Below are 72,089 nucleotides of genomic sequence, written 5' to 3' on the forward strand. Positions count from 1 at the left end.
AATATTGTTAATTTTTTTTAAATAATTTTAAAAATAAATTATGCAAATAATAAAAATATTAGTAAATTAATAATTTTTATTTTTAAAAATAAGATGATATTTTAAAATATTCTAAAATAAAATAGAGGGCAAACAATTAGACAGAGATAGTAATAAAAACAAACCCAGCGCGACACGACGAGTCAAAGACGATGGAAGAAGAAAGAATGACAAAGCTCCTCATAGTCATGGTGTAACAAACAGTGCCGGCTCAAGGCCTAGGCAACTTAGGCCTAGGCCTAAGGCCCACAACAAATAAAAAATTTTCCAACTAAAAAAAAGCCCCATCTCCTTTAATAAAAAGCCCAAAATTTTATAAAAATATAACATTTTTAAATAATTGGTACTTTTTTTTTTAGAGTGATGCTAAAAATACCACAAATTTTATTATAGATTTAATTGACATATCACTAATCACATAAAAAAGTAATTCAAACACAAATAAATTAAGTTGTTGAAATTCATCAATTACACTCATAATCACATTTATTGTGAATATTTTGTAATATTTTTAGTATTTTTCTTTTTTCATTTCTAACGTGGCTTTTAAAATAAGAGACCAATAAAAATTTAACCCAATTAAAACATTAAGATGTTTCAAATAAAATGCTGCAAATGTGATAAATCACCAATGATAACTAATTTTCTACTAAATCACACACCAAATAATATCTATCTATCTCTTTCTCTTAAAAAGAATATAAAAAATTAAAATTTAGATTACAACCGTAATTAACTATGCATAGTCATATATTCAAGTTAAAGTAAGTTCCTTTTGATTCAACCATAATATTCAATCTTCTATTTGAAATTAACCTTAATTGAGCTAGTATTATTCATCGACTTCTATATTTACATCAAATTAATCTTAATTTAATTAGTATTATATAATTTTATTTAATTAATATTTACAAATAAAAAGACCCCGTATAACATTTTTGCCTTAAGCCCCCAAATTTTGTTGGGCCGGCCCCTGTAACAAACAACAAAAAAAAGAAACGAAACGAATCGTTTAAATCCTGACCCGGCAAAAGGTTGCCGATATTTGTCAACTTCCAAACTACACCACTAGAGAGAGAGGAGACAACGACAGTGGAACAGAAAACAATGAAACGAGAACTAATCTGTGTAAATTACCAGAAATGTATTCGTAAATCCCTATAGAAATTGCGTTATGAACAAGCTCTCATCGCTGTCTCTCTCTCTCCACTAAAAAAAACTACACCGTCTCAAAATGTAAGGAAATTTGTGGAGTATTAAAATATTTCTAGATCCGTTTTGAAAAAAAAAAAAAAATTTTCAAAAACCAAATCACAAAAAATCTTAAAACTCTTAAGCAAAGAGTCCTTGTTATCCCCGTATCCAAACAGTAATTTTTTTTTTTTGGGGGATTTGGTTCAGCATATTTTATCTCAGATTCCTTAAAAAACCAAAGCGTGTAAAAACAAACATTGAAAATACCAGAATCTCACCTTGGATTATATTCACCTTATATTGATTTTTGCTTAAACTCTGTCCGATCAAAGTGTTGGACCTTTCGTTCTTTCCCCCTCTCTCTCGGTTCCTAGCAAGTCCATGCCACAGCTGTGATCAAGCATAAGACTCCACGAACCGAAGCGTCGGCGTTTGTGGGAAGGAAGAGATGGAAAGGAACTGTTTGGAAATGGAGACCGGAGAGAGCGAGAAGACTCTACAGTCTAGGGTTCAAGTGCGAGAGAGCTCTTGATCCGATCTTCAAGTTTCACGATCCCAATAGAAGAAGACTCGGAAAAATAAAATGTGTAAATTTTCTAAAAGGAGAGAGAGGGAGAGAGAGAGAGAGAGAGAGAGGGTGTAAAAAAAAAAAAAAAACAGAAGTGATGATAGGGAAAAAGGAAAAATGTGTAAATTTTCTAAAAGGAGAGAGAGGGAGAGAGAGAGAGAGAGAGAGAGGGTGTAAAAAAAAAAAAAAAACAGAAGTGATGATAGGGAAAAAGGATGAAAGATGATGAAAATGGCTTCAACCCTCAATTTATAGCACTTTTGGTAAAGTTGTTATAGTACTTTTGGTTGTTATAACACTTTTGGTAAAATTGTTAAACAATTTATTTTCAGTTATTAAATAATATTACACATTTTTTTATTCATATATATTTTAAAAAAATTACAAATATCATTATTTAAACTCCTTTACCAAACGAGCTGTATATCACTTCTTTTACGTACTGTTGGATATGTGAAGGTCGGGCTAGCCGTCCGACCAAAAATTATGAATTTTAAAATAAATTTTTTTTATAAAAAGTTAGAAACTTTGGTATGTGTTGTGCACACACAAAATATTAACCTTATAAGAGATGGTAAAGTTGTTAAACAATTTATTTTCAGTTACTAAATAATATTACACATTTTTTTACTCATATATATTTTAAAAAAAATTACAAATAACGTTATTTAAACTCCTTTACCAAACGAGCTGTATATCACTTCTTTTACGTACTGTTGGATATGTGAAGGTCGAGCTAGCCGTCCGACCAAAAATTATGAATTTTAAAATAAATTTTTTTAATAAAAAGTTAGAAACTTTGGTATGTGTTGTGCACACACAAAATATTAACCTTATAAGAGCATCTCCAGCAGAATAGCCAAATATTTGTACTGTTTGGCTAATAAACAATGACATTTAGCTTTTGCCTACCCATTTTTTTAAATACACTTTCAACAGATTCTCTATCCCATTCTCTATCTCATTTAAATATTATTTCTTCATTCATTCTTTATCATCATTTATTCTTCCTATATTTATTTCCAACAATTATATTTTTTAATGAAAAGTGTTATATTTACAACATTTTTCGCAATATTTTCACAACAAAATTTACGTGAAAATTTGTTACTAGTTCTAATTTAAACTCACTGCTGAAATTTTTTTTTTCTCACCAATATTAACTAATAACAATTTGTTACTTAAAATTTACTGTGAAAATATTGTAGTAGAATTTCTTAATTAGGATTTTTTATTTTTTATATTATTTTTCTACCATTCCTTTCATTTCTTTTTTTTTTCTTGTTTTTCTCCACCGCACACCTGTCTAAGCCTCTCTTTTATTTTCTTTTTCTCCTTTCATCAAGAACACTCCAGCATCACTTTGCTTCACATCAGAGAGAGAGAGAGAGAGAGAGAGAGATCAGCTTGTCGCCGCTCTAGGTGCTCCTGCCACCGCTCCTGCCGTTGCTCCAGCCACTGCTTCAACGCCGCTCCAGCCGCTGCTCCAACGCTGCTCCAGCGCCACTCCAGCCGCTGCTCGTAGTCCTCCCGTCAGATCGGCTTATTCTTTCTTTTTTTCTTTATTTATTTTTTTTTTTTTTCATATTTGCTTGTTTTGATTCAACTTTATTTTAAGAATTGGATTTTGTTTTGTATTTTTTGTTTGGATTAATTCTTTTGCTTATGAACAGTTTAATTTTTTTTTTCTTTTTTCTGATTTCATTTGGTTTGTGAGGAAAAAAAAAAGAAGCAACGGCAACGGAGAGAATGAGAGAATGAAAGGAAAAAAAAAAAGAAAAAAAAAAAAAAAAAAAAGAAAAAAAAAAAAAAGAAGCAACAGAGGGAAAAAAAAAAAAAAAAAAAGGAAATCCGGAGGAGGAGAGAGAAAGAATTAATATAATAGAACTGTTGGCAATATTTTAATCCAACAAATTCAATAGCTAATGAACAGTAGCTCAACAGATTTGATGAGCTACTGTTCATAAGCGAAAAAAAAAATTTGGTTATGCATAATCCGCTGGAGCTAGTTTTTTGGCTTACATTCTTTATTATAGCTAAGATTTTGGGTATGCATTGACTGCTGGAGATGCTCTAAAGGAACTCTTATTCTGAGCAAGAATTGAATGCGGCTCTGAGTTACCTATTTGTCCCTGTACTGTCTGCACATAATGCCAAACTTACCCTCGTTTTTTACCGTCACTTCTTCAAAGGTCCAAATTACCCAACTACCCTCGACTCTCTAAATTTCTTTTCTTGTCGTTCAAGTAATATTTTGATGAAGCACATTAAAATTAAGCAAGAGATTGTAATTTAGACGTGGCAAAACGGGTGGAGCAGGTTGGGTTGGGTCAATCAGGTCGCGGGTTGAGTTTACTCGTATTTTTCAAAATTTTTTTTTTTTTTTAATAGATGCAATCTGTCAATTGTTTATGAGTTTTTTAACTGTAATTAGATTCTCACTGATGATACTGTTACCACTTACCAATTACCACTAAACACTTGATACCCAAATTTGGTGCAACTCTTGTTCTAGCTTTCTAGAAGCTAATCTTGGTATAATTTTCGATCTGTTTAAAGTAAAAAGAGAAAATGAATGTGGCAAGTAAAAAATGACAAACTATAATGGAGTACATAACATATTAAGTAAAGAATAATAAGTAAATATTTTATAAGAATTATACCTCAATTTCAATTTACTCAACGTTGGTAGACATGACAAAACGGGCGGGTCGAGTTGGGTTTGGGTCTAATCAAAACGGGTCATTTTTAAATGGGTCAATCAGGTCGGGTTAGAAAATTCTGACCCATTTTGCCATGCCTAATTGTTCTAGTAATGGACTACAAGCAATGCAAATGAGATTAAAGTGCTTGTTTGTTCCAACCATGTGGGCCAATTTTTGATATAGTTTTTAAGCTGCAATCATTAGGATTTTCCTAATTCTTCCTTTCAGAAAGGAAAAAGTTGAAATTATTTTTCCTTTCCACAGGGACCAGGAGATTAGATTTAGCCATACGAAGAATGCTTGGCTGAATCATGCCATTCTAGATGCCTTTTTCTATCAAAGTATCATATTTTCAATATCTTTTATATATAACTTATTTAATTGTACTTATTAAAGCAAATCTAAATTTTAAGTGAGTTGTCAAAAATTAACAATCTAGCAATCATAACTAACAAATATAATTGTTGCAATCATTTCATTGTGTGATTGAATTAACGACATATGGATAATGATAAATGCTTTAATTGAAATCAGTTATAAGCCACATTTATCATTATAAATTATGTAAGATTTACTGTCATGATGAGAGAACTAGATAAAGTTATTGTAATTATTGTTTAGTAACAATAATATGCATTTTAAAAAAAATTGTGAAATTTTTTGTTATGTTACTTAAAACAAATTTAATAGTTGCTCTTTAAATTAATTTTAAAACTTTCTCAAAAAAAACAAATTTAAAATGTGAATTTTTTTTATGCCATGTTATACTTATATATCCTTTCAATTTCAACGGATGTCCTAGAAAGCACATGCTTTGCAAAAATACACGTTCAAAGTAATTTAATATTGATGTTGGAATTCAAAGTTTCCTTTTCAAATAAGGTGAAGTCTATTTATTAAGGGCGCCCCTTGGTCCATGGGCCATGGGCCATGGCTTAAGCTCTTTTATGTAAAAACCATCAACGCGATTTTTTTGCACTTCTATTTTTATGTCTTTGGTATTTAAAATTTTATTTTACAAATCTGGTAATGTTAAAGGGTGATTAGGTCTTATTAAAAAAAAAAAGGGTGATTAGGTACTTGTGCAGCAAACCTTCGGCTACAATGGTTAATGGCATTCATCCCCTATGACTATGTACACACACTTCACACATCGTTCCATGCACAATCTGCGTTAATCTAGTGTTACACACACTTAACACTTAGTTGTTGACCAACATGTTTCACACACATTTATGGAGTAATTTATCGTGGCTCTTAAGGAAGATGAAATATACTTTATTATGGGTATACTCTTCTTTTCTCTCACAAGCTGATGAGATTCATAGCTGGTGAATCTAGCCAACTGTGAAAAAAGAAAAACATATACACATAATAAGGTGTATTTTCTCCTAAATGAATTATTAGAGCCTTTTTTGTTGCTCTCTCGCTTTCATGTAAAGATGGGGGAAGTTTGTTGGTGAGCAATTGCGTTTCATTCCATTTAATGTATACCCTGCATGCTGAACCTCAGAGGTACATATTTTTTTTTGCAGCCAAAAAGTGGGGTTTGTGACTAATCTTTTCTCCTTTTTCTTTTTCTTTTTTGTCTTCATTTGCTGCTGTTTGTACTCATTGTTTTTGCTTTTGTTTTCTTTGCTTTTTAACACTTAGTTGTTGACCAACCTGTTTCACAAACATTTATGGAGTAATTTATCGATCTGTATGTGGCTCTAAAGGACGATAAATTCCACCCTCTTACGTGTGTATTCTTCTTTCCTCTTACAAACTAGTGGAACTTACAGCTCGTGGATCACACCAATTATAAGAGTTGAAAAACATACCCTCGTAACAAGATATATTTTCTCCTAAAGGAATTATTAGAGCCCTTTTTTTCCCTCTCTCTCTCTCTTTCATGTAAAGATGGGAAAATTCGTCCAAAGATTAATGCTAGTACCCTTTTTCGATTTTTACTTTTACTCCCCTGCTGTTTTGGACACACTATAGCTTTACTAATAGAACAATTGGTATTGTATAATATGATTTTGTTTTCTATTTATTTTAATTGCGAAAATACTGCACGCATCTGTCAATGAAAAATTGAACACTCTAGAAATTGGTATTATACATGCTATATATGAAGTCTTTGAATTTATCAACTTGGTATTCGATAAAATTGGATATTTTCAGAATTTGCATGGATTTAAAATAATATATATCAGGAAGGTGCGAGTCTGTTTCTATATTCTAATACGTAAGCATTCGCATTTTAAACAGAAAATTTGTACGAAAATTATATATATACTTTTTCTATTTGCAATTTTCAATTCAAACTTTCATTTTCAAATAATCACCATGATCTTGATGACAAAAGATCCATTTAACTTACGTGAAATCAATGATCAAATCTCACCCCAAGTTGTCCATGCTTTCACACTAATGCAAACGGAATGTTTGTTATGAACTCATGATCCACTCTTCTTTTTTTTTGGGGGATTTTTTTTTTTTTTTTTTTTTTTTTTTTTAAGAATCAAAAATGCTAAGTTGATATACAATCATTCACAATCTTTTTTTACAGCTCTTGAAAATTTGAAATACTAGTAAGTAGTAATCTAATTATCATTTTCATATAAATTCATTAGAGCATTCACATCAACTTATACAAAAATATTTGTCTATTTGAGTATAAAAACCCGCTTTTTTCTATTTTTATACTCACTTTTCAAAACATTCTACATAGGATTATTTATTTTATATTACATTTCATTAAAATATCAAAATTTATTAATTTTTTTAATTATTTCTCTTTTTTCATACGCAATAACTACAATCTATTCTCTTTATTCATCATCGAAATATGCAAAAAAAATAAATAAAAAAACTAGATACAAAATTAATAGTATCAATGTAATTTTATATTTTATTGTAACAAATTTTTAAATTCACATATATACACAGACCTATAAAAATTATTTTTAGATAAAATTGTATAAATTTTATATATTTTTCTATTATATTTGAAGTACTCTTATTGACATAATTTTTTATTAGTATGATTTATATAATATGTCACCTCAATTGATGTAAAAGATTTCGTATTCTTGAAATTTGCGGAATCAAAAAATTAGGTACCCCTATTGATTACAAATACGGCGGGTGATCTAGCCCTTAATTTTTTCAGGTAAGCAGCATATATAGCCCAGAATATACTACATTATACAAGGCTGATGACATTGTATAATTGGCCAGGAACCACTGCAAGCTTGTCAACCAGTTTGAGTCATTCTTGTTTGTACTTATTGGCTCCGTTTGGGTTGAATTTATTGTTGCTAAAATTAAAAATTGAAAACTGAAAACACTGTAAATAGTATTGGTGAGACCCACTTTTAATATTTTTTAGTACATAAACAGTGTGTGAACAGTACATACACGATTCATAAAACTGCACATTTTGTCTCTGAAAGTTAACATAAGCGGCTGAGAAAAAAAAAAAAAAAAAAAACGCCAACGCCAGACGCGTACGCCCAGCCCAGACGCTCACATTATTCATATTTGGGTAAAATATCATTTTCGTCCCTAAACTATCACAAAAGTTCGTTTTTGTCCCTAAACTTTCAAAAGTTCTATTTTCGTCCCTAAACTATCACAAAAGTTTATTTTTCGTCCCTAAACTTTCAAAAGTTCTATTTTCGTCCTTAAACTTTTCTAAACGTATTGATTTTCGTCCCTCCTACATCAGCACTCTGTCAAGCCACGTCAGCACTCCATCAAAACTTTTGAAAGTTTAGGGACGAAAATAGAACTTTTGAAAGTTTAGAGATGAAAAACGAATTTTTGTGATAGTTTAAGGACGAAAATGATATTTTACCCTTCATATTTTAGGTGACCCTTCTGTTTTTTCCATTCCTCTTTTCGCTGTTGTCATTTTCTTGGGCTGCTGGAAAAATCATCACGTGCATGGATTTGACGTTGCGTACCAAAACGTTTTATTTTTTATTTTCTTGAGATTAATATTCAGATCTAAAATCAAAATTAAAATACTAAGAGTATGATAAATCATGCAACCTTTATTGCAACTTGCTCATATTGTGAATGATGGTATTGTGGATCTACAATTTTTCTCTACCTACAAGTTGAGGTAAAAATTATGTGATTTGTTATGGTCTTAGCATAATTCAAATAAAACAATAAAAAGAAGAATACTCTGATGTCATCATTTTCATCATCCGCAGCAATCACCATGTTTCATATTTCTCATAAGTCATAAGTCACAGCCTTTTTCCCATCCTCCACTTCACATTCTGTGGGTGTGGGGGGAACTTTTCCGCCGTTTCCCTCTTCTGTGGTTTCTCATATTCACCAAGAAGAAGGAAAAAAATAGAAGAAGTTAAAGCTGTCTTGTAGTTGAAACTTGAAACAAATTTGAAATTTGAGACATGGATCGTGTTCCAATCGTTTAATTTGAAGATAAACACAGCTACTTGTGTTGTCATAACTGTCTTTTCTTTTCTTTTTTGATATAAATGGGAAATATTATGTGATTAATAAAGAGTTTATACAACAAAAGGCGGATAGGCCTCTAAGGACACACTTAGTAGTCTCTGCTAGCTTCCAAGTTACTTTATATTTTAGATAAAAGCTGGACTAACAAAATTTGGGCATAGGTCATAAACTCCTAAAAAGTCTATCATTGTCAACCCCTTTTTGCTAGCTCATTTGTACATCCGTTAACTTCACAATATATATAAAATAGATGGACGGCTCATAAAAGGTTCCTACAATTAGAAATTAAGAAAACAACGTCTAGTGGTAAACAGTAATACATTATTAGTGAGTATCCAATTGATAACAGTAATATAATGGTAGAGTTTAAATTTGTTATTCAATTATTCATCCTTTTAAGAAATGTCTAATATATTGGATGATCTAATTAAATTACACCAAACAGTTATCATTACACAAACCAAGGTGAGAACTCGTCCCATCGAGGCAAGACGTACTAATTAGTTTCAATCAGTAAAGTAAAATGATCTATACATTGTATCATGAAAAGTCTTACATATATGACCGAAAGAGAAAAATGTACTTTTGTTTGGGCAGATTTGGCTCCTACGCCATGTCAGATGGACGGTCTTTTAGGCTTTATTGATATAGCAGGTTCATGAAGGAGAGAAAGACAGCTCTATTTGTGCTGCCACACACACAAACGCCCCTCTAAATATGTTGTTTTTAATAATAAATATGATTGTTATTAATGCTTTGGTTAATAATATGGATATTACTTCTGTGCATCATTGTTCTCCTGATATTACTCTTGTTGTGGATGATTCTAATGTTGCTAAGACTTTGGCCTTGAATACTACTTCATTTGATTGTCATAAGAAAGAAGATGATACTAAAATTGTTTCTGATTTTCCTCCTGTTGATAATAATGTTAACCGTTTGGGAGTATTGACTGTTTTAAATGAAAATTTTGAAATTGATATGGTTTCTTTGTTTAATGAATTTATGCTTCCAAAAAATAGACCTAAAAGGAAATATTTTCAAAATAATTTTGCTCAGTCTGAAAAAGACCGTGTTAAAAGGAAATGGAGAGAAAAAATGCTCCAATTGAAAAGGCATATTTTGTTTTTTGATTTCCTTGAAAATTATTATGTTTCAAAAGATGAAGTTACAAAAAACTATTTGAATGTGATAAAATCAAATTTTGTTAAAGATGACAAAACCATTGTCAGGTCTAGTCATCCACCTCTTACTACTATTTTGGTAACTACTGAAAAAACTGATGTTAAAGCTACTCCTTTCAAAATTGCTGATGATAAAACTCCTGTTGTTAGTATTATTGAACAAAACAATTTTACTAATGAATCTTTGCATATTATTGGTCAACAGCTTGACCGTATTGAAGAAAAAATTGTTGAAAAAACTGTTGAAAAGCCTGCTTCTGTTGAAAAACCTGTTTCAGTGAAAACTGAGAAGCCTTTGATTAATTTACCCAGTTTTGATGACAAATTCAAGTTTAAAACCTCTCAATCCAAAACTTTGGATATTGTTGAAAAAATGCAGGGGGGGGGGAGCTCAACCTGACGTAGTGAGCCTAGGGCCCTATTTGAAGATTACTATGTGTCCGAAGAGAAGGAACCGGTTGAGATGGAGTCCATCTAGAAGAAAGATACCTGGAAATGAAGGAATACAATCCGAAGAGGTCACCAGTGGTTCGAAGAGGTCTTACTCATCGGATACAAATAGTCTTGATCAATCAAACGTGTGGAAGATCTGAATGATCTTCCTAACAACCCCAATGATAAAGATAAGCTCTGAGTATGTTTGGAGACGATAAGAACGAAGAAATATCTAAAAGAAAAGCTGCTACCACCGTATTAAATGCACTGCAGCAACTTTTCTAGCCGCATTTGTGTGGAGAAGACCCCTGAACAGTGTAACCTCAGCTACTGCCACTCACAAAGAGCTAAAGAAGATATATGACGTGACATATACTCAAGTAAGTACACGGATGAAGAACAAGTGAACGATGGGGATGATGGGGAAGGATGCTATATAAAGAAAAAGGGCTCCTGATAAAGAGGGGAGGAAAAAGACGATAGAGAAAAAAGAAAGGCTTTACTGTAACTCTAAGAACTGTAATCACTATTCAATTTATCATAAACCTCTTCGGATTTCAATTCATTTCGTCTTTACGTATATCTTTCTGCTGGTTTATACTTGGAGGTTGTAATCAACCGTGGTTAATTCCATAATCAACCTAGCTCTATCACCCATGCTCTACAAATTTATTGTTTTGGACTTGGGCCACAAATCCTAACCCCACACATATTATTAGGATAGATGATTTTTATTTGTTAAATGATAGAATACCTTTGTTTGTTTCGATGTTAAAATCTAGAAAATGAATCATTTTGCAAAAAATATTTTCTATAAAATTATCTCATTTTCTTATATTTAATAGCAACCTTAAATATGTTGGAAAAGGATATCCTAATTTCCAATATTATTTAATTTGCAATGAGATAGTATTGTTTCCCAATAAAATTTAGTGGACAACAATTTCTAAAAAATAAGTCATAGTTTATTGTTACAAAATATAATTTTTCTTTGACTCAATTTTTCTGATACTAAAAAAATACTAAAAAATGCAAAAATTATATTTACACAAAAATTTCCAACGAAACAAACATAGCCTATGAAAGCAAAATGTGAACAAACCATTTCACGCAATCAATTAGCTGGACCACGAAATTCCAATATTTAAATCCTATAGGAAAGAATTTATATGAGCCAAATGATCAATCAGTTAACATGGCTCTCATATGAGTTTTATAATCTTGTTCAACAGTCAGAAAATAAATCTAATTGGAAAACCCGTATGGATTGTCACCCTGCTAGTACAAATATGACAATTATTTTATGGTGCGATTGTCCTTATCTTCATTTCTTTAAATTCTTTTGGGCAGGTGTAGATCCTCAACAATCATTATAATAATAAAGTTCCAAGTAAACAAAAAACTAAGGGTGCACATGCTGGTACAGTAAACTAGCTTAAATAAACAAAAATTATAGGTTGAACATGTTGACCTTAGATTGTATTTCTTTTTTCTTTATTAATTAAAGTCTTCTTAACAACCAACAAAGAATAGAGAAAGAGTGAAAGAAGGTTTGGCAAGCTAGGCAATGAAATAGAAATAAGAAAGAGCTTAGGTTTTCCCACTTTTAAAATATAATCCATGTGATGACAACCAATGGTTATCTGGCCTCAGCTCTCCTCTGACCCCCTGACATTACTACAGTTGTTTCTTCCAGATGGGACTGCAATGCAACATTGTATTCTTTTTGGTTCATGTTTGCATTTCATTCAAATCGAGAACTTCCTAAACGACAAAATATGCTTATTCCATTAGTCTGGCTCGTTTATACCGAATCCTAAAAGGCAGAGTACCTGAGGATTGGAGCAGTTGGGCTTTTGTAACCTGTAATAGTAATATTGACATTATGTCATTATCTTTGCTTTAAGTTTCATTGAAATTGTTATGCATATACATAAGAATTAAATTTAGAGCTGCTGTATTTAGTGACCAAATCTGATAGTTTAGCATGTCAACAACAGAGACATATTCAGACATTTTAATATGATAAATACAATTATACACACAATAATTGACCCGCATGCCTTCGCCAGAATACTGCCAAAATCTTTTTGATGTGGGACCATGCATTCTTTATAGAGATATCACTATCCATACAACACGGAAGTTTAGTGCACCAAAATGTATTACCATACTGCATCAACATAATACGAAAGACACAAATCTACAACAACTACTACTACTACTACAGCTATGAAAAAATTGTTATTTGTAATTGTAGTAACAATGTAAGTTGGAAAATGCAAAGAAACTGAAGAGTAGCAAAGGACTTTAAAATGCTTTCCAGATTCTGATTTACACGTTTATAAGGATGAGCCATCGCTAACCCGATCAAAATAAAAAAGACTGCACTCAATGATTAATGCAGGTTATACATTTTTAAATGTATCCCCCAGAAAGTCTTCTTCGAACCCAAAAAATAATTGCAGCCTTAGGATCCCCAGATGTTAACCTCTTTTTTCTTGTATGCGGCAGATACGAGCTGCACAGAAAGGGAGAAAAATAGAAGTGAAAAAAGTATTAGAAAATGTTTATACAAGCATCAAATTTTCAATATATAAAAATCAAAAAAATTAAAAGTTCAAAAAATAAAAATAAATTCATGTAGTAAAATGGTTTTTAGAAAAACATACGAAGGGCAATAAACTAGTGTAAAAAACACAAGTCATCCAATATACTTTACTATCAGGTCACAAAACTTCTTAGTTTCTATATACCATCTCACAAGAAATAGGGCTAGACGTACGCCAAAATGTCCTTAAATCAATGACCAGATCCCAAAATGTTGCAGGTGGAAAAGCCTAAGGTGTATTGATTTCTACAATTCACAATAGACTGAACTGTTGGCACAAATAAAATTTATAAAATAACAAACCGTGCACATTTCTCTGAGCAACTAAAAAATTATATGATTTAATTGACCAAAAGGCAACCCATATAAACGAGACTAGAGTTTGTATCTAACCATCCACATTGAAATGTCATTTTCCATAAAAGATGATATGAAGTTATCTTTTCTGAATTTAAAAAAAAAAAAAAAAAAAAAAAAAAAAAACTTTATTTATTAAGGAATCAATGTCTTATAAAGTCTAGACGGAATTGAGTCATAGATGCAATAAATAGTAGGAGATAATAAATAGTCTTTAAGTCAATTATTGTGATACTATCACCCCAAAAATTCGAACCCGGAACTTACCTCGTACTAATGAGAAATGATATGATAAATATAATTGTCCTCTTACATAGAGATACTTATCAAAAAAAAAAAAAAATGTCCTCTTACATAGAGACGAATCTATAAGCATGACACCAATCTTTATGTAGAGAGTAATTACATATTTTGTTGTACCATACATCATCTCAATACAAATACACTCAACCACTAGTAATGGTATATAAAGCTTTTTTTTTTTTTTTGGAAAAACAAATACACACAAAGGAGAAGGAAAGATGTTCGAACACAAAAGCATACTACAAACTTCACTCAAAAGGCATAACAATTTTTAAGAGAGTGTGAATTAAGTTAAATGGTATATGAAGCTTAATAAGGCACTGTTAGGTGGGTGCAGAATAATACAAAAAGGGTACATTTTTTTTTCATACGACACGTGGGTGCGCAGAATTTATCATATTAGTCAATATCATGATTGGTGTTTGTAGCTACCTTATTCTTTGTCCCATGGTTGATACAAAAGATAGTAAAAATCAATTTAAGACACGCCACTAATGTGACTATGTTAACCCAAAGAAAAACATCATATCACACGGCACCCCATTTCTTTTGTTAGCAAAATATAAGGGCAACAAGATTATCAGTAAAACTGAAATAAAGATGCTCAAACACCCCCAACAAGAAAAAACAAAAATCGGGGGAAAAAAAGTAAAGAAGCAAAATTTGAGGCTGATAGGATAGCCAGTAACTTTAGATGGGTGCTACTGATCATTGATGAGGGCCGAGGGGACATCCCTGGTAGCGAAACGACAATAATTCCTTTAACCAACCCTTCTGCCCTATGCAATAAAGAGTATTTTGGGCTTTTCACTGCCACCAAACAAGATTTGCCCCATTTATGAAAAAACCAAGCTATATTAAACATAAAGGATCAAATCCATTCATAAATGCACAGCAGATGCTACTCAGAAAACCTCATTTGCTCAGGTATGAGAATATTCAATTAAAAGGAGAAAGAAAAATCAAAAAGAAAAGAAAGAAAGAAAGAAAATACATACCTTAGAATGAAAATTGGTTGGATGAAAAAGCGGGAAGGTTAGGGTGCTACAAAAAAAGAAGCATCAACAAGACGGACCAACACTCCTACCCTCCTCGCTTTCTGACTTAGGTTGCTGCGGCTGCGTTTGCTGGCCTTGTTGCTGTGCTTGTGTCTGTTGTGGTTGAAGCAAGAGCTGTGCCTGAAGCTGATGGTGAGGATGGTGATGTTCCGCTCCTTGCTGTGTTTGAATCTGGTAAGGGGTTTCATAGGTTCCCAGAGCCAAAGAAGGTGACATGGCCGCAGCATTCATCTGATTGTACCCACTCGCAGTGACCGAACCTGCACCGGCCGGGTCGAACCCGGTATTGAACCTCACAAGCTCTGGTTGCTGTTGCTGCTCGTAATTCCGGTAAATCTCTTGTTGCTCTCTGGCAGCTACCGCCGCGGCCAATTGTTGCGCCTCGTAAATCTGATGCTGGTGGTGCTGTTGCTGTTGCTGCTGCTGCTGTTGAGTCTCGCGAATCATCATTTGGCCGCTATGCGTAGCACCACCGGTGGGAATCCCCATCATCGCCGGCGACATGTTGTAAGGTAAGGCGACGCCGGAAGAGGAAGGATTGCCCGGGTGATGTTGCTGTGGGATATAGCCGGGAGGTTGGAGAATAGGTAGCATGGCCTGAGGTCCAATGTATGTGGCCAGTTCTTTCTTGGCATTGTAGAGATCAGTCTGGACTTGCTTCAGCCTGTGTTGAAGAATGGAAATTAGACCCACACAGCCATACACCGGGTCTCGCAAGCGAGCCTCTGCCTCGTAGGCCAACGAGTTCACCGCGTCTTCACGCTGGGCAGCATTGAGTTCGTTGAGAAGCTTGGCCACGTTACTCGCTCCGAAGACCTTGTGGACATTGGCAAACTTTTGAGGCTGATCCGGTGGGAAATACGGTGCGAACACGCATTCTTGCGTGCACTTTCGCCTCAAGAATTTGCATGCTGCGCACGGAGAGTTCGATGATGACATTTCTCTGAAAGAAAAAAAAAAAAATCAACAAGAAAGAAAATTATTAGTATTCATATTTGTTAGAGAAAAGGACAAATTGACTTCTTCAGAATAATATTAGTAACCTAGAGAGAGAAAGCGATGGTTAGAGAGAGAAAACCTGGGCCTGTGTGTTTTTGTTTAAATTTAATAATAATGAGGAAGCCATTGAAATGAGGGATCACGGAGATAAATGGAAAAAACAAAAGAGAAGAGAGGGGTTCAGGGAAGCTTCATGTACGGATTAAAAATGGTCATTAAAAGCGTCTCATAATCAAAGCCTAAATATAAATAAAAACAAATCCAGCCCGACATGATGAGTCAAAGACGATACAGGTATTACGAACAGTGTCTTGCAGTAAAAGCAAAAAGGGAGAAGAAGAAAGAATAACAAAGTTCCTCATAGTCATGGTGTAAGAACAACCAAAAAAAACAAAGACGAAACGAAACGAATCGTTTATCTTGACCCGGCAAAAAGGTTGCCGATATTTGTCAACTTCCAAACTACACCACTAGAGAGAGAAGAGAGAGCGACAGTGGAACAGAAAACAATGAAACGAGAACTAATCTGTGTAAATTACCAGAAATGTATCCGTAAATCCCTATAGAAATCGCGTTATGAACAAGCTCTCATCGCTTTCTCTCTCTCCGCTAAAAAAAAAAGCTACACCGTCTCAAAATGTAAGGAAATTTGTGGGGTATTAAGATATTTCTAGATCCGTTTTGAAAAAAAAAAAATCAAATTTCAAAAACCAAATCACAAAAAAATCTTTAAACTCTTAAGCAAAGAGTCCTTGTTATCCCCGTATACAAACAGTAATATATATATATATATATTTTATTTGGTTTAGCATATCTTATCTCAGATTCCTTAGAAAACCAAAGCGTGTAAAAACAAACATTGAAAATACCAGAATCTCATCTCGGATTATATTTACCTTATATAGATTTTTCCTTAAACTCCGTCCGATCAAAGTGTTGGACCTTTCGTTCTTTCCCCCTCTCTCTCGGTTCCTAGCAAGTCCATGCCACAGCTGTGATAAAACATAAGACTCCACGGACCGAAACGTCGACGTTTGTGGAAGGAAGAGATGGAAAGGAACTGTTTGGAAATGGAGACCGGAGAGAGAGAGAAGACTCTACAGTCTAGGGTTCAAGTGCGAGAGAGCTCTTGATCCGATCTTCAAGTTTCACGATCCCAATAGAAGAAGACTCGGAAAAATAATATGTGTAAATTTTCGAAAAGGAGAGAGAGAGAGAGAGAGAGAGAGAGTAAAAAAAGAAGAGCAATAACAGAAGTGATGATAGGGAAAAAGGATGAGAGATGATAAAAATGGCTTCAACCCTCAATTTCATATCACTTCTTTTACGTACCGTTGGATTATGTGAAGGTCATGCTGGCCGTCCGATCAAAAACTATGATTTTTAAAATAAAATGTTTTATAAAAAGTTAGAAACTTTGGTATGTGTTGTTGCACACACAAAAAATTAACCTTATAAAGGACCTCTTATTCTGAGCAAGAATTGAATGCGGCTCTGAGTTACCTATTTGTCCCTGTACTGTCTGCACATAATGCCAAACTTACCCTCCTTTTTGACCGTCACTTCTCCAGAGGTCCAAATTACCCAACTACCCTCACTCTCTCAATTTCTTTTCTTGTCATTCAAGTAATATTTTGAAGCACATTATAATCAAGCATGAGATTGTTATAGAAATGGACCACAAGCAATGCAAGTGAGATTAAAGTGCTTGTTTGTTCCAGCCAAGTGGGCCAGTTTTTGGTATTGCTTTAAGCCGCAATCATTAGGATTTTCTTAATTCTTCCTTTTTGAAAAGAAAGATTTGCAATTATTTTTCCTTTCCGCAGGAATCAAGAAATTGGATCTAACCATAAGAAGAATATTTGGCTGGTATTTAACTCACATAAAGTTCTTGTTTTAGCAATTCAAAAGTGGGGGAGGTTTTTTACTAATGAATCGATATTCAAATCATGCCATTATGGATACTTTTTTTTTATCAAAGTTTCGTATTTTCAATATCTTTTATATTAACTTATTTAATTGTACTTATTAAAGCGGATCTAAATTTTAAGTGAGTTGTCAAAAGTTAAAACTAGCAATCATAACTAGAAAATATAATTTTTGCAATCATTTCATTGTGTGATTGAATTAACGACATATGGATAATGACAGGGGCAGCTCTACAACCAGGCCAGGGGGTTCAAATGAACCCCTGGCTTGGCCCCAAAAAAAAATTTATATATAAATTTTTTTTTTTTATTTTTTTTTATTTTGACCCTAAAATAAAATTTGAACACCTTAACCCTAAATTTGTTTAAACCCAATTGAAATAAACTTGAAATATGATCATATTAGTGCTATTTTCAATATTTTCACAATATTTTTACAATAAAAATTAAGTGACAAGTTGTAATTGACTTTTTATCTAAACCCTTAACTAACATAACTTTTTTACATACCTTTAACAACTTGCCATCTAAATTTTATTACGTGTTTTGTCAATAGCACTACTATTAAAATTGCTCATTTGTTAAAAAACAAATAAACATTCTCTTTGGACTCTGGCTTACTTTACTATTGATGGTAGAATGAAACTGTTTTTTTCTACACTTTTCTTCTTCATCAACAAAAGATTACACCACTTGTACAACCAACTGATCGATCTGTATTTCCATCTATGATTCTTTTCTCGTACTCTCTTTCTCCCTTCTATATCTCTTACTATCTAATCAAGTGGTTTGGTAAGTGTTATACAATTTTTTTAGTTCAAAAATCCTTTAGTGTTTGCTCCAATTTCAAGAGAATGACCACACGTGTGATTAAAAATTCATACACTTCAAAAGCAAAATCTTATATAAGTTACTATTTATTTTCCCTAGTTTAAAGTTTACTCTCAGAACAACTCTTAGGTGTGTTACTATTCTTCTTTATCATATATTTTTATTTAACTGATATTACATATGATTATAATAAATTATTATTAATTTGACAAATATTATGATTAGTTATTTATTTATATTTATTTATATGCATTCTATCATTGTTTTCTTACCGATCTTTAAACTATTAATAATTTTTTAGACTATTTTACAAGATAGTTGTATTGTATACTATTTCAAATACTATGTTAGATTATTATATGTAATATGACAATTGTATATACCCAAAAAAAAAAAAAATCATTTTATCTTTTACTCCCCACAACAAATCCTAGCTCAAGACACTATTGACCCCCCTAAAAGAAAATCCTGGAACTACCACTGGATAATGATAAATGCTTTAATTGAAATCGGTTATAAGTTACATTTGTCATTATAAATTATGTAAGATTCATTGTCATGATGAGAGAAACTAGATAAAGTTATTGTAATTATTGTTTACTAACAATAATATGCATCTTAAAAAAATTGTGAAATTTTTCGTTCTGTTACTTAAAACAAATTTGATAGTTGCTCATTAAATTAATTATAAAATGTGAATTTTTTTTATGCCATGTTATATATCATTTCAATTTCAACGGATGTCCTAGAAAGCACATGCTTTGCAAAAATACACATTCAAAGTAATTTAATATTGACTTTGGATTTCAAAGTTTCCTTTTCAAATAAGGTGAAGTCTATTTATTAAGGGCGCCCCTTGGTCCATCCACGTGCCATGGCTTAAGCTCTTTTATGTAAAAACCATCAACACGTTTTTTTTGCACTTCTATTTTTATGTCTTTGGTATTTAAAATTTTATTTTACAAATCTGGTAATGTTAAAGGGTGATTAGGTACTTGTGCAGCAAACCTACGGCTACAATGTTAATGGCATTCATCCCCTATGACTATGTACACACACTTCACACATCGTTCCATGCACAATCGGCGTTAATCCAGTGTTACGATCCTGGCATTCTCACTGTACCCACTTGAAATTGACAAAATTGTATTTGACGCATCTTTTTCTCTCTCTTATCAATCAAGTTGCTGGATAAGGGTATTTTCGTAAACTCACACACGCTCAGCACATCTTTTCTCGATTCGGTCATTTAATGCTTCTTCTTCAACCTTCCTTTGCATCATCAGCGACGAGCGCACGAGTTACGAGATTTTAAAGAAGTTGTGAGTTGTGACCTGCTATCTCCGGTCAGCTCTCCGTACGAAAACCCACAACTTATCACCGTCCTCTTTGAAGTAACACCTGCGAGACCAGTCACTTCTGATTGACGGGTTTGTTTATATAATTATTCATTTCGAAGTGACAAAACCTTAAGCCTAAAATTGCCTGAAAGGACTGGTGGGTGCTCACGCTTTCAGCCGTCAGCTCTGTGACCCGCTACCGGCTAATCACTGCGCTCTAAAACTGTCCAATGGGTCAACTTTCATGTTCCCAGGCCTTTTTCCATGTTATTCACTGCTCCTACAATATTAATTTTTTTTTTTTTTTTTATTGCTAGTCAAATATTTATTTGCATTTACTCAACATTTTTTTTTTTTTTTACTTTTTTACTTTTTTTTTTAATTTACTAGTTACTAGGTATTCGTTTAAGATATGTTTATATTTTCGAGACTTTTTAGTTTCACACCTTAATAGCGGAGTAATACTTTTACAAACTTTACATGCCAATAGTCAAGGAATTTTCCAGAGTTTTTAGAGAGACATTTGACCGTAGAATTCTCAAATCTTAACATTTGTTCCTTTCGTTGTGAAAGGATGCAAATGAGTGATTACATTTTGTGTTAAGTTATTGACATTTCAACACATATTAGTCATCATTATTTTTTTAATAATATCTTTATTATGAGCTAGTATTTTATATATTTTAATTCCACCGATTCAAATAGTTGACATGGCATGAGTATTGCACTTTCTCAAGGAAGAGCACCACGTGTTGGTTTTTGAGTGGTGTTAAGGTTTGTCATTACTTGCAGCTAAGTATATAATCCATCTTGTCCCACGTACAAAAAGGTTTTACTATTCTACCAAAAAAAAAAAAGGTTTTAATAGAAAGGTCTTTGTCCCATTCTCCCAAATGTAAAAAGGTTTTGTTAATAAGGTTTTAAAGCTAGTTAAGTAAAGAACTTTTTAACTTTTATAAAAGTTAATAAGGTTTAACTGAAACTGAACCGTATTACATTATATTGATAATCAATTCATGTATGTGGTTACAGTAATAGAGGACAATAAAAGAGTTTGTTCGGATAATATCTTGTGTACGTGCCTGGTGGGCTTCACCACGTATCGAAGAAACAACACGTGTATGGCGAGGGAGTACATAGTATAGTGGGAGTGTGGGATGGGGGATTCCTTTCCTTCCTTTAACGGGACTCGAGAGTAAGGAGGTGGAAAGGGAGGAGAGGAAGCGAATAAGAAAAAAAGTAATGGGTACGTGGGACCCAGAAAGGAGGGAGAGTGGTGGTGGTGGTGGTGGTGGTGCCACTGAGTCTGAGTCTGAGTGAGTGAGTAGTACTGACTGAGCCCAGACAGAGAGAGATGGGCCAGTGTGTTGGTGAGCAATTGCGTGCAATGCGTTTCTTTCCATTTAATGTATACCCTGCATGCTGAACCTCAGAGGTACATTTTTTTTTTTTTTTGCAGCCAAAAAGTGGGGTTTGTGACTAATCTTTTCTCCTTCCTTTTGTTTTTTTTGTCTTCATTTGCTGCTGTTTGTACTCATTGTTTTTGCTTTTGTTTTCTTTGCTTTTTAACACTTAGTTGTTGACCAACCTGTTTCACAAACATTTATGGAGTAATTTATCGATCTGTATGTGGCTCTAAAGGAGGATAAATTACACCCTCTTACGTGTATATTCTTCCTTTCTCTTACAAACTAGTAGAACTTACAGTTGGTGGATCACACCAATTATAAGAGTTGAAACACGTACCCTCGTAATAAGGTATATTTTCTCCTGAAAAAATTATTAAAGCCTTTTTTATCTCTCTCTTTCTCTCATGTAAAGATGGGGAAATTCGTCCAAAGATAAATGCTAGTACCCTTTTTTGATTTTTACTTTTACTCCCCTGCTGTTTTGGACACACTATTAGCTTTACTAATAGAACAGTTGGTTATGTATAATACAGTATGATTTTGTTTTCTATTTATTTTAATGGAGTATGATCTTGGTTTTATAATTTGTTGTTTGTCTTGCGAAAATAGCGCACGCATCTGTCAATGAAAAATTGAACACTCTAGAAGGGAGCTAATTATACTAAATTGGTATTATACATGCTATATATGGTCTTTGAATTTATCAACTTGGTAATCGATAAAATTGGATATTTTCAGAATTTTCATAGATTTAAAATAATATATATCAGGAAGGTGCGAATCTCTTTCTATCTTCTAATACGTAAGCATTCGCATTTACAATAGAAAATTTGTACGAAAATTATATATGTACTTTTCTATCTGTAATTTTTAATTCAAACTTTCATTTTCAAATAATCACCATGATCTTGATGACAAAAGATAGGGGGGTTGAGACTTTGAGAGAAACAAAAATGCTAAGCTGATATACAATTATTCACAGTCTTTTTTACAGCTCTTGAAAATTTGAAATACTAGTAAGTTGTAATTTAATTATTATTTTCATATAAACTCATCAAAGCATTCACATCAACTTGTACAAAAATATTTGTCTATTTGAGTATAAGAACCCACTTTTTTTTATTTTTATACTCACTTTTCAAAACATTCTAAATTAGATTATCTACTTTACACTATATTCCATTAAAATATCAAAATTTCTTTTTTTTTTTTATAATTATTTCTCTTTCTTCATATACAATAACCATCATCTATTCTCTTTCTTCATCATCAAAAATTATGTAATTTTATATAGTTATTGTAACAAACTTTTAAATTCACACATACAATATACACAGACTTATAAAAACTATTTTTAAACAAAATTATGTAAATTTTACATATTTTTCTATTATACTCAAAATATTTTTATTGACATAATTTTTTATTAGTATGATTTATATAATATGTCACCTCAATTGATGTAAAAGATTTTGTATTCTTAAGATTTGTGGAATCAAAAATCATCTATTCTCTTTCTTTATCATCGAATATTATGGAATTTTATATAGTTATTGTAACAAATTTTTAAATTCACACATACAATTATACACAAACTTATAAGAATTATTTTTAAACAAAATTATGTAAATTTTACACATTTTTTTTATTATACTCGAAATATTTTTATTGACATAATTTTTTATTAGTATGATTTATATAATTTGTCACCTCAATTTTTTTTTTTTTTTTTAGAAGGAATTTGTCACCTCAATTGATGTAAAAGATTTCGTATTCTTAAAATTTGCGGAACCAAAAAATCAGGTACCCCTATTGATTACAAATACGGCAGGTGATCTAGCCCTTAATTTTTTCAGGTAATCAGCATATACAGCCCATTAAAGTGTACCATTGACTGAGGTTTACAAAAATTAATTTCACCATTCAATAAAGAAAAAAAAAAAAAAACTTTTGTCAGGGTCCTCTATAGATCACCCTTTTTTTTTTTTTTTTTTTTTTGTAGTAGTGAATACAAGATCTCAGAATAGATCAACAGTTACAAAGCTTGAACTAGTCCTAGTTACAAGGTTTGTAGAAACAAGGTAGTAGGTGAACAAGGTAATAGTAGGAGAATAGGTAGCAAAGAACTCTCACAAAGAAGGCTTCTAGGAAGAAAGCTCTCTCTAGGAAGAATTCTCTCTAAAATTGCTCCTCCCTAAACTTAAGGGACAGCCCCCCTTAAATAGGCAAAATTCGGAGTGAACAGTGTCATGAACAGTAAAAGTGAACAGTAAAAAGTGAACAGTAATTCGTGAACAGTAATCCATGAACAGTAATCCGTGAACAGTAATCCGTGAACAGTAATTTTTCTTACTTTTTGACTTGAAGTCTTCAGCAAATTTGGAATTTGATGGAGATGCTTCTGACTTGGAAGTGACAAAAAGCAAGAAGAATATCATCATGAGAGAATATATGCATACTAACCAAAGTAGGAAGAATCACCAATTCACCAATTCTTGTCAGACGCATGACTTTGAACAGGAGCATGAGAAAACATAGTATGAGCACGTGAATATTGAAACATTGCAGGCCAGACAAATAGTGCGAATCAGTCATCATCACCATCTTCATCATGTCCAAACCATTCTTCATTGTAAGGGTAGTAAGGATCTTTTGTAACAGAACCTTCGGAGGACCTTTCATCATCCAAACTAGCTTTTTCTGCTTTTAACATTTTGATGAGAGCATTTAGAGCTTCAGGGTCCTTGCGGATTTCATCCAAAGGAGAACTCGCTTTTCTAGGTTTAACAGTTTTAGCAGAGGAAGTGGATGCTTCCAGCACAGGGGATTGACCAAGTGAACAATCTTTAGTAATGGGGAGAACAGCTGAGGATGAAGAGTCTCTGGAGACAAGAGTAATAATTTTCTGAATATGAGGGAATTTTCCCCACCATTTCACATACCAATGTCTAGCAAGAATATCACCATCTTTTTGATACTGCCACTTTAGTATCCAAGGTATCTTGAAACGTTTAACAAAGTGAAGCAAAGGAGGGAACTTTGCACCAAGAGCATTAACCTTATAGGTTTTCTTGAAACATTCAAAAGCGTTAAATAATGGTTCAGGAAATATCTCTTCAATAGGGCCATGTTGAGACCACCAGCGGATGAACCAAAGAGGCATAGGTCCAGTGAAATTTTTATCAAAGTTAACAAACCAGGAATGAGACATGTCTTCATTCTGGTGAAGCATAAATCTTGACCAAGCAGTGATGTAATCAAAGTAGGAATAGGGGATGGGAGAGGAGGACATAGTCCTAGTAATATTGGGGGAATGACCCCATTCTTCTTCAGTAATAACATTGACAATGTAAACACTGTGGTAAATAATTTTGGAAGTATCAATTTTGTCAGAAATGGTGTTAATAATAATGGATTTCTCATTACGCAAGAGATCAGAATAATAATTCAAATTCTTATCTTTATGCTCAGGGATCCAGTGAAATCTTGGAGGAAAATAGCTTTTAGCAAGTTTGAGAGGATCAGAAATTGAGGCTCTGTTGGGTTCAATATAAAACATGTTTTGAAAATGTTGTTTTTTGATGTATTGAGGGATGTTGGAGCTTTTTGGGTAAACAGTCTTAATAGGTCGGTTAACAGGGGTAATAGCATAAGGATCATAACATGAGGCAAGAACAGAGGAGTAATTGGGTTTTGGGATAGTACCTAGTGGGGTGAAACGGTTAACAATGTCCAAGGAGGAAACAGGTTCTGTTTTAACAGTTGGATTAGGAGTGGCAGGTGTCTTGTCCTTAGACCTTCTACTTGCCATTGGGACACTGCAGAAATTCACGGGTAAGGAAATCAGGGATGGAATTTTGAGATCCTTTAATATATTCAATATCAAAATCAAAAACACTTAAAATAGCTTGCCATCTGGCAAAAATATGTTTTGAAGCAATATTTTCAACATCTTTCTCAATAACATATTTAGCACTTTTGCAATCAATACGTAACAAAAATCTTTGGTTTAACAAATCACTTTGAAATTTTGAAATACATAGTACTATAGATAAAATTTCCTTTTTAATAGTACTATAATTTAACTGTGCATTATTCCATATTCCAGAATAGAAACGGACAATTTGTTCAGGAGACTCTGGAGAAACTCTTTGTTTAAGAATACCACCATAACCAACATCAGAGGCATCGGTTTCAACAATTTTGAAGGCATCAACAGTTGGAATACCAAGACATGGGAGTGTCTTAACATGGGACTTGATTTGTTTAACAATAGAGGTATGAACATCAGACCAAGGTGGAGGATTGCTTTTTAACCGATCAAAGAGAGGTTTGCATTGTTTTCTCATATCTTTGTAGAAATCAGCAACATAATTTAATGACCCAAGAAATCTTTGAAGTTGAGTTTTATCAGTGATAACATCAGGAAATTTATCAGCAAACTGGATGGCTCTATCAATAGGACGAATTTGTCCTTCAGAGATATCATAGCCAAGGAAACGCACCTTTGTTTGAAACAATTTGATTTTCTTAGCAGAGACAACAAGGCCATTTCTTTTAATAGTGTCTAGAAACGAATACAAATGTTTCCAGTGTTCATCAATGGAATTGGAGTAAACAAGAACATCATCAATATAAACAATGGTGAAGTGGCTGAAGGAGTTGAAAATATCATTCATAATGTTTTGGAACTCACTAGGGGCATTCTTGAGCCCGAAAGGCATAACATTCCACTCATAATGTCCAAAAGGAGTGGTAAAAGCAGTTTTGTACCTATCATTCTCACTAATTTGGATTTGCCAGAATCCAGATTTCATATCAAATTTTGAGAATACAACAGCCTCACACAATCTATGGACCAGGTCATTCTTGTTGGGAATAGGATACCGAATCCATTCCAAAACCTTGTTCAAAGGTTTATAGTTAATAACTAGACGAGGAGTTCCTCTCTCAATTTCAGCATTCTTTTGAACATAGAAAGCAGAGCAAGACCAAGGAGACTTGCTATTCCTAATAAGTTTTTTCTCTAACAGATCATGAATTTCTTTTTTGCAAAATTCAACAGTTTCAGCATTCATTTGAATTGGACGAGCCTTAGTGGGAATGTTTTTCTCGTCAAAGTCTTTAACATAAGGCAAGTCAACAATATGTTTCTTCCTATGCCAAAAAGCATTAGGAATATCAGAGCAAACATCATCAACAAGCAATTTTTGGAAATTATCAATTTTTGACAGCAACAATTTATTGGAAAGTTGATCAGCAATTTTTTTGTATTTAACTTCTTGTTGAAGGAAGTTAAGATGTTTAATTTTAGCATAAATCAGATTGGAAGCATTATCAGTATCAATCTTAGATTTTGAAACAAATTTGAATTTTACTTTTTGACCAAAAGGGTCAGTAGTAATGCCATCATGTTCAACAAGAAAAGGATACAAAGCATTTATAAAAGGCAAACCAAGAATCACTTTATCAGTCATGTTTTTGACTAAAACAGAAGGAATCTTAAAACATATATTATCATGGCAAACATGAGCATTATTCAATTCGTATTTAATTTTCATGTGAGAACCATTAGCAGAAACCAATTTCTCAGTAGATTTTTCAAAATATTTTGAAGGGATCAATCCTTCTTGGATACAGTTTATATCTGCACCAGAATCAATCATGGCAATAACAAGGAAATGATAATCATGAGAAACAACAATTCTTACTTTTGTAAACCATTTCGGAGGAAGTATTTTATTAACAAGAGCAAGTCGAGAACTATCAATATTACCTTTATCAGAAAGAAGAGACTGTTGACAGGATTCATCTCCATCCTTGTGCTCATTTGGTTTATTATCAGACTTATCTTGACCAATATTTTTATTTTTAAACACATGTTTTAATTCACTTATCTCTTGTTTAACGATATTAATTTCATGTTGGAAATCATTAACAGTTAAATCTTTTGGTTTCTTTTTATTAAGTCTTTCCAAAGATTTTTCTTTACTTTTGGTGAGAACATTAACAGTTTTAGTAGCATTACAACATGAGTTTCTACAACCAAGTTTAATATCAGAAGATTCATCAAAAGATTGATAACAAGAATCAGTTGAAGAAGAAGAAAAATCATCCTCCAAAGAGTCAGACGAATTGTTTGATTCAAGGATTCTGAATAATTCTTCTTGATCATTATTTCCAATGTTTAACATGTTGTTGAACTTACAGTTTTTACACTTTTACGACCAGGTTTTCCACAGTTGAACAATTTACCTAAAATGACCAGGTTTTANAAGGAAGGGAACCTAAAAATATCTAAGTGAAAGCTACTACCACCGTATTGAATGCACTGTAGCTACTTTTATGGTTGCATTTATGTGGAGAAAACTCCTGAACAGTGCTGCCTTGGCTACCACAACTCACAGAAAGCCAAAAAGGGTGTCTGATAGGATAGACACTCAAATAAGAGCTCAAATGATCAACAAGTGTAGGATCAAGATGGTCTAAGGGGATCCATGTAATGTAAAAGACCCTCCATAAGGAAGGGATTGAAAAATCAAGAGAGAAACATTGTAGCAATCTAGAACCAAACTTGTAATCAAGTTTCAAAAGCAAATACATAAGAATCAATCTCCTCGGACTCTGCCGATGACGTTTTTCCTTAGTGAAAGTTCGTTATTTTCCTTTCTTTGTCATCAAGATCTGCTTATTTGTTGCTCAGTTCATTAAAGCCCAGTTTTCCAACCCATTCTCTACAAATTTATTGTTTTGGGCTTTTTAGGCCTAAGTCCATGTACTTTTTGGGCTAGGAATTCAAATTAGGTCCTTACACTAAACATGTTAAACATCTTTTATATGATAATTATAGAATAAAAAAAATTGAACTTCAATGGTAGTTTTATAATGGAGTATGACTTGGGAGTTGTGACATGTAGTTAACCTTGACTAATATATTTAGGATTTATAACCAACTTCAAAATTTTATAACTATTATTTGGTTGTTGTTTTTATTAGAAATTTTTAATGCTCCCAAGACAAAGCAAGCACAATTATTTTGAACCTGATATTTGATTTCTTTTATTTTATTTAGCCAAGACCATATAATTCTCAAGTTAGGGTGTTCAAAAAAAAAAAAATTTTGGGTGGACAAAACAAGTTATTATAAAAATAATTATGTGTATAAATATTTTTGTTGGTAAGTCTAGGAGCCGCCCTTGAGATGAGGGGAGTACGATTTGAACTATAGACATAAGATGCTAAAAAAAAACCATTCTCACTAGGTTATCATTGAAACCTCTTACATATCTGAAAGTTGATTATAAAGATGATTTGATTACTTTCAATTACACTTTTTTGATAAAAGAAGAGTGAGTTTATCCTACTAAAGATTAAAAATTGAAAATTGTTTTAATTTACGCCACTTAAAAGGCATAAAGATTGGTTGACAAATTCAATGACAATAGCACTATATAATTATGGATTTAGTTAACGGATGCCATAAGAACATTCATTTAAGAAATACTTAAAAAAAAAAATTGGAAAGAAAAAATGTAACTAATTTTTTTTAATAGATTTTTTTTTTAAAATAAAATAAAAGTGGAATCGAAACTTCTTAAAATTTTTTATTAATAAATACCCTAAGAGCACTTGTATAATTATACATGCAAATAAATTTTACAAACAGTTCTTAAATTTACAAATAGTTTTTTTTTTTTCCTTTTTGTTTGAAAGATCTAATGTATTGTTAAATAGACCAAAGTTAAATTTTATTGGACCTAGAAAAATTTAGGGCGGTCGCAATTTTTTTTAAAGTAGACAAATCATAAAACTTATACATAATTTTTTTTCCCAAGTTAAGGTGTTGTCGTGACCACCTGCCATCAACATGATTCTAAGAAGCCACCCCAAGAAAAGCATGTTACATTTGAAAAGGTCATAAATTCCGTTTAAAAGTTTGGCTTCCCTACTTTTTACAATGCATGCCTAACATCATGATCAAGAAGAAAAAATAATAGGAAATTAACCTTTGTTCTCTTTTGGTTTATTTGTGTTTTTCTTTTTAAAATAATTACATTATGCTGCTAATCTCACAATTCGAACTCTCTCTCTCTTAAACCCTCAAGCACTTAGTATATAAAGAGATGTCACTTTAGCTACAAGGCTCTTGACTGATTTATTTGTATTTTTGAGTAACTTGTTTATATAGATGCACTAATATAGTAAGTTTTAACAGTTAAAAGGGTGTTTGGTAGACTTGTTTAAACACATGTTTTCAGTTTTTAAACAATATTACATGCATTTTCACACACTTTTTTACCTACACGTATTTTCAAAAAAATTAAAAATTATTATTTAAACACACATACCAAACAGGCCCTAAATCTTCAAAGCACGTGGAAAAAAAGAAATGAAAGCACTGTCAAATCCACTTAGCTAAAAGCCTAAAACTAAAATCAATATCCGCAAATCAAACAAAACTAAAATCACCATCCGCAAATCAAACAAAAGTGCGTAAATAATTGGGATTTGTGGCTATCAGGAAAGCCAATTTGTCTGCTTCACAAGTTTTCTACCAATGGCCTTAACGCTTGCTTTTTGTGGAGAAAAGCCAAGACCATTTCTAGAAATATCAAAATAAGTTGTTCGTACTCATGAATCCGAGAGAGAAGAATTTGCAAAGTAGCTTGGAGCGGTTTTTGCAAAATCCATGAGCATATGGCAGACCACATGCAAGCTACAAGCCCAAGAAATAATGGCCCAATATCTATTGTATGATCTTTAATTTCGGCCTAATTACCTCAAACCATGAATAAGCATTTGACCTCATTTAGTGTTAATTGACTAAATCCCTCAAATGTAGTAGGTTTTTATGGGGACATTTCTTCCAAGTTCCAATATAGCATAACAAGCTGGTTTAGCAATCTAGATTACCCTGTTTGGCATTAAACCAGATTGCTACAATGTTCAATATTGAAAACCTCTCTAATGCTTTGACCAAATTAAACCAAAGCATTAAATAACAACCAATCTAACCCTAGTACCCTACCAATCATATTTTTTTTCTCACACACTTAATATTAAAAACAACATATTTAGAGTAGCGTTTGTGTGTGTGGCAGCACAAATAGAGCTGTCTTTCTCTCCTTCATGAAGCTGCTATATCAATAAAGCCTAAAAGACCGTCTATGTGACATGGCTAGGAGCCAAATCTGCCCAAACAAAAGTACATTTTTCTTTTTCGGTCATATATGTAAGACTTTTCATGATACAATGTATAGATCATTTTACTTTACTGATTGAAACTAAAGTTAATTAATGAGAGATATTAGTACCTCTTGCCTCGATGGGACAAGTTCTCACCTCGGTTTGTGTAATGATAACTTTTTGGTGTAATTTAATTAGATCATCCAATATATTGAACATTTCTTAAAATGATGAATAATTGAATAACAAATTTAAACTCTACAATAATTTTTACTAAAAGCATTTTTTTTCATATATGTAAGATTATTTATTGTAAATCTAAAATATAAGTAAAAATACATAGTTGTTTGACCAATTTAAATCAATAAATAATTTAATTTAATTATTATACTAGTTTCTCCCTCCCCAAGTTTATATTACCCAAAGAGCTAGCGGATATACATTTTTATTAATGTTGTGTATTTGTTGCTGCTTCTGCGTACTAAAGTTTTATAAGTACCATTGATTGAATGCTCCCTAAAAACATTAGGAAAGCAATAAACAATTATGGATTCATGGTTTCTCTTTGAACTTGGGCATATAGGCCGCATAGCAGTTAATGATATGGCTGAGATATGGGCAGTGAGATAGAGGCTTATGTTATCATGGGATATGGGGTTTAAATTTATCCCACTAGAACCTGATTATATTACTGTTATCAATTGGCTAATCATTGATAATGTCTTACCATTTACCAACTGGATGTTGTTCTCTTAATTTCTGATTGCAAGAACCTCTTATGAGTCGTCCATCTATTTTATATATATTGTAAAGCTAACAAATGTGCAAATGAACTAGCGAAAAGGGGTCTACAACAACAGGGCTTTTTGCAAGTTTATGACTTATGCCCAAATTTTGTTTGTCCAGCTTTTGTTTGGGATATGAAGCAACTTGGGAGTTGGGACTAGTAAATTGTGTTCTTGGAGGCCTATACGCCTTTTGTTGCATAGGGGAGGTTTGGGTCCACTACTTCCAATGCACTGGACCCGGTTGGATGATGACATGTGTCCAAAAATAGATACGTGTCACAATCCTAACGGGTCCAGTATCACTGAACACTAGACCTAATTCAGATCCTTGTTGCATAAACTCTCTATTAGCCGAATATTACTCCCCTTTTTTATCCAAAAAAAGAAACAATTATGACAACGTACCTTCCTGTGTATATCTTCAAATTAAATGATTGGAACATGATCCATGTGTCTCAAATTTCAAATTTGTTTCAAGTTTCAACTACAAGACAGCTTTAACTTCTTCTTTTCTTCATTCTGGGTGAAGATGAGAAACCACAGAAAAGGGAAACGGCAGAAAAGTTCCCCTCACAGCCACAGAATCACTCTGTCAGAATGAGAAGTGGAGGATGATGGAAAAAGGCCGTGACTTACGTCTTATGAGAAACATGAACTCATTAAAAAAAAAAAAATTAGAAACATGAAACATGGTTATTATTGCTGACGATGAATGTGATGACATCAAAATATTCTTCTTTTTTATTTTATTTTTTGATTTGAAAGACTGTAACAAATCACACAACTTGCCTATGCAATGAGTTGTGACTTGTGACTTGAGACTTGTGAGAGGTAGAGAAAAATTGTGAGTCCATAACATCACCACTTACAACTTGCGGGCAAATTGGGATAAAAATTATATGATTCATGTGGTCTTAGCATTAGAGCACTAGCATCTGAGGATGCAAAAAAAAAAAAAAAAATTTGCATCCTCAAACACTACTTTATCTATTTTACCAACTCATTTTACAATTCATCTTACATCTCAATTTTTATTTTTATATATAATCCAATAAAATAATATATACTACTTAATTAAATAATAAAAAAGTATTGTTCTCTCTCTCCTTCCTCTCATTATCTTTTTCTCTTCACACACAACCACAAGATTAAATATTATTTTTTTCTTTACAACCTATGAATAGTAAGATTGCATATATGCAATCTCACTATTCATAGGTTGCAAATTCTTTTAAGTATACAAACACAGATGAAGTGAATTTTGACTGTCTTGAGTTGTAAAATAGCAACAACCGAAGGGCTTTTACACCCCAATACGCTTTTGTAATTTTGATTTTGGTAACAGATGGCATCTGAATATTAATCTAATAAAAATAAAAAAATAAAAAGTTTTGGTACTCATTGTCAAATCCATGCACGTGATGATTTTTCCAGCAGCCTGCAGCCCCCAGGAAAATTTCAACAGCGAAAAGAGGAATGGAAAAAAACAGGAGGGTCACCTAAAATATGAATAATATGTACAAAGAAGGATGACTGAAAATGGTTCAAAAGCTTGCAGTGGTTCCTGGCCATTTATACAATGTCATTAGCCTTGTATAATATAGTATATTCAGGTGATCTATAGAGCTTTTCTACTGTAAGTGTTTAACTCTACTTTCAATAAAGAAGTATTTTCAGTTAACTCTATGTTCATTATGTTCATTATACTACTTGTTGCTACCGCCACCATGGACGGATTACCGCCATACTGGACGGTTCTAAATTGCTTTTGAATTATTTACTTTGAATTATTTTGTTATACTGCTTGGCTGGTTCTACCGCCTTATTTTGCTAACACTACTTTCAAGTTATATTAACCAAAGCATTAGAGAGGTTTTCAATATTGAACATTGTAGCAATCTGGTTTAATGCCAAAGCAGGGTAATCTAGATTGCTAAACCAGCTTAGTTATGCTATATTGGAACTTGGAAGAAATGTCCCCATAAAAACCTACTACATTTGAGGGATTTAGTCAATTTACACTAGATGAGGTCAAATGCTTATTCATGGTTTGAGGTAATTAGGCCGAAATTAAAGATCATACAATAGATATTGGGCCAGTATTTCTTGGGCTTGTAGCTTGCATGTGGTCTTGCTCATATGCTCATGGATTTTGCAAAAAGCGCTCCAAGCATACTTTGCAAATTCTTTCTCTCGGATTCATGAGTAAACTTAAATTGAATGTACCCATGGTTTTTAATGGAGTTTGAAGTTTGTCTTTATATTAAGATTTCATTTCCTATTTGTGTGTGTTTGTTTCTTTTCTTTTCTTTTTTTTTTAAATCTTAAATACAACATCATTTTAGCCTCCAAATCACACTTCTTCAAAGTTCCCTCTTAAAATTATATGGTCTTGGCTAAATAAAATAAAAGAAATTAAATAGCAGGTCCAAAATAATTGTGCTTGCTTTGTCTTGGGCTTTCCGAGAAAATGAGCATTAAAATTTTCTAATAAAAACAACAACCAAATATTAGTCATAAAATTTTGAAGGTAGTTATAAATCCTAAATATATTAGTCAAGGTTAACTACATGTCATAACTCCCAAAATCATACTCCATTATAAAACTACTATTGAAGTTAAATTTTTTATTCTATAATTTAAAATATAAAAGATGTTTAACATGTTTAGCAAAAAAGAAAAAAGAAAAAGATGTTTAACATATAGAGGAATCTTCTTTCCTTTTTTTTAAGAAACATATAGAGTAATCTAATTAAGGAAATAACTTCAGTTAGTTCAACTAATAAAGTTTTTTATGATTGAATAAAATATCTTAAATTTAATCATTTGTCTACACCAAAAACCGATTAATGTCTTGATTTGATGATAAATAAGGCAATTACCAAAAGTGGTTTATTTTAAAAGGACAAGATTTATAAACCAAAATGCACACGGAATCTAAAATGAACTATTTGTCATTTTTTTTTTTGGTGCCACCATGCACCTACGAGCATAAACAATTTATTTTGATATTCCTAGAAATGGCCTTGGCTTGATATATTAGTCAATGTTAACTACATGTCACAGTTCCCAAAATCATACTCCATTATAAAACTACTATTGAAGTTAAAATTTTTTTTTTAAAAAAAAAAAAATAATAAAAGAATTTTTTTTTTTTTTTTTTTTGATACTGTGAGGACTTGATTTGGGTTGTGAAGCCACTATGTGGAAGGACTTAAACCCAAGAAGCCCAAAATAATAAATTTATAATCAAATAGATATTGGTATGGATTCAAGTAGGAGAATGAAAAGAAGTAGGATTATATTGAAGAAAAAAACAGTCCTCGGCAGGATCCGAGGTGAACTGTTCTTGTTTATTATCCTTAAATTCGGTTACAAGTTTAATCTTTGAATGCTTAGTCTTTCTTCTTATCCTTTTTTCGATCCCTTTTTTTATGAAAGACCTCTCTCCTTATATAGTTCCTTCTAAAGCATCTTGATCTTACACTTGTTGATTACCTACGTTATCACTTGAGTGTTTGTTCCATCAGACACCCTCTCTGGTTGTGTATGCCTTGGGGTAGCCAACTTTGTACTGTTCAGGCGTCTTCTCCATATTAATGTAGCCAGGAAAGTAGCTGTAGAACATTAAATGCGGTAGTGATAGTTTTCTTCCTAAGATATCTAAAGCCTTCTCTCGGTCTAATGTCTCAAAAATGTCTATTCATATCGACAAAACTTTCTAGGAGATTCTCTTCCGAGGAGACACCTACTCTCGGCTTGTCTCACTGAGCTTTTACGGCCAGAACCAACTTTTTTATTCGTTAACACGGTCTCTAATAACGGAGATTCTTTCTCCTTGGACTAGTACTGATCCTCGGCTTGGGCCATAGGCCCAATTGCCAAATGTATAATGGACTTTCGGGCCTAATATCCCTACAGATACCATTCAAAGGGAGATAAAAAAACAAAAGTTATACAAACGCTGGGTTGTACCAGCAATAGTTCAAAGGCACTTGTGTTGCTCTTTTTGCTACAAACCAGACATGTTTAACTATAATGTGGGGCACAAAAAGCATGTTGCAGAAAAATATGTTTAAGATGTTTAACATACAGAGTAATCTTTTTTTTTTTTTTTTTTTTAAGAAACATATAGAGTAATCTAATTAATTTTTTATCCCTTCAAGGGAAGAAGTGGCACTACCATGCATGTCTCCAATTAACTACAACATAAGACTTTTTGTTTTTTAGAGGAACTGTAACATAAGATAAGTCTATAAGCCTCAAGTCCGTTTGATAGTTACTGAGATTTGCATAGGTTACAATTTGCCACAATTTTTATTATTATTATAACATTTGTCACAATTATGAACGATAATGTTTTTATGTTTAACTAAGGACAAAAAAATAAAAATTGAAATGAGTTTCAGTTAGTTCAACTAATAAATTTTTTTATGGTTGAATAAAATATCTGAAGTTTAATCCTTTGTCTACACCAAAAACCGGTCAATGTATTGATTTAATAATAAATAAGGCAATTATCAAAATCAGTTTATTTTAAAAGCAAAAGATTTATAAACCAAAATGCACATAGAATAAAAAATGAACTGTTTGTCATTTTTATCTTTTTGTGCCCCCATGCACCTACGAGCATGAACAACTTATTTTGATATTCCTAGAAATGGTCTTGGCTTTTCTCCACAAAAAGCAAGCGTGTAAGGCCGTTGGTAGAAATATTGTGAAGCGGCCAATATGGCTTTCCTGATAGCCACAAATCCCAATAATTTATGCATTTTTGTGTGATTTGCGGATAGTGATTTTAGTTTTAGGATTTTAGCTAAGTGGATTTGACAGTGCCGAAAAGACTAAAGTTATATAGATGCACTAATATGATAAGTTTTAACAGTTAAATCATCGAAGCACATGGAAGAAATAAACAAAAAGCAAGCGTGTAAGGCTGTTGGTAGAAATCTTGTGAGGTGAACAATATGGCTTTTCTGATAGCCACAAATCCCAATTATTTATGCCTTTTTGTTTGATTTGCGGATAGTGATTTTAGTTTTAGGCTTTTAGCTAAGTGGAATTGACTGTGCCGAAAAGACTAAAGTTATATAGATGCACTAGTATGATAAGTTTTAACAGTTAAATCCTCGAAGCATGTGGAAGAAAGAAACGAAAAGCATATGGAAGAAATCGATGATTTAATTGTTAAAACTTACAATATTAGTGCATCTATATAAACAAGTTACTTAAAAATGCAAATAAAACAAGACATTCTAACTAAAATGACATCTTTATATATACTAAGTGCTTGAGGGTTTAGGAAGAAAAGATTCGAACTATAAGATTAGCAACATATTATAATTATCTTTTCTTTTCTTTTCTTTTTGAGAAGGGACTACTTTTTCTTCTTGCTTATGATGTTAGGCATGCATTGTAAAAAGTAGGGAAGCCAAACTTTTAAATGGAATATATGGTCTTTTGAAATGTAACATGCTTTTCTCAGGGTGGCTTCACTGAATCACATTGAAGACAGGTGGTGACAGGAACACCTTAATCTGGAAAAAAAGAAAAAAAAAAGATTATGTATAATTTTTATGATTTGTCTTCTCTTAAAAAAAAATTGCGACCACCCTAAATTTTTCTAGGTCTAATAACATTTAACTTGGGGCCCTTCTAACAATACATTCGGTCTTTTCAAACAAAAAGAAAACAAAAATCCAAGAAAATTTTTATTGAATTAAATTTTGAAAAAGAAGTAGCTTACATCATTGATAATGAGACTATATATATATATATATATATTTATCATGCAACAATTTCAAAATATAAAAAATTGTAGAAGGAAATCGTAAAACTTTATTTATTTGTGTGTGATTGTGTGTGTGTGTGTGTGTGTGTTTTGTCAATATATAAAGTTATCTTTTTATTAAAAAATTTATAATTTAAGTTTCTTAATAATTACCGTACAAAAAAATTCTAGAGACAGCACTAGCTTTTCTTATTACAAATGAATATTATTAAACTTTTACACAAATGACAAAATGACATGTCTCATAAACGGTCCAGCTATCCCATTTTGCATTTATTGGATGTGTCATGTAAATTTAAGAACCGATTGTAAAATTTATTTGCATGTACAATTATATAGGTGCTCTTAGGGTATTTGTTAATCATTTTAGAAAATTTTTGATTTCACTTTAACTGAAAATATATATGTATATAAAGGATAATTAGAGCAAACCCACCTGAGGTTCGGCTCATTTGCGCTTTGCCTACCCGTGGTTCAAAACTTATCACTTTGCCCACTTGAGATGCCTTTCGTTAGAGATTTATTACCCACCTCTCCCTTTGCTGTTAGAAAAACAGATTTTTAGAGAAAAACAAACATAACAAAAATAAAAAAGTTAAGGTTTTTTATTACTTAAGAACTTCTTTGAGAACAAAACACAAATCAACAGTATTGCTATTCTCTTGTCCAATGGGTTATTCAAACATGTATTGGTTTGAATCTGTACTCTGACAATTTTTTTCATTTCTTATAAAATTTGTGTCAAAAATTTTCTAAAACGAACCATTAAGGGGGTGTTTGGTAGAGTAGTTTGAAAATTGTTGTTTGTAATTTTTTGAAATACGTGTGGGTAAAAAAGTGTGTTGAAATACGTGAAATATTGTTTAAAAACTAAAAAATGTTGTTTGAAAACATAAACCAAACAGGCCCTAACCATTACCCCATTTGTGAACATGACCCAATTCTATTCAACATTTCTACCACAAAATTCTCCAACAACAAAACTGATTCTTCTTAGGCTTTATCAAAAGGGCCCATAACCCCTATAACCAGACCCGATGTGGGAGCTCCCCAAGTCCCATCACTCCCTCCAAGGCCCAACAACTTAAACCCCTAAAAAAAATTAAATCACAAAAAAAAGGTAAAAACCCTCACACAACACAACACATTCCAACTCCAAACTCCAAACCCCTCATTGCATTTGCAGAAGTAGAAGAAGAAATGACGAGGTGGTGGCGCTCCGCTACCAACAACCTGAGAACCGCCGTGTCAAGCCACAGTTCATCGCAGCCATCATCGGCCGGGTACCACACGATCCAGGCAATCCCTAGGGAGTGCGTAGGGAACAGAGTGTCGTCGAGGGACAGAGCTCAGGGTCGAATCCCAGCCGTGGTTATTTCCCAGCACCTCCTCCAGAAAGACTCCACAGCCCCACGATCCATGTCCAGGAAGCATCTGGTCACCACTGAGTGGAAGCAGATTCAAGCCATTCTCAAGTCCGTTGAGCTCCCATATTTCTGCTCTACCACTTTCCCACTCCAGATCCGAGCAGGCTCCGGATCCTCTCACCTACTTGAATCCGGCACCGTCCTCCCCATTAAGGCAACCTCTTTTTTTCTTTGCTTTTCAAATTGTTATTAACCGTTTTTATAATTTGTTGCTTATTTTCTGTGTTTTTGTTGGGTTAATAGATTCATAGGGACGAAGCTACTGGGAAGGTATTAAATTTGGTGTTTGTTTGGGCCGACGACGGGTCGGAGTTGAAGGTTGATGTGCCCGTTGTTTTCAAAGGAGAAGATGCTTGTCCAGGTCTTCAGAAAGGTATTTTTGCTTTGTTTGTTTCAGATAATGTTTTGGTGTTTCTAGATTTCATGTCACAATATGATTCAATACATTAGGCATAGCTTAGAGCTGTATGCATTACATTGGGAAGTGGACCAACCAAAACATGTGGCTGAACTAGTGAAGTTGAGCACAGTATTGCTTGCTGTTGTATATGTGCCTCAATCTCAAATTAAAATGCAAATTTTCATTTTTTTTAAAGGACAGAGGCACATATAGCGAATGCCAATATTGTTGCAGCATATTTATCTATCCAAATTGAGGGGAGTTAACTTACAGATATTTTCACCTAAACCAAGCAGCCTATTGAGAGTCGGTTGCTTTTGACTGGTTAAAGACTGGAATTTTCTTCTGGATTTTTAAACCTGTTCTTTCCACCAAGAGGTTATTAAATCCATGATTCTGTTGTTCTATCAATCCTATCAACTAAGCTTTGTGTTCTGCTTTGCAAACTTTTGCATGGGTTATTATGATTTTGAACAAGCCGCTATGGTAACTTATCAAAAAAACAAAACAACCCGCCGAGTCTCGTATTGCTTCAAGACTCGGTCCGCAAGAACTTGCTCCAAGGCAAGGTAAGACTCAGAAGTCAACTATAAAGGAATTAAGGAGGGCCACATGGGCTTTAATACGATACCCTTCTACAAGACTAGTGACGTTTGCCATAGAAGTGGTCTACTAAACTACTGTTGAGTCTCAATAATGCACAAGAGATTAATCCCAAATTAGAATATGTTTACTAATTAAAATTTTCAGTTCATAAAAAAAAGAGCGTCCAAATTAAGACATGGCAAGAATATAAGTTGTATCTTTTACATACCAAATAGAGAATTGGAGGAGAAAACATTTTCTCCTTTTTACGTATGGAATAGTTCACAATTTACTCGTTATCTTTGAAACTAACTAATTTTCCCTTTATATTTGAGAAATACGTAAATAACCCATATTTACTTTCTCAATTAAATCCAATGTGTCTTTTGAAGAAATTATTAATTATACACCACAAGGAAGAGAAAAAAGTTGAGAATTGTATTGTTGTTTTCTTCGATTACATTTGTAATCATTGTGATTTCATTGGATTTAACTGAAAAAGTAACGGATTTGAGATATTTGCTTATTTTCCAAATATAGAGGGGAAAATTGATTGGTTTCAAAAATAAAAGAGGGAATTATGAACTACCCTAAACATAGAGAGGAACAGTACTGTTTCCCAATAAAATTTTACGGTAGTTATTACAATGGAACTAGTTACACACTTGAAATCATGTCTTCAATTCACTATTTTAGTTCAAAATTCCATTTATGGATGTGTGTGCAAAATGGTGTGTGTAATTAACATTGCTCTATGACAATATACATGGGAAAGAGTTGTCTCACCGGTATAAAATCCTGTGCAAGTAGCTTACAGCTTCAGAAATGAAGAATCCCAATTATCAAACAGAGGTGCACCTTATGCCTACATTCATACCAGGTCTGGGTTTTCATGAGAAATTTATTTGGCCCAAGTCCAAACTCCTGATTCAAGACTTTCTTTTATTTGTTTAGCTAGAAGTTTGACTTGCTAGATCAAGGGATTAAATGGTTATTTCCACATTCAATTAGATTTATAGAGCTCATTACATTTTCACAAAAATAATAACTTTAACATGTGCATAAAAAAAAGATAAGGAAGATTCTTTATTGCCTTACAATATGGAAACAAAAACTTGGATAAATTGTAGTGTTCACAAAGATAAACAATATGTCATGGGACCAGAATACAGCTGTTCATGTCACTCTCTGGTTATGCTTGAAAAGAAAAACATCTCAATTGACCATGCTCTGGAACTATAATTGAAGTCACAGGCCAAAAATAGAAGGAACTTCCATTTATGAATAATTTGACATCCACTAACAGCCTTGACCATTACTGCCCATACAATTAAACAAGTGATTCGAAGTAAGATCTTCTTGTCTGATTAAACTCTATTTCTAAACAACAATGTCAAGTTTCTTGTCTACCTGAGATTCCCAAAGCACCTCTCAAGTACTAACCTAGCCAAAGCAGCAGACTTATTCTTAAAGTGCTTCTCGCTGAAAGTAATGACAAGCAAGTCAGAAATGGCCATTCAAGTTGTGCTTCATTGCCTATAAACTGGCAGGTTCTGGATTTTCCCACTTCGTGGTTACTATCTTACATATTGGCATGTTTTCATTCTTACTCAGAAGCTTCAAGGATGGATGAACCTCAACATCATGCATGAAAATTCTATCTCCGATATCTAGATTGCTCACATCCACCTCAATTTTGGGAGGAATGAGTTCAGCCGGACAAAGATATTTTAGACTAGTTCTTACCCTATTCAAATGGCCACCTGTTTTGGCATAAAAGATTTATAATCAGTGTAAAGTAGCATTAGAACAATATTTGACCAGAGATAATTCACTGAGCTTGTCAAGTGCTTACAAGTAAATAGGAACACCAATACCCTAATCAAATTCAAAACTAACCTGAATAAGATACAAATCCCCATGGCTAATTCACAAAAATAATAGCAACAAAAGTGATTCCAGTTCAACAATTTCTGACACATATAAGAGTGATTAAGATCTAAATCAACATCTAATCGAGTAAATAAGTTCACTGGTTACACTTAAGAAATGTGAAGTTTGCTAAAATTTCCAAACATGCTGAGATGGAATAAGAATAATGTGAAATTCTCCTTTCTGGCTCAATTACAGGAAGTATCTGGTCTGGAAACAATACATATATTTATCTAGCAAAAAAATTTCAAATTATGGCAAAACACGTTCAAGATACAAAAATTATATTTTTTGTTGCATCATAAAAGTAGATTTACTTTATTTGCTCTCGAGGAAACAAAAAAGATCATCTCTATATAGCATCTAAAAGCTGNTGAAATTATTAATTATACACCACAAGGAAGAGAAAAAAGTTGAGAATTGTATTGTTGTTTTCTTCGATTACATTTGTAATCATTGTGATTTCATTGGATTTAACTGAAAAAGTAACGGATTTGAGATATTTGCTTATTTTCCAAATATAGAGGGGAAAATTGATTGGTTTCAAAAATAAAAGAGGGAATTATGAACTACCCTAAACATAGAGAGGAACAGTACTGTTTCCCAATAAAATTTTACGGTAGTTATTACAATGGAACTAGTTACACACTTGAAATCATGTCTTCAATTCACTATTTTAGTTCAAAATTCCATTTATGGATGTGTGTGCAAAATGGTGTGTGTAATTAACATTGCTCTATGACAATATACATGGGAAAGAGTTGTCTCACCGGTATAAAATCCTGTGCAAGTAGCTTACAGCTTCAGAAATGAAGAATCCCAATTATCAAACAGAGGTGCACCTTATGCCTACATTCATACCAGGTCTGGGTTTTCATGAGAAATTTATTTGGCCCAAGTCCAAACTCCTGATTCAAGACTTTCTTTTATTTGTTTAGCTAGAAGTTTGACTTGCTAGATCAAGGGATTAAATGGTTATTTCCACATTCAATTAGATTTATAGAGCTCATTACATTTTCACAAAAATAATAACTTTAACATGTGCATAAAAAAAAGATAAGGAAGATTCTTTATTGCCTTACAATATGGAAACAAAAACTTGGATAAATTGTAGTGTTCACAAAGATAAACAATATGTCATGGGACCAGAATACAGCTGTTCATGTCACTCTCTGGTTATGCTTGAAAAGAAAAACATCTCAATTGACCATGCTCTGGAACTATAATTGAAGTCACAGGCCAAAAATAGAAGGAACTTCCATTTATGAATAATTTGACATCCACTAACAGCCTTGACCATTACTGCCCATACAATTAAACAAGTGATTCGAAGTAAGATCTTCTTGTCTGATTAAACTCTATTTCTAAACAACAATGTCAAGTTTCTTGTCTACCTGAGATTCCCAAAGCACCTCTCAAGTACTAACCTAGCCAAAGCAGCAGACTTATTCTTAAAGTGCTTCTCGCTGAAAGTAATGACAAGCAAGTCAGAAATGGCCATTCAAGTTGTGCTTCATTGCCTATAAACTGGCAGGTTCTGGATTTTCCCACTTCGTGGTTACTATCTTACATATTGGCATGTTTTCATTCTTACTCAGAAGCTTCAAGGATGGATGAACCTCAACATCATGCATGAAAATTCTATCTCCGATATCTAGATTGCTCACATCCACCTCAATTTTGGGAGGAATGAGTTCAGCCGGACAAAGATATTTTAGACTAGTTCTTACCCTATTCAAATGGCCACCTGTTTTGGCATAAAAGATTTATAATCAGTGTAAAGTAGCATTAGAACAATATTTGACCAGAGATAATTCACTGAGCTTGTCAAGTGCTTACAAGTAAATAGGAACACCAATACCCTAATCAAATTCAAAACTAACCTGAATAAGATACAAATCCCCATGGCTAATTCACAAAAATAATAGCAACAAAAGTGATTCCAGTTCAACAATTTCTGACACATATAAGAGTGATTAAGATCTAAATCAACATCTAATCGAGTAAATAAAGTTCACTGGTTACACTTAAGAAATGTGAAGTTTGCTAAAATTTCCAAACATGCTGAGATGGAATAAGAATAATGTGAAATTCTCCTTTCTGGCTCAATTACAGGAAGTATCTGGTCTGGAAACAATACATATATTTATCTAGCAAAAAAATTTCAAATTATGGCAAAACACGTTCAAGATACAAAAATTATATTTTTTGTTGCATCATAAAAGTAGATTTACTTTATTTGCTCTCGAGGAAACAAAAAAGATCATCTCTATATAGCATCTAAAAGCTGCCACATAAATTGCATTTTTTCTAAAGACTTCTTATAGCAAAATTTTGTACACAATAGGATTATAGTACGCAAACCAGCCAATTCCTCCATTGCCCAAGTGATTGTACATTGTTTTAGAAGGATGTTTGTAAGTCTATAATTATCAACGTGAAATAATGTCAAGAAACAAGTGATTTCGCAGCACACTTCAAACTACAAAATAACATAAAAAACCCATCTCCAAACAACAAAAAACAAAGAACATTACACAGTATTAAGGAAAAAAAAAATCTTTGATCTAAAGACCTATCATATAGAACACACATACTTTAGCATCAAAGATTAGGGAAAATCTTGCTACAATTGTAGCACATCTTTCACTTTACGGATGATTGAATATGGTCTCCTGAATACTATACAAGGACAAGTCTCCTCTCACTTCCCCTTCCCCACAATCACAGTGTTTGTTATTAACACCTCCTGTCACTATTAGCTAAACTTCGCTGGTTGAGCTGTTGGAAACTACTAGCAGCTTGCAACATATAGAATATCCAAAATGCACAAAAGGAAAAATCTTTTCAATGGAACAAGTGTTAGAAGTCCGTTCGCTTGATTCAAAATCGACGAACCTAGAAAAGAGAATAGAGCAGCGTGTCTACCAATTTCAAAAAAAAAAAAAAAAAAAAAAAAAAAAAAAAAAAAAAAAAAAAAAAAAACCAACCCGTTAAAGGAATACGAGACTCGGCGGGTTGTTGGGTACTTGAGTAACACATTTATAAATTTTTTTTTAAAATTGTTTTCAGCTATTAAAAACATAATAATAAATTATGTAACTTTAAATGATGTTACATCATTCATTATTGTTATTATTTTTATGTGAATTTCGATAAATTCACTATTAGATTACATTTTTATTTAATACCTTTTATGTTTATAAATTTTCAAAATAATTAAAAATTAATAGCTATGTCATCAATCAAATATTAAATTTTAAGTTTTTATAATTAAAAATTATGCATAAAAGATGAGTTTACGATCTAATTGTAAATAATATTTAATTGACATAAAATTTGACATACATGTTAAGAATATATAGAACATTTAAATCCACAGTGTGATTTTCAAAATATTAATTTAGTAAAAATTTATTAGGTGATGTAATACTGCTTAAAATTATACCAAGTGTAACTTGATTCCAAATCATATATATGTATATATATATAGAAGTTGATTTTTATTTCTTCAAAAATTCTCCAAATACATTGTTGAGCCTCAAGGCCATTAAAAAAAAACCATAAAAATATTTTGGGTTTGAGTTTTGAATAAGTGTAGAGATATTACTTATTTTGCAAAGTGACATTATGTTGGGTCCATGTGAAAATTAATTATCCACCTCTCACAACTAGTTATCTCAACAAATTGTGAAAAATGCTATGACAGTGTGTCTATAGAAAAAGTTGGTGAATTTTATATTCTCTACATGAGGTCATAACATTTTGTAAACAAAGAGATCTTTGCTTGCTTCAAAACCCACATGCCCATTAGCACCCTTTCAATATTTTTTCAAGTTGGTTTTTTTTTTTATCTGTAGCTCTCTCTCTCTCTCTCTCTCTCTCTCATGGGAAAGAAAATCAGGTTTGGCTTCAGTGATGGTTGTGTGTAGTTCTTTTTTTGAAATGGTTGTGTGTAGTTCTTGGCTAGTATCTATGATGGGTTTAAAATTGGTTGTAGGTCTCTGCAAGAAAATTGGTCGAGCTATGGTTGCCGGAGACCCAATGAAGTTGGGTTGATGTTGTGCTTGTCGGGGAAAATAACCAATTAATACAACACACAACATAATTATTTTCTTTTCTCTATTTGTGCAAATTAAATGGATATTCCAGATAAATTAGTCAATATATATTCCAATACTAAATATAAATAGAAAATTCAGCAACAACCCATAATCAAGAACACTAAATCTTTACATGGAAAACCGATGAGGGAAAAACCATGAGTCCTAATCTAGTTAAAACATCCACAATAGAATAAAATCTTCTCTAGAACAAATGCTAGAGACTTCCAAAACATCAAGAACACATTATTCTTGGTTCACAACATATATTCATCGCAGTAGATGATCTCAAACAAACTGGAATTAATATATATGTATATATATCAATTGAACAATTATATTTGTAGGTAAATATTATCAATAAAAAAGGAAAAAAGAAAAAGGAAAATGAGTCCCTGGTCCATTCTAGATCTAAAAAGTCAACTCTAAATCTTTTCCTTTTAACCCTTATTTATTTATTTATTTTTCCATTTATAATGGATGAAGTACACTCTGTCACTGTCAAATATTTTAATAAAATCTATGCTAAGCTATTTGATGTTAACTGCATCCACTAGTTACGATTTCAATCATAATGTTGACCAAGTTTGGTAAAGAAGGTAACCTTTTGGAAGGGTCAACAATTTGATTGTATAGACTTTCGCTATAGCAACATAAGTACAATAAAAAGAAAGAAAAAGAGAACGATGTTGGGTCTAGTCCAAATGACTTGGTTTTGGTCATTACCTCTCAATCCGCCTACTTATTCTTCAGTTAGATGCTGGTAATTTTCTTAATTAACAATTTGAACTTTGTTGTGCATGTTGAATCGTTATAATGCTATGTTACGTGGTAAGAAAACACGTAATTTGACTTGTTCTTTACATGGAGTTAGCTAGACTTCTTCTTTGTACACTAAACACAAATTCAGTAAATTATATTCCAATCTCTTGTTATTACTAATTAATAACACAAGTCAATGAATATTGAATTATATCAACTGCACAAATGTTCAAATGTTATGTGTGTGTCTTTAAATTGGTTTAAGGTGCGGAATGTTTTGAAAGAGTATGTAAAATAGGAAAAAGTAGGTTTTTATGTTAAAATAGATATGAATTTTTGTATGAACTGATATAAATGCTTCTTATATTAGATTATCTATTTTATATTGCATTTTATTAAAATATTAATTTTTCTTTTTCTTTTTAATTGTTTTTCTTTCTTCACAGACAACTACCATTCACTTTCTTCATTCATCCTTAGGGACATAAAGAAAGAATTAAAAAAAAATACTAAATGCAAAATGAATAATGTAAATGTAAATTAGCACTAAATGCAAAATAAATAGTGTCAGTATAAATTTACGCGATTATTATAGCAATTATGTATTTTTACATAACTTTGCATGGTTAAATATGAGTGAATTTTAAATTTAGTTTGCTAAAATATAGTTATTTTTCTATTATAAAAGCGCGCAAGTGCTTATTTTGTTAATAAAAGAACTTTTTGAATTGAAAAATTAGAAAAAACATATCTAATTTAAATAAAAAAAAAAATGGAAAATGATAAAGAGGCCTATGACCAAAGTTTTTTTTTTTTTTTGCCAATAGGTAAAGTTGAGAGAAAATCTAATTAGGTTTTAAATTTGATTCCAATTCTTGTCTAATTTTGCTCCACGTGCTATTTAACTTTTTTTTTTTTAATTTTTATTCTAAGTGAGTTAGTCAAGTGCAAAAGACGAATGATCTAATATAAATAAATCATCAAAAACTCAATATACAAAAAAAGAAAAAAAGAAAGAAAGAGTAAACTTATGTGTATATCTAAAAGAAATTAAAATAAAAAAATAAAAGAGAAAGATAATAATTTGAATCCATATATGTATAATTGTAATTTTTTTTTTTATAATTGTACCGTACATATGCACAGATTATGCATTAGTTAAGATAAATTACAAACATGTTAGTTATGTCACCGGAAGTGAAGCATATTAGTTAGTAATAATTTTGCAAATATATTAGTTATGATAACCTATATGTTTCAAATCTAATTACATAACTAATACCTTGGCAAAATTAGCTTAACGAACCTTACCACCTAGGCGTACATCTGGCATAGCAAACAGAACAACTACCAAAATCCAAAATAGCAGAAATAACGGAATTTAAAAAAGACGAAAGAAGCAACACCAAACGCAAACACTCTCTCTCTGTCTCGAGCTTGACTTTGTTAGAAGAAGGAGAACCTATTAATTATTGACCTCTCAAAATCGACGCACCATTCCCGTTTGGAGTGGAAGTACGTTGTAAAAAAACCGTGTAGAAAAAGAAAAAGAAGAAAAAGAAAGAGAGAGAGAGAGAAAATACCAAAACCAAAACCAAAAGCCCAAAGAAACAAGGACTCGTGCACCGTCCATGTCCAAAGTTTCTGTTGAAGAAGATCCACAGTTTCCATGAATCTCCTTCTCCTCTTAGCGTTTGATTCTCTCTTGCCTGACGACCTATTTGTCCCTCCTCTCCATCAACACCGTTAAATTTTTTTTTCTTTCAAAGAAAAATTCATATTCATATATTATTATGTAGGTGTATTGGTATCAGGTATGATTGCGAGCTACAATGCGTTGGTTGCCAAGCATTTCATTCTCACCGGCTTCATCATCCTCGACCCCGACGTTACCGATCAAATCTCCGAGCGATGGTGAATCTCCAAATGATAGTAATATTAATATTGATAATAATAAGAGTAGTAGTAGTAGCGGTAGCAGCAGCAAAAGGAGCGAAGAGGTAGGTTCCGGTACGTGGCGTTTCGGGCCGATAAGGAGGCTGACGCGGCAGAGGAAGCTCAGGCATTTGAGCGACAACGACGTCGTCGGAGTCTCCGCCGGCTCCATCACGCTGGAGCCGCTTTCGCTGACGAGATCGCCCAGCATGGCTTCGCGGTCCACCACCACGTCGGAGGCTAAGCCTCAGCCTTTGCCTCTGCCGGAGTTAGGGATTTTTCGCGCCAAGGAAAGGCCTGTTCCTGATTTCGTCAACGTCCCTCTCCCTTCGCCCAAGACCGCCCAGAGCAGAGTCGTTGAGGACCGAGACAGAGATAGAGACAGAGCCTCTTCCTCTATTTCTCCAATTAAAAGGTGAAAAAATCTTTCGTCTTCGCTGTCAAATTCACAGTTTCATATTTATATATACTTTTTTTTTTTTTTGGTTTAATTTACAATTTTAGGCAGGAATTTTCTTTTTCTGGTAGAATAATCAGCTGTGATTTTTTTTTTTTTTGGATGAATTTCTGTGTTCCTGTTTTTGTCCGATTTTGCATAGGCGGATTGGTGATTCACCGGTATTTCTGTTATTATATTTCAATCAAGAGCGTTTTGGTTGTGTGCAAATTGTGTATGTTTGTGTTTAATGATGAAAAGAGTGGATTTTGATTGGTGAAATGCTAAATTTAAATGCATAGAGTGCTCGTTGATGAGATTAGTTTGTGTTAGATGTATGTCATTTTGCATGATTGTAGTTGCCTTGTTGGGAAAAAATGCTAATTTTTTCGTCGCGGTTTAATGTTCTGTATTTTGGTTGATTCTTTGTGCATTGGCTGAGACATTTTGCATCTATTGACATGTTTAATTTCAGTGTGTTTGCTAGCCGAGACACAAAAGGTGGTGTGGATTATGGTGAAAAGAGGTCATATAGAAGGGAGCTTCCAGAGCAAAATTGCTCAGAAAGCTCAAGAGATGACTTCAGGGTCCATGCTCCTATGAGGAGTGCTCCAAATAGTCCTTTTTCAAGTCCTGCACTCAGTCCACATAGGGCAAGTACCGGTGACTCATTTCCATATTATTATTACATGATTCCAAAGGGAAATCAAGTCTGGTCTGCCCCAGAGATACCAACAACAGCAATGATTCCGGGATTCCCTCCCCCTGCGTTCTTTGATTACAATACTGTCAGTTCTGATACTTCTCCTCTTCACAGTCCTCGGGCAAAATGTCCCCAACAATTCCCCAAAAGCCAAAGTGGGTCTGCATCCCCATTGAATTGTAAATTATTTATTGAAACCTCAACAGTGCGACGTGAAAATAGTTGTCCTGTAAATGTCCACCCATTACCTCTTCCTCCAGGAGCAGCCACACCTTCACCATGTACTACAACTCCCAATCCCATTCCCACTCCTCCCACTCCCCCTCCCCAACCTATAGTTAAATTGGAGTCAGTGCCGATGAATAGTCAATGGAAAAAAGGAAAGCTTATTGGGCGCGGTACGTTTGGAAGTGTTTATGTTGCCACCAACAGGTATATATGTTTGATGTACTTCTTATGCTAGCTTCTTTACCTGCAGCAAAGTCTTTAGTATAGTTACTCTTTTCTTACAGGGAAACTGGAGCTTTGTGTGCAATGAAGGAAGTTGAAATATTTCCTGATGACCCAAAATCTGCAGAGAGTATAAAGCAGTTACAGCAGGTAATTCTCCAGAATCTATTGCACTACTAGTTCCCTCTATAATTATATGTATTGGAATAAAACATATCAAGCTTTTGCCCTAATTTATTGAAGGGAATATTATAGTAAGGATTAAATATCACGGTCTAAATTGTCTTGATTTCTAATAATGGTTAATTTTATGCTACTGACATGGGTTAATCACTACTGCAAAGTGTTTACTCTTTTTTCATATCATAGGGAACTCTTTGCTACCATATTTTGGCGAGATATATATATATATATTTTCTCATTATACATTTACGAAAAAAAAAAAGGTTTAGCTTGCATCCCATATCTTTTCTCTCATACCATTGGCTCATCCATTTCTTCAATGGTACAAAGCTGTCAGTGGGTAAACTATGACAGACATGCATGCAATGAATAGTTGGAACTTGCACATGTGAACATGGGTGATGGCTGTTTTTGTCTTGCGTGGTCTTTTTTATTTTATTGTTTGAGACAATTTCTAACAGTTTAAATTTTTTCCTCTTTATCTATTTATTTATCTTTTCAATTTTCACTCGGAAGGTTTTGCAGTATATGTTGTGGATACCTTAATCCTGATCATTATCTACTTTTCTTTTTATTTTCTTTTTTATTTCTAAATCATATTAGGATAATACCTTCTTTTAGATGTGTGTGTTTGGTGAATTTTTGTACTTCTAGGCCTTGGGAACTTCCCCTTTTATTGAAACGAATGGTTTCATGTTTTTGGCCTTTAGAGTACATCAATTCTGTGCATTATCAGTTATCCTTCTTATTTGCTTATACATTAAAAAAATCACTCTGCGTTTGAAGTTGACACCCTACTAGTGTTCTTTCTCTTGTGGCTTTTTAATTCTGCCGTCAAATCCCAAGGCTCTCATATTAATTTTTTTTTTCTTTAAGAAGTTTTCTTGGATTAGTATTTTTGCTTTGAAGATTCTGCATGAGTTCTCGATGATAGATGAGTATACTTGAGCTTTCTTTCCCCTTGTTCAGCTGAGGATTTCTATGAATTAAGGATTGTCCTATGCCAGTGTTTTGCATACAATGATGTATTTAGTCTTGCAATCCTTGCCCTAAGGACTGCACATTCTCTCTCTCTCTCTCTCTCTCTCTCTCTCTCCCCCATGGGGGTGGGGGGAAATAAGTGTGATTGAGATTGTAATTTGGATCATTTGTAACAGATGAGTATACTAATTTTGGCATAGTTGATTTGTCTATCAAAACGTTTCTTACAAATAGGTAGTGGTTAAACCTCTTGAGTAGCTGTATATGGTACAGGCACCTTTTAGATCTTGGATTCTGTAATTATCCAGAATGATCCTAACTTATGCGATTCATTAGAGGCTAAAAGTATCTTGGTTGATATTTGGTCAATGAAGTTTTTAAGTGGTTTGGTTTGATGAATGCTATCCATATCCTGCTGTCTTGTTTCTCTGTGTTGGGAGCATTTATGACATATGTTTTTAAATGTTTAACTTTAAAACTTTCCTAAATAAATATATTATTATTATTAGTAGTAGTAGTATTAGTATTTGGTAAATCATCTTCATAATTATTTATTTGGTTTTCTTGCCTGATGCCTCTATTATTCCAATTATTTGTTTCAGGAAATCAAAGTTCTTAGCCAGCTGAAGCATCCAAATATTGTGCAGTATTATGGTAGTGAAATAGTGAGTATTCTCCCGGTTGCATGTTTAGGCATTCTCATTGTTGTTTACAATAGTATCCTTGAAGCAATGCATGTAATTAATGTTGTGCATATGCAGGTTGATGACCGTTTTTTTATATATCTGGAGTATGTTCATCCTGGTTCCATCAATAAATATGTTCGTGAACATTGTGGAGCCATAACAGAGTCTGTTGTTCGCAATTTTACTCGCCATATTCTCTTTGGGTTGGCTTACTTGCATAGCACAAAGACAATTCACAGGTACAATTCACGTTTGATTGATTTGTTGAAATAATCTACTTAGTTTTGCCAATTAGAATTTAAACACTTAAGTATGTGAAATTGTCTATGCATCTCATCAGCATGAATGCAGTAGTCTTGCGGCTAATTTGCTTAATGTGACATTTGGAATTTTTTTTCTTTTCTTTCAATAGGGACATCAAAGGGGCGAATTTGCTTGTTGATTCATCTGGAGTCGTCAAGCTTGCTGATTTTGGGATGGCTAAACATGTGAGTTCATTTTCTTCTTCTTTATTACTGTATCATCTTGTGTTTTGTTTTCTTATCTTGCATAATGGCTCTCTTTTGATGCAGTCATTCTTCCATTTACATTTAGTAGATGGTATTTCTTCGTCTTCTTCTTCTTCTTGTATATTGATTCTCCTTAAAAGTCCCTCATCTTCTTGAGCTTTTGGTGAGAAAATATATTTTGACTTTGCCTACTTGTTCCTTATTTTACATTAACGAAGATTATCAATACTTGTGGATAATTTTCTTTTGAAAAAGAAGAAGAAGAAGATAAATTGACATTTGTATGCTCAAATGTTCAATTGTGATTGAGTCTATGGTTGTGATAACAGCATGGCCCCTGTTACAAGAAAACAGAATCAGTGTAGCGTAATCCTTAGTATGAATAATGCTCTTGTAAAATATTAATATTAGTATTATTGCTTTTCTCTCTGTGTTTTATTCAATTCCATAATTCAAGCATTTACGTGGATGCTGAAGTACCTGCTTTTAGACTTGTGAATCCTCTGGTAGGATATTGTTGTTATTGCCAGTAGCTAATTACCTCCTGGCCACAGTAATGAACTGAGGATCATTCAGAGAAATATGGGTGATTACCTCTGGTTAGTGGTGATACCTAATTTTATAAATTGGTGTATCATCTTTTCATCATTATAACCATTCTTGACCTCTTTTATTGTTTTTGAAAACTTACCAATAAAATAAATTATTGTTGCCAACTTGCCATTATAATTTTCTTTCTGGGATATTCTAGTTGATGTTTCTAATATTGGGCTTAAGTAATTTGGGACTTATTGTTGCACAGCTTACTGGACAAGCAGCTGATCTTTCCTTAAAGGGAAGTCCATACTGGATGGCTCCAGAGGTATTTTCTTGCTGCTACATCAATATTTCATAGGCCTGTATCTTCCCCTGCTGAGATCATTGTCTTTTTGCAGCTCATGCAAGCTGTGATGCAGAGAGATTCCAACTCTGATCTGGCTCTTGCTGTAGATATTTGGAGTTTGGGCTGTACTATTATTGAAATGCTCACTGGAAAACCTCCATGGAGCGACTTTGAAGGGGTAGGCACCTAACGTTCCCTTATGCACTTTATTGATCCTACAGTATTACAATAGAAGTTTATGTTGCTTTGCATTTATCTCATTAAATTTTGATTTAAAAAAAAGAAAAAAAAGGGGAGAGATTGTGCAATAAGATGTCATCATATTCAGTTCTTGAAGGTTTATATGGTTGGATTGTTGCTTTGCATTAGCTTTTGTGGTTTATGTCTATCCCATCTAAGTTACAAACTAACGAATAAGGCGAAGATCAAGCTACATTGTTAAAGCAGGTCATTTACGATGAATGGATGTTCTTTCCCACTAACTGAATGAGAGTGTTAAAATCATTTTTTGCCCTAAATCTCTTTTTGGATTGTTGTTTGATGCGCTTAGAAATCAATAAATTACGTCATCCATTTCCTCTGTTTTTCTAGGCAACTGCCTAACAAACTTCTAATTTATAAGAAATATGTTTTTTATTGTTTAGAGGTCAAGTCTTGGTGCAATGGCAAGTGCCTACCACCAAAAGCAATAGGTTGCGGGTTCAAGTTTGGGAATCAGCAGCTCCAATAAATTGGGGGTAAGGCTGCCTACTATGACCTCTCCCAAATCCTGCAAAAGTGGGAGTTTTATGCATTGGGTATGACCTTTATATTTTGTATTGACTATCTCTTCTGCAATTGCTACTTAGTGAAAAGAGGTAATCAAAATGAGGTGATGGAAGAGGTGTTCTTACAAGATTAAGGGGGTGTTGGTGGATTTTATTTTTCCCTCTTAAATGTTTTTTCTAGAATTGTAGTTTGTTCCCACAGAAATTAAAAATGCAGTTTTTATAATAAAAATATATGATGTGCAAATTCTTCCTTCTCCTTTCCCTGATGTTTATAATTAATTCCTTTCTTCTTCGGCTCCCCTTGAAGTGGTTCCCACTTTGGTACTGCCCCCTGCAAAATTACCTTGTTGTATTGGCAGTGTGCTTGTTGGTTGCTAACTTGTGGCTAGTTTTGTTGCGGTAAAGTAAGATAATAGCAGCATGTACGTAATGAAACTTGTCATCTAATTTGTTTTTAAGTACAATTTAAGTGTTAGTTAGTTTAGGTGAGGTGTTCTGAATTTATGTGTGTAGATCTTACCACAATCTTTCTGCCACAATCGGTGACTTAGGAAGTCCACTTTGTTGTTAAGTACAATTTAAGTGAGGTGCTCTGAATTTATATGCGTGGATCTTATTACAATCTTTCTGTTACAATCAGTGACTTGGGAAATTATATATTCAATTGCAATCCTATTTAGATTCATATTTGATCTTTTATCAATATTTAGTTTTGTGTCTTTTCTTTATAAATTAATTTAAGGGACATTGTAATTCAAGTAAATCAATAACTTATAATTCATACGCAACATGTCCATAGTATCAGATGTGGATGAAGCACAGTGAGTGTGCTTATTTATATGTTTTGCAAATTATGAGATGATCACAGCTGGTATGTCCACTGAATTAGGAGATCTTAGAAATAGTTAATAATTATAAATAAAAGACTTGATTAATTTCACCTGCTTTTGGCAGAATATCAATCAATTTCAGAATTAACTTTCACACCTTTCTCATGTGGTTTCCATGATGGAGGAGGGAGAAGCATGTGTGGCATATGTTATGTTGTATCTTGTGGCGTAGCAATGTAGTTGTCTGCTTGAAGGAGATGCTGAAGTGTGGCAATCGGATAACATATAATATTGCATTTTATTACCTAATTCTGTAGAGTTTGGTAGTATTGGCAACTTTTGCTTTCTGCACTCAGCTGTAGCTTTTGCCTGCTGTCTCTGGATGTAGCATACTGGATGGTATATTGTAGTTGGAGTTGCATTAATCATTTTATTTGCATTTAGATATTCCCACTGTTGTTTAAGTTGCATTTATCATATTTGATGCAGGCTGCAGCCATGTTCAAGGTAATGAGGGATACCCCTCCCATACCTGAAACATTGTCTTCTGAGGGCAAGGATTTTTTGCGGTGCTGCTTTCAGCGAAATCCTGCAGAGAGGTCATCTGCTGCAATGTTACTAGAACATCGCTTCCTGAAGAACTCCCAGCAGCTGGATGTTCCATCTTTCAACCCAGCATTTAACGGGAAGAACTTAACGGTAACTAAAAATGACATCTGTTTGTTGTTGCTAAATTGTTGTTGTTTATATTATAGTTTGTCTTACATTGACAGGAAAAACCACATAGTCCAAGAGAGCGTTCTGAAAATAAATGTGATCAGCTGCCAAGGTTCCCAAGCACACCTATTGCGAAAGAAAAGTTGGCCTCTGAGAGGTAGAGTTACTTTCTGCATTAACATGAATATTTAGACCCCAAATATTTATGACAATGGGAAGAAAAAAAAAACAAAAAAAGGACCATGAATTTCAATGCATTCTCTTGCATGACGACCACTCCAGTTTCATGCATTATTCTTTTTCTCCAGTGACACTGGCCAACAATCTCATCATGAAACTTCCGACTTAACAGTGGCCTCCCGTTATTCCCCTCGCTCTACCCTTGAGGCCCATTCTAGTTTATCTCCTCCACACACGGGTTGCAACAGACATTACCCCAGCCCTTCTGCAAGTACTCCTAGCAATGTCAAACATGGAGCCAAAAAGAGTAGTAATTTCAGATAACGTACAGAAAGGGATGAACGCTTCTGGCATTTTTTCATGAGTTCTGCTGATATGCGGCTGTAGAATTTGTATTTATAGATTTCACAGATGGCATAGTAGGTGACTTGCAACCATAGGGTGTTGTGACCGTAGGTTTTTTGCCTTGTTTTTATCTTTGACAGCTCTTGAACTTATAAAAGCTTCTTCCTCCTGGAAGGTTACCCTGCATGGGAATTTTAGAAGCAGTTTTTGTATACCACTCATTTAGAGTTTCAGATATCACGGAAGTTACTTTAACCATTACTTTATGATGGTAATATTTTTACCTCCTTGTACAATTGGAGTCGAACAAATGAATCTGTAGATATTAGATGTTGAAATTATTGATTTATCTAGTCCTCTCATTTTAACTATGGATTTGATGCGACTGTTTTACGTAAATTAGCTTCAGTTTTGATATTGATTTCTGGGATTGTGGCTGATATTCTATAATAAGTCGGAGTGGTTCATCTTAGTTTCATGCAATTTGAAATTTTAAAATGTACACTTTCTTGTAACAATTCCAACCAAGGACTTCTGCAGTTATACTGGTTGAATAGATGGCTTAATTATTATTTCTGTAATAATTCAATAGTCAGGAAGGGGTATTTGAATCTTAAATATCTCTGTTAAAAAAACAAATAGCAGTTAAGTTACTCTTGGAATTTGATATTAAAAACAAAAAATGGAAACACCAGGATAGTTATCAGCTTTCCACTAAATAAATAAATACATTTCTTTCGATGGAGGGTATAAAGCTTCTCTTAAATGAAGATATCGGATGATAGGATTAATTGTTGGACCAAAAGACATTGTTTCCTCATTAGAGAAGTTACTTCAGTAATTTTTTTTAATTAAAAAAAATGATTTTCTTTTTGTTGTCCAGAAAAATTAGGATGTCAAAATGGGAAGTTTGTTTATGGCTTCTTGGAGGCTTTGTAAAATTGTCATTGCTGACTCAATAATTTGGTCTGGCCCTTCATCTTATTTGCTATATGAAGATGCCAGGGATCACTGATCCCAGAAGGTATATGCCAGTGGTAATGGAGGTGCGGCATTCTGCGTCATGAAACAACATTAACGCCCGCCCTAGTATAAGCATTATGAGTAAAGGTCTATGTACCAATGGCTATAAGAAGATCAGTAAAAGTTTGTCCAACTGTGCTTTCTCAATTCAATAATTTGGTCTAGAATCTAGACCTTTTAACTTTTTTGGTTAAGTGAAAATGACGATATCGAACTCCAAAAGTAAACCCATGGAATTGGCGTCTCGCCCTTTATCATTCTCATGGCTTGGGCCTTTTCTTTCTTTTTAGTTGAGCATTTCAGTGGGGCTTGCCTCATTTAGCATTCTGGTTCAGCTGCATGAAACCATCTTTTTAATAACCACGACCAACGGTGGAGGTCCAGGAGACAAAATTAAAAGACAAGATTACAAACAATTCAAGAGATTAATCTAAGTACATCAGGCTTGAAATTGTAATTTAAATTGATTGCCGAAAATAAATTGAGAAAATAAATTAATGTATAAGTGTTTGAAATATGGCAATATATTAGAACCAGAAAAATTGTGCACTTTCTCCATGCCTTGATTACTTTTAAAAAATTACATAGAATTCAACTTTCTTTACATATTATTCTAATTATTTAAAATGATGAGTTTATAGCAAAACCTAGAGTTTGAATTTGTGAAAGATCCACAGCTTGAGGGAAAAAAAATATTAGTAAAAGAATGGTATTATTAAGGATTTAATATTTTGTGCTTTTTTTAATCATTGTTTTAAATTAAAAATATGGGATCTGTTCTCTAAGTTGATATGTAGTGAGAAAGATGAACTTTATTTGAATTAAAAAAATGTTCTGATAAAAAAAATTTCCAATTATTGTAAAAGAACACAATCGTGAGTATATTTTTATGTGTGTATGTAAGTGGAAAAAGGTTCACTTGTACGCATTCGCCTTGTCACAATTACACTTCTTTTTCCATTATTAATTTTGTTATATACTTTTTTCCTTAACTAAAGAACTTCTTAATGATGACTGGTGAACTCAGTGAACCTTAATGAGGACAATTGGGTAATTTAGTTTGATGCCTCTTTTTCTTTCTAGTTTTTTCTTTATTTTGGAGAGACCGTGTTTTGGTGAATCCGGATAGAAAACATTTGGACCCCTAAAATCTCTTCTCTTTTTTCTCCTAACCAAATTCATTTTCCATTCTCCTTTTTGATACCCTTAAAATCACCCCAACCTATGGGGTCTAGGATAGGACGATTATATATTTTAATTGAATATAAGAAAATGAAAGGCGAGACTAGAAAGGTGAGTCATTTGGCTAAATAATGTTATAAGGCAAGTTATCTATCCCTATATGGTAGGTGTGAAGTTATTAAGGAAAATGTGGAAAAGGACCTAATGCTTTTTGAATGTTAAAAATTTAAAATAAGAGCGAGAGGAGAGATTTATGTTTGTGTGATTCGGTATTGGAAATGCCAAATTCGAAAGGCATAATTTGACTTTATATTAAACCTCTGTTTGCAACCTCCCTCATGATGTTGCCAAAGACCATAATCATAATAATAACTAGAAACCCTAAGTCAAGTGGACATTCTCTTTATTTTTCTTCGTTATATGATTTCTAATTCTTCTTATGCTATTTGGGTTATTACAAACATATTAAAATTATTAACTCAATTTGGTCTAAGCCTAATTTTACCACCAAAGTTTTAAGAATTCCAAAATTATTACCCATATTAAAATTTTATTGCCAACCGTTTTTTTATAAATATTACAAATCATTTATAAATGTAAATAAGAGTTATGTTACTTTAATCATCTTTTTTTTTTTTGATAAGTCTTTAATCATCTATTATAGTTGATCTTTTTAAATAATAAAATTTAGATCATACCTACCATGCTTACTATGTGGTTTGGAAACTACACACGTTCCTGTTACGTGGTTTATCATAATTCAATGATCTTGACCATCATAATTCAATGGTCTATTAATGTGAATGAGATAACTCACAAAAAAGTGGCACCCACCGCCCGACCCTCTTGCATATAAACTCAACCCTCAACATTTTTGCATTATACAAATCATTGATGTGAGCTATGAGGAAGAACAAATAAAAAAAAGTTAGAAAAAGAGAGTAAAATTTACTTGATTATTGGTGCCGTGATGTTACCATAGAGAGACCGACAAAGAAGAAAGAACTACGCTATTAGGTCGCCATCCATGTGGAGCAGACAAAAAGGTGGTGACGGTTGAAACTTGAAATCATCAACCATTACCATTTTTTTGGTCTGCTCCTCTGGGATGATGATCATATCAACCATCTTTTTGGTCCGCTCCACAGGATGGTTGTACCAGGTGATCAACAGACCTTAATTTTTATAAGTTTGTTTCAACTCAACCAGCTCATTAGATCACAACGACAATTCACAGGTACAATTCACGTTTGAATGATTTATTGAAACAATCTACTTAGTGTTGCAAATTAGAATTTAAGCACTTAAGTATGTTGCCTATCAAAAAAAAAAAAAAAACACTAAAGTATGTGAAATTGTCTATGTATCTCTTCAGAATCTTCAGAATGAATGTAGTAGTGCTGGGGCTAATTTGCTTAATGTTACATTTGGAGTTTTTTTCTTTTCTTGTGTCAATAGGGACATCAAAGGGGCTAATTTGCTTGTTTGTTACTGTATCATCTTGTGCTTTATTGATTTTTATCTTGCATAATGGCTCTCTTTTGATGTAGTCATTCTCCCATTTGCATTTAGTAGATGGTATTTCTTCGTCGTCTTCTTCTTCTTCCTGTATATAGATTCACCTTAACAGTCCCTCGTCTTCTTGAACTTTTGGTGAGAAAATATATTTTGACTTCACCTATTTGTTCCTTATTTTACATTAACGAAGATTATCAATACTTGACATATGTATGCTCAAATGTTCAATTGTGATTGAGTCTATGGTTGTGACAACAGCATGGCCCCTGTTACAAGAAAGCAGCAGAACCAGTGTAGCGTAATCCTTAGTATGAATAATGATCTTGTAAAATATTACAATCAGTATTATTGCTTTTCTGTGTGTTCTATTCAATTCCATAATTCAAGCATTTAGGTGGATGCCAAGGTACCTGATTTTAGACTTTCACTTTGGTAGGACATTGTTGTTATTGCTAGTAGCTAATTACCTCCTGGCCACAATAATGAACTGAGGATCATTCAAAGAAATATGGGTGATTAACTCTGGTTAGTGGTGAATTGGTGATACCTAATTGTAGGGTCTGTTTTTGTAGCTCAAGCCCAAAGGATGTGGGTTAAAGGCCCAACGAACCCAGAACAATGAATTTGTAAAGAGTGGGCGAAAGAGCTGGGCTGGTTATGAAGCACAGAACAGTTGGCTAGGTTACATGCAGTGATGATAACATGAACTAAAGCTTGAACAACTCCATGAATGAATGTCCGAAGAGGTGTTTTATTGAGTGAACAGTGATTACAACATTCAGAGCTACAGTAAAGCTTTTCTCTCTTTCTCTTTCTCTTTTTCGGTCCCCATTATCAGGGACCCCTCTTCTTTATATAGCATTCCTTCCTATCATCTCCATTATCCACCTGTTCTCCATCCGCGCATTTACTCAAGTGCATGTCACGTCATGTGTTTACTTTAGTTCTTTGTGAGTGGCGGTAGCTGAGGTTGCACTGTTCAGGGGTCTTCTCCACATAAATGCGGCCACAAAAGCTGTTGTAGAGCATTAAATGCGGTGGTAGCAGCTTTTCTTTTAGATATTTTATAGTTCTGATCATCTCCGGATCCACCCAGAATCTATCATTACCATTGGGATTGTTAGGAAGATTAGTCGGACCCTCTACACGTTCGTTTGATCAAGGCTCTTCGTAGCCGAGGAGCAAGACGTCTTCGGACCAGTGGTGATCTCTTCGGACGACACTCCCCCTCTGCTTCTGGGCTTCCTGCTTTAGATGGGCCGCCCCAACCACCTATTGATCCTCGGAAAAACAATAGTCTTTAACAAGGGGTTTCGGGCCCATTAAGTAGCTTTGGGCTTTTTTCCCCCCACAATAGCCCCTCAAAATCTTAATTTTTTCTCGCATCCGAAGGAAAAAAATGAGATTTTGACTTGTTACGGGGTAAAAGCTTGGAAACAGACAAAAGTTCGGCCTGGCACGCGTGTAGGCATAGATGCGCGCGTTCTATCATTACTGCCGTCATTTTCCGGATTCTCGAAGCGCTACATTAATTACGCTAGGGGGCGCTTTGTCCTTTGCATCCAACGGTAGGCTATTGATCTAACGGACGTGGTTCTTCCTCGGGATTTTGGCAAAATAACTTCTACCCTTTCGTTTGACCTCGTATAAAATCCCAGAGGCGGACATTTCTCCTTTCTTTGCAACTCTCAGATCATTCCATAAGAACAAGTACACGAACGCTCCGGGTTCTTCCAATCGCCGCTTTCAATCCTTCCCAGAGTTCTCAAGAATCCTCCTACGAGTTCAGAGATCGGTCTCTAATCCAGTTCCTGTAAGTTTTCATCATCTCAATCCTTCGGTTTTCTCTTAGGCCGTCCATTTTTCAATTTGAGCGACTGTTTCCTCACTGCTACGTTGTGCCTCCATTTGTCCGTTGAGTGATGGGTAAACTAGAGTATTTGGTAGACGGCCCTGCCCAGTTGGAGAAGTTTAGGGCCACATACCGCATACCTCCAAACGTGGGTGTGAGGTATTGCCCTCCGGAGAAAATACTAACTGATCGGGAAACGGGGGAGGTCGTGATCTCTCTCATCGCCTTCCTAGAAGGGGGGATGACGATTCCTATGGGCCCTATCACCACTAGTTACCTTATAAACCATAGGATCACCCATTGGCAGTGCGCGCCTAACATGTTTAGGATTTTAGGGACCATTGAGGACCTCAACCGCCACCTAGGATTGGGGCTCACTTGGCACGACGTGGTGCATATGTATGAGTTCCACAGCCAGCAAGGGGCGGGATATTATTTGAAGTCCCGGTCCGACATTGTTAGGCTCATTTCCTGCCTCCCCAAATCCAATAAAGGGATGAAGGATGACTACGTGATCATCTCGGGCGCGTGGTATGACGGTCCTCACTGTCCGACCAGAGCAGGAGAGCCAGGTGGGACACGTTAGACTTAGGCACACTAACCATAGGCTCAGGACCTTCGCCTTTTAACAGTTTTTGATTCTTCCTGTATTGCTGCTTCCCGGTTTCTAATAATGCTCTGCTGTGACTTGTAACAGATAGAAGAAATATATCTCCTCGGCTCAGCCTCACTAACTTCACCGCGCTCAACTATTTGCTGCTGTCCGAGATCTTCGTAAGCGAGGACAGACAACTTCGATCGGCTCCCCTCATACTAGGGTACAAAGCGAGGTGAAAAGACCTCCAACCGGTCGGCAATGCGATAGTCCAGGGAGACGAACGTCTTAACCGTATCGACATTTCGTTCAAGGGCTTTTTGGCACCGCACGACTTTCCACCAGTACCACATCCAAACCCCCGGGCTATACCCCATCTCGTCTAGCCACTACAGTAAGTTCCCCTCGGACCAGAGGTTGAGGGTGAAAAGGTTGGCTCCTCCACTTCCTCGCTAGAAGAACAAATAGACAAGTTCCACTTTGGAGGGGAGGCTTCAGGGGCAAATCAAGTAGTAGAGGTCTCGGACGCCGAGGAGGGAGGTGATAGGCATTTCAGTGTCCACCCGTTTTGATAACTGCCCTCCCCGACGACTCTTCGGACGAAGACATGGCAGATTTGAAACTCTTGATGAAGAATAGAGACAAAAAGGCCAAGCAGAAAGGTGCTGCGACCTCCCAACCAGCAGAGATCCTACCTCCAGTGCCTTCCACGGCTCCTGGAGTCGGCTTGAAAACCATGTCAAACCTTCAGAAGAAGAGGCCCCATGAGCCCGAAGAGAGGGAGGTGGGGGTGCCACCCAAGGTAAGTAAGCAGCAAAGGACAGCGAGGGACCGAGGCAAGAAGGCCTCTTCCACTGAAAGCCGTGACGAAAACGTTGCGGCCGAGGTCCGCCGAGGAGTAGAACCTCGGATATGGTCCCCAAGGCTTGAGCTGGATGGTGCTCCCATTCTTTGGGATACGTCCCTCAGGAACTATGATGGGGGAAGGGCAGGATACGTTGCTGAAGCCCTACAGCAGCCACTCCTCCTCCCTCACGATATGGAGTCCTTCAGGCGTTTCAGCCAGCAGGAGCTTTTCTTATCCCTTAAGAGGGACATGGCCATGGTAAATGAACTTGCTCTCTTAATTTGGGTTCCATTTTTAACTTGCATTGCTTCTTTTTTTCATCTTGTGCTAAAAATGTGGTCATGCAGATTACTCAGCAGATTTACGTGGCTGAGGAATGGAACAAAAAGTCCCACCTCGAGGCCCAAGTAGCAACCTAGTCCCAATCCGAGGCGGAGAAGGCTCTTGGTCTGCTAAAGGACGACTATGCTCGCACATTCGAGCAGCTTAAGGCCGTGACCCGGGAAAGGGACAACCATAAGGCCGGCCTCCAAACCGCCGAGACCCAGGCCGAGGAGCAGCGTAAAACAATTGCGCGCGTCAGAGATCAACCTGGTGACCGAAAGGGAGCTGGTGAAGGGTCTCAGGGTTGAACTCCAGAAAGCCAGGGAGGGCGCCCAAGCAGCTGAGCAGGCGGTTCAACTGGCCAAGGAGTCAGTTGAAGCTGAGAGGAAAGCGGCATATCAGCTAGGAGTGGACGAGATTGGAAAGCAGCTTATGGAGCAATTTGCTTTGGTTGCTCGCGAGTACTGCGACGTAACCTGGCAAAAGGCACTGGATGTTGCTGAGGTCCCTTCGAACTCTCCCCTAAGGCTACCTGGGAGCATATACTACCATCCAGATATCTGAGAGCTCCCAGAGACTGACTCTCCTCCTGCTCCCTAGCTTTTGGAGGCTACGGAGCAAAGCTTAGTCAGTGTAGCTTCCCCATCTGCCCTTGATGCACCCAGAGAGGCTGGTCTGCCAGTTGAATCAGCCAAAGACAAAGGTCAAGGGTTGGACGAAGAGAAGACTCCTGCTGAGTCCCAAAGCCAAGCCTCAGAAGTTGCTGTTCAGACAGGCCTGGTTGCTGACCTTGTGGTTCCTTCAGCTCAAGAGTAGACATATAGGGCCCCCCTTTTCTTTGTGTTTTTCTTTTTGTAAGAGATTTGTAAGCTATTTTCCTGATTAATGAAGCAGTTTTTCCTTCGCATTCATTTGCTTTGCTGTGTGTAATACGACTCACTATTACTATTAAAGCTCTGTGCCTTAACTTAATTGTGATCCTGATATCATGTTAATAACTCGCATGACTAAGATTGGTGTTAGAAAAGGTGCAGAATGTATGAGAATTATTACTAAACAACGAAAACCACAGGGGTTATAGTAAAAAGCTCCACAAGCCTTTCCGGATGTGTACAAAAGACTAAGAGGCAATATGGGTTAGGGTTAATCTAAACACGTTCAGGAATCTTAATCATGCCTCATCAGAGAGTGACACTTCAATAAGGACCGTTACTTTGGATCTAGATTCAAGCAGTAAGAGAGCTGTGATAGAGTGTTTACTTAAAAGACTTAAGCTTAAACATTTAATGAAATTGTAACAGTGCTAACTAATCCCATATCATCTGGTCCGAGGACTACAGGCATGAATGAATTTAAGTTTGAACACTTAAAAGAATTGTAACATAGTGTTAACTAACCCAAATCATCTGGTCCGAGGACTACAGGCATGAATGGATTTAAGTTTAAACACTTAAAAGAATTGTAACATAGTGTTAACTAACCCAAATCATCTGGTCCGAGGACTACAGGCATGAATGGATTTAAGTTTAAACACTTAAAAGAATCATAACATCGTGTTAACTAACCCAAATCATCTAGTTCGAGGACTACAGGCATGAATGGATTTAAGTTTAAACACTTAAAGGAATCGTAACATGGTGTTAACTAACCCAAATCATCGGGTCCGAGGACTACAGGCATGAATGGATTTAAGTTTAAACACTTAAAGGAATCGTAACATAGTGTTAACTAACCCAACTCATCCGGTCCGAGGACTACAGACATGAATGGATTTAAGTTTAAACACTTAAAGGAATCGTAACATAGTGTTAACTAACCCAAATCATCTGGTCCGAGGACTACAGGCATGAATGGGTTTAAGTTTAAACACTTAAAGGAATCGTAACATAGTGTTAACTAACCCAAATCATCTGGTCTGAGGACTACAGACATGAATGGATTTAAGTTTAAACACTTAAAGGAATCGTAGCATAGTGTTAACTAACCCAAATCATCTGGTCCGAGGACTACAGACATGAATGGATTTAAGTTTAAACACTTAAAGGAATCGTAACATAGTGTTAACTAACCCAAATCATCTGGTCCGAGGACTATAGGCATGAATGGATTTAAGTTTAAACACTTAAAGGAATCATAATAGATTGATATGCTGATTAAAAGAAGAGTTTGATTAATAATAATACACTTTGAGGTTATTTACATTCCATGGGCGTGGTATCACATGATTGTCTAGGTCTTCAAGGAAGTATGCCCCAATGCCAGCTCCTGAAGTAATACGATATGGTCCTTCCCAATTAGGCCCTAATTTTCCCCAAGCTGGGTTCTTTGCAGTGCCAACCACCTTTCTTAGTATGAGATCGCCAGGTTCCAGAGGTCTGAGCCTTACGTTGGCATCGTAGCCCTGTCTAAGCTTTTGTTGGTAATGTGCTAATCGGACCATTGTATTTTCCCTCCTTTCATCGATGAGGTCCAAGCTCTTCTCTAGCAGCTCGTCGTTACCTGTCAGACTAAACGAGCTAGTTCTCAGTGTTGGGAATCCAGTTTCCAAAGGTATGACAGCTTCAGCCCCGTAGGTCATTGAGAAGGGGGTCTCTCCAGTAGACCTGCGTGGAGTGGTTCTGTAAGCCCAAAGCACATGTGGTAATTCTTCTACCCATTTACCCTTCGCGTCATCTAATCTCTTTTTCAAGCCATTCACAATGACCTTGTTGACAGTTTTAGCCTGGCCATTACCCTGGGGATAAGCTGGGGTGGAGTACCTATTTATGATCCCAAGCTCGCTACAATAGCTCCTAAATGCTTTGCTATCAAACTGCAGGCCATTGTCCAAGATGAGAGCACATGGGACTCCAAATCGAGTAACTATACTCTTCCACACGAACTTTTGCACGTCTACGTCTCAGATGTTCGCAAGAGGCTCTGCTTCGACCCACTTGGTGAAGTAATCGGTGCCGACTAGCAGATATTTCTTGTTTCCTGCAGCCTTAGGGAATGGTCCCACGATATCCAAGCCCCATTGGGTGAAAGGCTATGGGCTGGATAGCGGGTTAAGAGTCCCCCCTGGCTGATGAATGTGCGGAGCAAACCGCTAACACTGATCACATTTTTTGGCATAATCCAAGGCTTCCTTTTGCATGTTCGGCCATCAATAACCTTAAGTGATGGCTCGGTGAGCCAAGGATCTTCCTCCAGTGTGGCTTCCACAGAATCCTTCATGTAGTTCCTCTAATAACAGCTCAGCCTTTTTAGGATGCACGCACAACAAATACGGCCCTGAATAGGAACGTTTTTATAGTTTCTAATCCTTGGACAACCAGAACCTGGCTGCCTTCTTCCGAATTTTATCGGCTTCTCCCTTCTCTTCAGGCAGGATATCTTCCTTCAGAAACTTAACCAGCGGGTCCATCCAACTGGGTCCAGCCTTGACCTGATGTACTTGAATTACTCCTTTTCCTGCTTCGGTAGGCTTATGCAGGTCCTCAATGAGGATAACTCTCAGCAAATCTTATGCCGAAGAGGTGGCTAGAGTGGCCAAGGAGTCAGCGTGTGAGATGCCACTCCTAGGAATATGCAGCAAGCTGAAAGACTCGAACCCTAACTGCAGGTGTTTAGCTCGGCTCAGGTATCCCTGCATTCTTTCGTCCTTCACCTCAAACTCTCCCTGGACTTGACCCACAATCAGCCTTGAGTCCGAGAATACTTTTACTGCCTTTCCTCCCATCCTTTGGACCATACTCATCCCCATCAATAGGGCTTCGTATTCCGCCTCATTATTCGTCGCCGAGAAGCCCAACCTTAATGCTTTTTCAATAACGATTCCTTCGGGGGATATCAGCACTAGCCCCACTCCGGAGCCTCTCTGGTTTGCAGCACTATCCACGTACGCCTCCCAAAGGGAAGGCTCTTGTTGAGAAATCATGCCAACCGATTTTTCATCCATGTCCGATGTCGGCTTTACCTCTTTTAGCCGGGGCTCTGTGAACTCGGCTACCAAATCAGCAAGCACCTGGCCCTTGACCGAGGTATATGGCATATGCTTGATGTCAAAAGCCCCTAGGATCGTCCCCCATTTTGCAATTCTCCCAGTGTAGTCTGCACTTCGGAGTATAGCCCTGAGTGGAAGCTGGGTGAGGATGACGACTGTATAGGTTTGGAAATAATGCGGGAGCTTTCGTGTACCGTGCACCACCGCTAAAATAGCCTTTTCCAATGGTAAATAACGGACCTCGGCTTCATGAAGCGACTTACTTACGCAGTAAACGGGTTTCTACACACCGCCCTCTGTTCGGATCAGCACCAAGCTTACGGCATGGGTAGCTACAACGATATATGCGAACAAGACCTCGTCGGGTTCAGGGCTGGACATGATTGGTGGTCGAGCTAGATAATCTTTCAACTGTTAGAAGGCCATAGCACACTTTTCCGTCCACTCGAACCCTTTCCACTTGTTAATCAGGGAAAAGAAGGGCCGACACCTATCCGCTGATCAAGAGATAAATCGATTTAGGGCTGCCGTCATCCCTGTCAGTTTCTAAACCTCCTTGGGATTTCGAGGAGCTTGCAACTCATTGATGGCCTTTATCTGATCAGGGTTGACCTCAATTCCCCTGTGAGTCACCATATATCCTAGAAACTTGCCTGACCCCACACCAAACGAGCACTTAGCAGCATTTAAGCGCAACTTGTACTTCCTGAGAACTTCAAAAGTGCTTTCTAGGTCCTTTACGTGCTCGGACACCACTTTGCTCTTCACCACCATGTCATCTATGTAAATCTCGATATTCCTTCCTAGCTGTGGTTCAAACATTCTCATCATCATCCTCTGGTAGGTAGAACCCGCATTTTTTAAACCGAACGGTATCACCTTATAATGGTAGTTACCTGTGGGGGTCACAAAAGCGGTCTTCTCCTGGTCTTCCAGGGCTAAGGGTATCTGATGATAGCCTTGGAAAGTGTCCAAGAAGCTCATTCGGGGGTGCCTGACGGTGGCATCTACTAGCCGATCGATTTTAGGCATGGGGAATGGGTCTTTAGGGCATGCCTTGTTTAAGTCGGTGAAGTCCACACATACTCGCCATTTCCCACTCTTTTTCTTCACCACCACAGTATTTGCCAACCACTCTGGGGAGAAGACCTCTTTAATAGCCTCAGCTTGTTTGAGCTTTGCCACTTCTTCTCTGACTGCCTCAGCGTGTTCCTTAGACGGACGCCGAGGAGGCTGCTTCTCAGGGGTGATCATGGGGTTTACTCTCAAATGGTGGCATATAAATTGAGGATCCACCCCAGGGGCTTCATAAGCTTCCCAAATGAATACATCGAGGTTTTCCTTAAGAAGTTGCACTAACTCCTCTTTTTCCTGCAACGACAATTGGGATCCGAGTTGAAAGAATTTCTCGGGATTATCCCTAATGATGACTTTTGTCAAATCTTCGCACCCTGCGCCCTGGTCCAGATCTTCCATGGGCGATGACTGGTGCTTCGATTGCTATAAGCCCCTGGTTGATGACTCGGCTCCTGGCTCGTGTTGAATGGCAGCCACTAAGCATTACCTTGCTACGGATTGATCCCCCTAGATTTCGCAAACTCGGCCTTCGGAAGGATATTTGATTTTTTGATGCAAGGTGGAAGAAACCGCCCCCAGCGCATGAAGCCAAGGTCTGGCTACAATTGCCGTATAGGGTAAAAAAACGTCCACGACTATGAAATCCACCTCCACCACCTCTGAGCCAGTCTGCACAGGCAGTCGTATTTGGCCATTCGGGGTAACAACTCTTCCTTCGAAACTGATCAGTGAAGAATGATATGGTGTTAAGTCACTAAGTTTGAGGTTCAGCCCCCTGTAGAGATCAGGGTACATTATTTCCGCAGCGCTTCCTTGGACAACCATCACCCGTTTCACATCGTACCCCCCAATTCTAAGGGTGACGACCAACGCATCATCATGGGGCTGGACAGTGCCCACCTTGTCGGCGTCCGAGAAGCCTAAAACCAGCTGATCATCAAGCTTGCACCTTTTCGAACCCTGGCTAGATTCCCCTGCAGGTAACCGATCCACAGACAAGACCTTGGATGGCTAGGATCTGGTTCTCCCTGGGGTCGCAAAGATAACGTTGATAGTTCCCAATGGGGGTTTCAGAGGGTCATCCCTCCGGGAGTCCGTGCTCATCAGACCTCCTCAGCCACTGGTGTGATGTAGGAGATGCCGCAATTTTCCCTCGCTGATTAGTTGTTCCAAATGAATCCACAAGTTCCTGCAGTCCTCAGTCGTGTGCCCATGATCCTGGTGGTATTGGCAGTAGAGATTGCGATTACGTCTGTCAGGATTCCCTGCCATCTTGTTCGGCCACTTGAAGAACGGCTCGTTCTTGACCTTTTCTAAAACTTGGTGGACTGGGTCTTTGAATACGGTGTTGACAGTCTGGGGGTTGGCCGTTCCTAACTGCGCAGGAAAATCTCTCCTCGATTTGCTATTGGTGTATCGATCCGACCTGAAATCCCTCCTTTCCAGGGGAATAACCTTCTCCTTGCCTTTCCCTTGTTGTTGGTTTTCTTCAACTCTCTTGTACTTCTCAATGTGGTCCATTAGCTGACGAATGCTAGTAACGGGCTTACCAGACAAGGACGTCCTTAAACCGTGATCGGTAGGGAGGCCGAGTTTAAACGTTTCTAAGGCCATTGCGTCAAAATTGCCCTCCATGTCATTAAACATTTCCCAATATCTATCCGAATACACTTTCAGGGATTCTCCTTCCTGCATGGTCAAAGACAGCAGAGAGGAAAGAGGTCGGGCCACTCTTCGGCGTGTGACAAATCGTGAACCAAAAGCTTAGGTGAGCTCTTTGAAGGAGCTGATGGAATTTGGGCTCAGTCCATCGAACCACCTCATGGCAACTAGCCCAAGACTGGAAGGGAAAACCTTGCACATCAGCGCTTCGTCCCTGGAGTAGACATCCATCCTTTGGTTAAAATGACTCACGTGTTCCACGGGGTCTGTTTTGCTGTTGTAGATGGTGAACGTTGGTTGGTTAAAGTGCCGAGGAAGTCTGGCCTCTTCGATCCTGCTCGTGAAGGGTGACCTGGAAATCTGGTTTAGAGCCTTGCTCATGGCGTCGCTTCCGACATCTCCACGTGATGGACTTCTGCGTTGCCCCTTGTGAGGAGATTCCTATTCATAGGTATAGGACTCGCTGGCTGGTGTCCTGGATTTGGGTTGATAGGTGATGTCCAGCTCATCATCAGGGTCCTCATCAGAGTACGAGGAAGCCCGTTTCCTCTTTGCATGGCGTAACTCCCTTTTTAGCTAGTCAACCTCCCGCTGCAAATCTCGGTTCTTCTCTGTATGTGACACGTGGCTTCCGCCATGTGACTGGCCCTGACCAGGGGGTATGGTGTGCACGCTGCCCTCGCGGTCTTGTCTCTGCTCCAGGTTAAGGAAAGGGTCCTCGTGCTGGGATGCCCTAGACTCCGCTTCTTGTGCACCGCGTTCAGCCATCACCTACTGTTGTCTCCACCCCTGCGCAAGCTCTTCCCACAGACGGCGCCAATTGTAGGGTCTATTTTTGTAGCCCAAGCCCAAAGGATGTGGGTTAAAGGCCCAACGAACCCAGAACAATGAATTTGTAGAGAGTGGGCAAAAGAGCTAGGATGGTTATGAAGCACAGAACAGTTGGCTAGGTTACATGCAGTGATGATAACATGAACTAAAGTTTGAACAACTCCATGAATGAATGTCCGAAGAGGTGTTTTATTGAGTGAACAGTGATTACAACATTCAGAGCTACAGTAAAACTTTTCTCTCTCTTTCTCTTTCTCTTTTCCGGTCCCCATTATCAGGGGCCCTTCTTCTTTATATAACATTCCTTCCTATCATCTCCATCGTCCACCTATTCTCCATCCGCGCATCTACTCAAGTGCATGTCACGTCATGTGTCTACTTTAGTTCTTTGTGAGTGGCGGTAGCTGAGGTTGCACTGTTCAGGGGTCTTCTCCACATAAATGCGGCCAGAAAAGCTGTTGTAGAGCATTAAATGCGATGGTAGCAGCTTTTCCTTTAGATATTTTATAGTTCTGATCATCTCCGGATCCACCCAGGATCTATCATTACCGTTGGGATTGTTAGGAAGATTAGTCGGACCCTCCACACGTTCATTTGATCAAGGCTCTTCGTAGCCGAGGAGCAAGACGTCTTCGGACCAGTGGTGACCTCTTCGGACGACACTCCCCCTCTGCTTCTGGGTTTCCTGCTTTAGATGGGCCGCCTCAACCACCTATTGATCCTCGGAAAAACAATAGTACTTAACAAGGGGTTCCGAGCCCATTAAGCAGCTTTGGGCTTTTTTTCCCCACACTAATTTTATAAATTGGTGTATCATCTTGTTTATCATTATAACCATTCGTGGCCTCCTTTATTGTTTTTGATAGCTTACCAATAAAATAAACTGTCGTTACCAACTTGCCATTATAATTTGCTTTCTGGGATATTCTAGTTGATGTTTCTAATATTGGGCTTAAGTAATTTGGGACTTATTGTTGCACAGCTTATTGGACAAGCAGCTGATTTGCTCGATTGTCCTTTCTCATTCAATAATTTGGTCTAGCCCTCTTTTTTTTTGTAAAGTGAAGATGCGGGGATCGAACCCAGAAGTATACCCGATGGGTGCTAAGACACCAAAAGTTATCAAAACTTGTTAAAAATGGTTCACTAACAAATATCCTAAGGATAT

The 72,089-nt window shown here is 35.3% G+C and overlaps 5 protein-coding genes across 10 annotated transcripts in view; 2 read left to right on the plus strand and 3 right to left on the minus strand.

Moving 5' to 3' along the window:
- Window positions 1-1,900, minus strand: part of LOC112016070 (LOB domain-containing protein 36) — a 3,097-nt gene extending 1,197 nt beyond the window's left edge. Inside the window, exon 1 of the mRNA XM_024048569.2 lies at window positions 1,512-1,900. The gene's annotated coding sequence lies outside the window, so the exon portion shown is untranslated. The remainder of the gene's footprint in view (window positions 1-1,511) is intronic.
- Window positions 1,901-12,753: 10,853 nt separating this feature from the next.
- On the minus strand, window positions 12,754-17,224 carry LOC112016061 (LOB domain-containing protein 36). Of its 3 annotated transcripts, none has more exons than XM_024048560.2 (3): window positions 16,832-17,224; window positions 14,877-15,879; window positions 12,754-13,128 (listed from the first exon to the last, which is right to left on the minus strand). In XM_024048560.2, the coding sequence occupies exon 2, from the start codon at window positions 15,873-15,875 to the stop codon at window positions 14,940-14,942; it is 936 nt and encodes a 311-aa protein (XP_023904328.1). In that variant the 5' UTR covers window positions 15,876-15,879; window positions 16,832-17,224; the 3' UTR covers window positions 12,754-13,128; window positions 14,877-14,939. The 3 variants fall into 3 exon arrangements, with proteins under 3 accessions (XP_023904328.1, XP_065621981.1, XP_065621982.1); XM_065765909.1 differs by lacking the exon at window positions 16,832-17,224 and adding an exon at window positions 16,475-16,615; XM_065765910.1 differs by lacking the exon at window positions 16,832-17,224 and adding an exon at window positions 15,980-16,381.
- A 21,094-nt stretch (window positions 17,225-38,318) lies between these two features.
- On the plus strand, window positions 38,319-39,517 carry LOC112028106 (uncharacterized). Its single transcript, XM_024060765.2, has 2 exons — window positions 38,319-38,789; window positions 38,879-39,517. The coding sequence occupies exons 1-2, from the start codon at window positions 38,409-38,411 to the stop codon at window positions 39,083-39,085; spliced, it is 588 nt and encodes a 195-aa protein (XP_023916533.2). The 5' UTR covers window positions 38,319-38,408; the 3' UTR covers window positions 39,086-39,517.
- Window positions 39,518-47,837: 8,320 nt separating this feature from the next.
- On the plus strand, window positions 47,838-56,400 carry LOC112028174 (mitogen-activated protein kinase kinase kinase 5). Of its 4 annotated transcripts, none has more exons than XR_010625949.1 (11): window positions 47,838-48,767; window positions 49,264-49,923; window positions 50,004-50,091; window positions 51,708-51,770; window positions 51,867-52,030; window positions 52,204-52,279; window positions 53,103-53,162; window positions 53,236-53,361; window positions 55,273-55,482; window positions 55,571-55,657; window positions 55,853-55,957. XR_010625949.1 is itself a non-coding variant. In XM_065765913.1 (11 exons), exons 1-11 carry the CDS (start codon window positions 48,250-48,252, stop codon window positions 55,884-55,886), a joined length of 2,100 nt encoding a protein of 699 aa, XP_065621985.1. In that variant the 5' UTR covers window positions 47,838-48,249; the 3' UTR covers window positions 55,887-55,985. The 4 variants fall into 4 exon arrangements, 2 of the variants coding, with proteins under 2 accessions (XP_065621985.1, XP_065621984.1); XM_065765913.1 differs by having other exon boundaries at window positions 55,557-55,657; window positions 55,853-55,985; XR_010625948.1 differs by having other exon boundaries at window positions 47,839-48,767; window positions 55,809-55,920.
- Window positions 56,401-69,541: 13,141 nt separating this feature from the next.
- On the minus strand, window positions 69,542-70,042 carry LOC136064311 (uncharacterized). The gene has a single exon (XM_065765902.1). It carries the CDS (start codon window positions 70,040-70,042, stop codon window positions 69,542-69,544), a length of 501 nt encoding a protein of 166 aa, XP_065621974.1.
- Between the last annotated feature and the right edge of the window lie 2,047 nt (window positions 70,043-72,089).

This window comes from Quercus suber, unplaced genomic scaffold (assembly GCF_002906115.3).
Source record: "Quercus suber isolate HL8 unplaced genomic scaffold, Cork oak 2.0 scaffold_663, whole genome shotgun sequence".
In the NCBI taxonomy this organism is placed as follows: Eukaryota; Viridiplantae; Streptophyta; class Magnoliopsida; order Fagales; family Fagaceae; genus Quercus; species Quercus suber.

Bases quoted from the DNA above. Each gene is read 5' to 3' on its own strand.
- LOC112028106 (XM_024060765.2), top strand. From the start codon at position 38,409: ATGACGAGGTGGTGGCGCTCCGCTACCAACAACCTGAGAACCGCCGTG. The intron at 38,790-38,878 runs GCAACCTCTTTT...TTGGGTTAATAG, and splicing joins GCACCGTCCTCCCCATTAAG to ATTCATAGGGACGAAGCTAC.
- LOC112016061 (XM_024048560.2), bottom strand. From the start codon at position 15,875: ATGTCATCATCGAACTCTCCGTGCGCAGCATGCAAATTCTTGAGGCGA.
- LOC136064311 (XM_065765902.1), bottom strand. From the start codon at position 70,042: ATGGCCTTAGAAACGTTTAAACTCGGCCTCCCTACCGATCACGGTTTA.
- LOC112028174 (XM_065765912.1), top strand. From the start codon at position 48,250: ATGCGTTGGTTGCCAAGCATTTCATTCTCACCGGCTTCATCATCCTCG. The intron at 49,924-50,003 runs GTATATATGTTT...CTTTTCTTACAG, and splicing joins GTTTATGTTGCCACCAACAG to GGAAACTGGAGCTTTGTGTG. The intron at 52,280-53,102 runs GTGAGTTCATTT...ATTGTTGCACAG, and splicing joins ATTTTGGGATGGCTAAACAT to CTTACTGGACAAGCAGCTGA.